We start from the raw sequence: 72,089 nt of genomic DNA on the forward strand, positions 1-72,089 counted from the left end.
TCATAATAATATATATAATGCATAAATGATTAAATTTAAGATAAAGTAAGGTATAACTCCCTTAGAACCAGTTTTGAATAACATCCATGGTGTGATCAAGTCATGGAGAAAATTGGAGCTAGACAGGATCACATCATCATCCCCTTCTTTTGGGCGATTTGTCCTCAAATCGAAGTAGTTTCTCATTGAAGACATTCTTGATGTAGGAATGATTGAATCATTATGTTCTCCTTGAGAATATTCTCCCCATGAAATGTTCAACATCATTGTTCCATCTCATTTTTGTTGCTTTGATACAACATTTTTCTATGTAAAGACTTGCGTCTCTTGGAGTCCTCCATGATGTCCTTTGGAAACGTCATATCCTTCATCGATGAAGAATGTCTTTTGATCAATCTTTTTACTTGAAACAACACATCCATTGGAGAAGGTATATAACTCTTCGTCTTATTCCTTTGGATCATCATGATGGTTGGTAAAGAGTCTTAACCATTGAAATCCTTCAAGTAGGTAGATCACGTCAATTCCTTGACATTGTTTTGAAACATCATGTCCTTTTGTAAAGACACTAGTTTCTGTAATGTCTTATTGGTGTTGTTTGTAACCAACATGTCCTTTGATGTAGGGATGTGTCTTTTGAAATTTGCCTAGATTCAAAACATCATATTCATTGGTGAAGAGACTTGTCCTTTGATCTACTACTTGGCTTGAAACATTATATCTTTTGGAAAAAGTAATTATCCCTTCAACTTCCCTTTGTTGAAGGTAGGAAACATCATGTGCTTTTGCCTTTGTATCTTTCCAAATGATCACCTTTGATTCAATGGAAACATCCATTAAAGAGCTAGGCATGGTAGTAACAAATTTTGAATCATCTTCTTTGTTTCCTCTCATCTTCCGGTGCAACTCTCTCTCAAACTTATGTCTTCTTTCATTTCCTATATCCATAATTAGATTATTAGAAAAGAAAATCAGTTCCAAGAGAGTAGAGAAAACAAACCCATTAATTCTTATGAATGGAAGTGAACGCTTGTTCATGATGGACAATTATATTGGTTCATCCTTTGAAGTATTTTCATTATCATGCATCAAGGAAAAATCAAGAATAGGATAAAAAGAATCGTTAGATAAAATCAGTTGTTTATCCTTTTTGTCTCCAAATTCATTCTTTCTAATTCTCTTATTTGCAACCCCAAGGTTTTGTTCAACTTAAAAATGCTTTTCTTCATCTGAATTTTTCTCTAAATGTTCTTCTTCATTTGCATTAAATTAATCTTTCATTGATTCAATACTCTTTTTCAAATGAGTTTGATCTTCATTAACTTGACTAGTAGAAAGTGGCATCAAAAGGAATTTATTGCCATTATGGGTTATAGTATATCTGTTTGTAAACCCATCATGGATTGCTCGTATGTCGAATTGCCACGGTCTTCCCAAAAGTATATGTCTAGCATCCATTGGTATAACATCACAAAGGACTTCATCTTTGTATTTGCCATTTGAGAACGAAATGACAACTTGCTTTGTGAGTATTACTTCTCCTCCGTCATTCAACCATTGCAGTTTTTATGGATTCGGGTGTTTGGAAGTCTTTAGGCCAAGTTTTTCCACCATAAGAGTGCTTGCAACATTCATAAAACTTCCTCCATCAATGATCATGAAACAAACTTTGTTGTTTACATGATAACGAGTATGGAAGATGTTTTCTCTTTGATCATCCTCTATGATTTGAGTGCTTAAAGCCTTTTGAATGACAAGAACTTGTCTTGAAGCTATATGAAAATCAAGCAATTCTTGTGACATGGTTAGTGAAAAAAAAAATTTGAAACCTTACTAGCACACTAAAAAATTACCTCACTTGATCTCTCCAAAGAAGGTTTCAGATTGCACTCCACTCACACTCGTGTTTGCACTCGGGGATATATTCTTGGCTTTTTCTGATCCCCTTATGATCTCGCCCTCTCGTTTCCCTTTTTTTTCTTGATTCTCTCTTGTGGGTCCTTTTAAGAACTAATTCAAGATTGAGAAAGTTTATTAGTTTGTGCGTTGTCTTTAAAAGAAATGGTTAGGGTATAGAAATGGTAATGATAGGGGTAGAATAGAAAAGGTTAAGAAAAAAGGACAAAGTAATGAAAATAATAAAAGATGAAAGAATAAGAAAATGAAACAGTAAGAAAGATGAAGTTAACTTACAACTCAAGTTGCAACACTTACTATCTTCCTTCACAAGAAACAACAAGGATACCTCCTTCTAGTTTGTTGTTGTGCATATTGTATTGTGTTTCTCTTTGAGTGTACTTTGCAACTTTCTTCATTTTTTCTTTTTCTTTGAATTTTCTTCTTTTTGTTTTCCTTCTTTTGCACTCCAAATTTTGATGTATGAGTCTTTTTCTTTTCTTTTTGTTTTTCTTCTTTCTTGTTGCTTTTTTTGTTATTGTAGCACTTTCTTGTCAATCCAACAAAGCTCTGATTATCGTTTGATGTAAGGCTAACCAGGCTTCTTCAATAATGGAGAAGTTGGCAACCTTGTTGTTTCCCGATCTAGGAGAGACACCAAATGCTACAGTTTAAATTGATAAGTAATCTACAAAATTAAAAGAAAGAAATTATTAAAATGGAAATATAAATAAGAAATATAAGAAGAAAGGAAATGATAAGAAAGGAAATGGAAAGAAATGATTTCAATGTATGCTGCGAAAGAGTTGAATAAATATCCTTCAAGTGTTGATGAATTCGGCCTCCAATGGTAGTATTGGATGTATGACTTGTTGATGATGAAGGATGATTTAATGGTGAATAGATGATATTGGGATGGTGATTATATATAGGCATGAAATGGAGATGGAAGATGGTGATGATATAGGCGTGATATGGAAGATGGCGATATTATAGATAATATCTTATAAAACTAAGAAGGAACCAATGCTATAAAGGAGCAAAGACCCGTTTCTTATAAGTTTTATAAGGGATGGTAGCAAGGACTTTGACCCACTAGTTATATGAACTAGGAACCAGAAGCATCAAGAGGAAGGAATGATGCCACAAACTTAAGAATTAAGCTTCCTTAATCATTATAGTTCTAAAAAGAAATTGAAGAGAGAATAATCTCACAAAAGTTTTAATTTATCAAAGGGTTTAGCTATAAATGAAATGCAATAGCCTATTTTTAGTTTTCAAAGGGTTTAGGCCGAATAGATACTTGATGGTTCGGCTAAGGTTGAAACCCCTTTGAAAATACATGATTTAAATGAATAAACATGCTCTTGGCCGAATTATTATGTGTTGGTTCGGTTCTAAGGATGATTTGAAGGCATTTGGAAGTTATTTGGGCGCCAAAATGAAGAGGAAAGAGTCTTTAACTGAATAGGAAGCATCCCTTGGTGTTTTGGCGCCAATTTGATGTCACATGGAGTGCACATGCTAGAATGATGCACATGTCAGCCTACTTGAATGCACATGGGTCTTCTTGCAATACTTTGGTGAGGTTTCAACCATCGGTTGATGTCTTGAAGTCCATGGAATCAAGATGGGCAACAACTAGGCGTGACTTAGCTTCCAACGTGCATCTAGGTGTCATGGTCTTCAATGGGCAGCAACTTGTCATGAAAGGTCACATGTGTGTAAGGTAATCTTTCATCATTTGAGCTACTTCCCATGTGTTTGAGCTGAAGATGAGTTGGCCATAGATGAAGGATATGTAGATGAGTCTTATGACAGCTCCTTGTGAAAAGGCAATTCTCGGAATGGCAACTCTTCGCGAAAAGGTATGAATCCAAAAAATTTCACCTATACCATATTTGTAGTGCTCTGTGTGGTGAAGATGATGGTGCAACTCTCCAGCTGAAATGAGCTCTCTAGCTAGCTCAAAAGTCCAGGTCAAGTCAGCTATGAGCTCGGGGGTCAGCTGGTAACTTTGTCTCAAAATGTCCTTGAACTGTCCTGGAGTTGTCCTAGTCAAGTTTCCTTAGCTCATTAACTCCAATGCTAGCTTTAAGTCAGCTCCCATCATGTGGCTGTACATGTTCCGACAAAAGAAAGCATTCATAAGGTAAGTATGAAAAGTAAATAACTTATATTATAAAGATGTGAACTATAGATTTTAATAACTCATGCATCATATGATAATAAATGAATATTGTTATTGTAACTATAGATTATATGCTTGACTATCAATTAATGATGCAAACTATAGGACATAATGAATGAATGCACATGTTATGATAATTTAAGTATAGTCTAATATGCCAATGTATGCTCATAATAATATATATAATGCATAAATGATTAAATATAATATAAAGTAAGGTAGAACTCCCTTAAAACTAGTTTTGAATAACATCCATGGTGTGATCAAGTCATGGAGAAAATTGGAGCTAGACAGGATCACATCACATTTCTTTTGGAACTTCAAACGACATTATCTTTGAAACATCAAGAGACATATTTCGTGGATCACCAAAAGTAACAACTATTTGTTCTTCAAAAATCACATTTTTTAGTCCTCCAAAAGCCATGATTCTTGAATCATCACCTTGAAAAGATACGTCTCTTAAATTGCCCTGTAAAATAGAAGGAATGATATGAGAAGAATGGTTAGATAAAATTTGTTCTTCACTCTCTTCTTTTTCTCCAAATTCGTTCTTCTTATTTTCAACTCCAACGTTTTATGCATCCTATCTCTTTTGTTCAACTTCAAAAAGCTTTTCTTCATTTGAATTTTCCTAGAAATGTTATCCTTTAATTGCATTGTGTTTAAGTTTCTATTTCATTGCTTCAATTCTCATTTTCAAATGAGTTTGATATTCACTCACTCGGCTAGGAGATAATGAAGTTAAGATGAATTTCCTTCATTATGGATGAATGAGTAGTGATTGGTGAATCCATCATGAATAGCTTGCTTGTCAAATTGCCATGGCATTCCCCAAAGTAAATGACTCGTACTCATAGGCCCCACATCAAATAGAATCTCACATTTGTACCTTCCAATTGAGAATGGCACAAGTACTTGTTCAGTGACCTTCAATTCTTCCTCGTCGTTCAACCATTGAAATTCATATGGGTTGTATAGTTTAATCGTCGAAAGCCCCAATTTGTTCACCATGTATGTGCTTGCAATGTTTGTACAACTTCCTCAGGTAATTGCTACAAGACACACTTTACCATTTATATGGCAACGAGTGTGAAATGTGTTTGTTCTTTGTTGTTCATCCTCTAATGTTTGGAAAGATGGAAGATTACAAGACATTGTTAGTAGTCAATAAAAAAATTAAAACCTTACCAACGCGCTCACAAAGCCTCACTTGGTCACTACAAAGAAAATTCAGATTTCACTCCACTCACACTCGTGTTTGCACTCGTCTTTGGCCGAATAGGAAACATCCCTTGGTGTTTTGGCACCTATTTGATGTCACATGGAGTGCACATGCTTGAATGATGCACATGGCAGCCTACATGAATGCACATGGGTCTTCTTGCAATGCTTTGGTGAGGCTGCAACCATAAGATGATGTCTTGAAGTCCATGGATAGCCTAGAGATGAACTAGCTTCAATGTAAGCTAGGCGAGTGTCTTTGTATCTAACTAGGTGAGTTATAGCTTAATGAACTCAAGCTAGTTAGCTTTGGTCTTCTCAACTCCTCAGCTACTCTCCTAGATACTTCCAGCTACCTTTAGTCCACTTTACAGTAATTTGGTTTATAGCTCTCCTCCAGCTAAGTTCAGCTACATGGTAGCTCCTCTAGCTAAGTTGAAGTTCCTTAAATGATGAAATGAGCTGCCTTAACGTTCATGAGCTAGTGTGAGCTGCTATGCTTGTCCTTTTAGCTAACTAAGCTACCATAATATGCCTTGCTTTGTGTTTCACCTATAGGAATCAACAAACAAATCAAATAAACAATGTGTGAGCTTATTTAAGGTAAAATGCATGTTGTCGTGAGGTGTTTGAGTGATATGAGCTATGAATGATCATCTAGAAGGTAAGATAACATGTATATAAGCTAGATAGAAGGCATAGGATGTCATGACCTTCAAGAAAATATATATGACTTATAAAATAGATGCATGCATGCAAATGAGCTAAAGAAGCATGGATTTAGAGCTAGTGAGCTAATGTAAGCATAACTTGAGCTAGAATAACATGAAATGAGTTAATGAATGAATGCATGCTTTCATGATATGTAAATCATATGCAAAACATAATAAAAGAATATAAAACATATGTAAACATAATATAAAGCTAAGTATAGATGTGGAAACATATGTTATTGATGAAAATCATATAATATGCAAGTGAATGATAAAATATGATTATTCAAGCATAGTTTAAGGAGCAAAAACATGCTTATAACATTTAGTGATGTATAAAGAGGATAATAAAGGATAAAGTAAGGAAGATCTCCCTTAGAATCAGCCTTGAATAACATCCATGGTGTGATCAAATCATGGACACATCACTTTCTTTTAGTTGGAAACCTTTCCTTGCGCAACTATACTTATACCCAATCTACAACTTCCAAATGGTGTTGTTTATGACCTTTATTGGTTTGTTGCTTATACTGCTTTGTTTTTCTCTCAACGTTGTATCGAATTTGCTCATGTAACTTCTTGATGAACTCGACTTTGTTCTTACCATCCTTGTTAACCATTTGTTCTTGAGGTCGTGGAAGAAGGTCCAAAGGACTTAAGGGATTGAATCCATATACTACCCCAAATGGTGAAGTCTTTGTTACTTAATGAACTGATCGATTATAAGCAAATTCATCATGAGGGATACATTCTTCCCATGTCATTATGTTCTTTTTGATGATGTCTCTCAGACATGTTGATAACACTCTATTGACAACCTCCGTTTGCCCATCAGTTTGGAGGTGACAAGTGGTTGAAAACAACAATTTAGTTCCAAGTTTGTTCCACAATGTCCTCCAGAAATAACTGAGGAACTTGACATCTGGATCAGAAACAATAGTCCTTGTTATTCCATGCAATATTACAACTTCCTTTAAGAATAGATTAGTCACATGAGTTGCACCATCGGTTTTATGACATGGTATGAAAAGGGCCATTTTGGAAAACCGATCAACTACAACAAATATGGAAATTTGTCCATTTATTATCTTTGGCAGTCCCATTTTGAAATCCATGGAAATATCAACCCATAGTGTTGTAGGAATGGGAAGAGGTTTATAAAGTCCATGAGGCATGACTTTAGACTTAGACTTTTTGCAAACAATGCACCTATCATAAATCCGTTCAACGTCTCTTTTCATCTTAGGCCAATAGAGGTGTTCTTTCAAGATTTCTAACGTCTTCCTATTGCCAAAATGTCCCACAAGTCCTCATTAATGTGCTTCTTGTACCAATACTTCTCAGAAGATTCCTTGAGGGATACATAGCCTTTCTTCTTTGAATAGATACCTGTCATGTCTATAGAACTTCTCAACTGCACCCTTTTCACAAGACTTATATTTCTCTCCAAAATCATGATCATTAGCATAGTAATCTTTAAGGAAAGAAAAACCAAGTAATTTAGAATCTAAGGTGTTAAGAAGTACATACGTTCGTGAAAGGGAATCTGCAACGATATTCTCTTTACCTTTTTTATAGTGAATGATGTATGAAAATGACTCAAGAAACTCTACCCATTTAGCATGTCGCTTGTTGAGTTTGTGTTGGCCTTTAATATACTTCAATGTCTCGTGATCAATATGTATAACAAACTCCTTGGGCCATAGTAAGTGTTGCCACGTTTCTAGTGCTTGTATAATAGATTACTTCTCTTTGTCATAAGTGGGGTAGTTTAGTGAAACACCTCTTAACTTTTCACTAAAATATGCAACTGGTCGCCCTTCTTGAGTCAAAACGACACCTATACCAATTCCAGAAGCATCACATTCTACTTCAAAAGTTTTGTCGAAATTAGGGAGTACCAGTAGTGGCGCTTTAGACATACATTCTTTGATTGCCATAAATGCTTCCTCTTTTTCTTTGCCCCATATAAAGATTGAATTTTTTTAATTACCTCGGTTAATGGAGAGGCAATAGAACTAAAGTTGGGTACAAACCTCCTGTAAATGCTTGCAAGTCTATGGGAACATCTGACTTGGCTAATTGATATAGGTATCGGCCAATCCTGTATTACTTTAATCTTTTCTAGATCTACTTCAAGTCCCTGTGAACTTATAATAAATCCTAAGAAAGAATGCTTGTTAGTGCAAAAAGAGCATTTTTTAAGGTTGGCATAAAGCTTCTCATTCTGAATAGTTTCCGAGCACTGACCTTAGATGTTGCACATTATCTTCCAAAGTATGGCTATAAATCAGAATATCGCCAAAGTATACCCCACAAAACTTACTAATAAAGGGCCGAAGAACATGGTTCATTAATCTCATGAAAGTAGTACGACCATTGGTTAATCCAAGAGGCATAACCAACTATTCGTACAATCCTTGCTTTGTTTTGAAAGCAGTTTTCAATTCATCTCCTTCTAACATCCTACTATGATGATATTCACTTTTAAGGTCAATTTTGGAGAAGATAGTGGCTGCACTTAGTTCATCCAGCATATCGTTATGCCTTGGAATGAGATGTCGATATTTGATGGTGATATGATTAATTGCTCGACAATCTACACACATCCTCCACGAACAATCCTTTTTTGGTATAAGCAGAACTGGAACAACACATTGACTTAAGCTTTCTCTAATGTACCCCTTTTCCATTAACTCACTAACTTGTTTTGAAGTTTCTTTTTTTCCTCCGGATTGCTTTTATAGGATAGTTTATTTGGAATGGTAGCACCAGGAATGAAATCGATTTGATGTTCAATTCCTCAAAGGGGTGGAAGTCCTTTTGGTATATCTTATGGGAATAGTGCTTTAAATTCCTGTAAAAGAGAAACAACAGAAGAAGGCAAGCCTTCTTGGAGATTAGTTAAAAGTACTATCCTTGTACATTAGTACAATTAAAGCCTTGTGTGACAACAAGAATTTTCGAATCTTCTTTCTTCCAGCATAGATGTTTAATGCCTTGGTTGTCTCTTCTTCAATGTTTTTGTATGATTCCATGATTTTCTTTAAATGGTTCTGGTCTTCATGCACTTGACTAGGGGAAATTGGCAAAGTGATTTTCTTACCATTATGGGTGATAGAATATCTGTTTGTAAACCCATCATGGATTGTTTGTCTATCGAATTGCCAAGTCCTTCCCAACAGTATATGTCCAACATCCATTGGTACAACATCACAAAGAACTTCTTCTTGGTATTTGCCAATTGAAAATGGAATAATAACTTGCTTTGTGACCTTTACTTCTCCTCTGTCATTTAACCATTAAAGCTTATATGGATTCAGGTTCTTAGATGTCTTCAAGCCAAGCAGTTCTACCATAAGGGTACTAGCAACGTTCGTACAACTTCCTCCGTTGATGATCATGAAACAAACTTTGTTGTTTACATGACAACGAGTATGAAATATGTTTTCTCTTTGGTCATCTTCTAAGATTTGAGTGCTTAAAGCCTTTTTAACGACAAGCACTGGTCTTGAAGCTATATGAAAATCCAGTAACTTTTGAGACATGGTTAGTGAAATAAAAATAAATTAAAAACCTTACCAGCACACTCACAAAGCCTCACTTGGTCACTCAAAAGAAAATTCAGATTTCACTCCAATCACACTCGTGTTTGCATTCGGGGATATGTTCTTGGCTTTTCTGATCCTCTTCTTATCTCACTATCTCTGTTGCCTTTTTCCTCTCAATTCTCTCTTATGGGTCCATTAGAGAACTAACTCAAGATTGGGCAAGTTTCTTTGTTTGTGCATCGGCATAAAAAGATTGGATATGGTAAAGGTAAGATAGAATAGGTAAGAAGATATAAAGTAATGAATAGAAAATGATGAAAGATAAAGGAAATGAAGATAACTTAGAACCCAAGATGTAACACTTACTATCTTCCTTCACAAGAAACAACAAGGATACCCCCTTCAGGTTTGATGTTGGGCAGATTGTAATGTGCTTCCTTTTGAGTGTAATTGTAACTTTTCTTCAACTTTTCTTTTCTTTTCTTTTTGTACTCCAAATTTGATGTAGGATTTTTTTTCTTTATGGTTTTCTTCTTTCTTTTTGTTTTTGTTGCAACACTTTGATTGTCAATCCAACTAAGCTCTGAATACCGCTTTATATAAGGCTATCCAAGCTTCTTCAACGATGGAGAAGTTGCACCCTTGTTGTTCCCGATCTAGGAGAGACACAAAATGTCACACTTAAATTAATAAGTAATCTGCACAAATAAATAAAAAAATAATTAAAATGGAATAAGAAATTAAGAAAGAAATGAAATGATAAGAAATAAAAGGTGATGTAAGGTACCTATACCTTTTCGATTGATTGTGGATCTAGGAAGGAAGCAAAACAACCTGCATAAGTGAATGACTCAAATAGATGGTTTGGTGGTAGATGAATAGATTAAATGGTAGGCTATTTATGTTAAGAGATATGGTAGCGAAAGTATGTTGTTATGGATTTGGTATGGTTGATGAAACAATGGAAGGTTGTGAGGATAGTATCTTAGAAATGGCCAAGGAAGAACCAATGCTATAGAGAGCAGATACCTAGCCTTACAAATATTTTCTAAGGGGTGGTAACAAGGACTTGGACCCACTATCTATATAGAGATAGGAACCATAAGTATTAAAGGAAGGGGCTGACGCCACAATTAATAAATTACTTGATAAGTCGATAAAAGTCACAAGGACTTAAGAAAAGAGAAATACCTCACTTTAATTGATGAAAAAGGTCTGATTACAAATGAAATATGAAAACCTATTTATAGGCTTTAGAGGGGCATGGTCGAATGGTTACAAGGTGTTTCGGCTAGGCCATGTTTTCTTTAAAATGACATAACTTAAATGATAAAAGAGATGATGGTTCGGTCTTAAATGAAGGGAAATAATCCTCGGTCGAAAGGTTCCGTTTGCTATTCATCTTGGCGGCAAATTGAAGAGTAGGGAGTGCTTGGCTGAATGGTGATGTATCATTTCATCTTGGCACCTAAAAGAGACCACATGCAAGGCACATGGTTACTGGTTATATGGCATACATATGGGGCTTCTAGGAAACCTTATGGTGCAGCCTTGTGCATATGATGAAAGCTGGTCATGTGCAATATCTTGGGCGTGCATTAGTCCTCCTCCAAACTTGCTTGAGTGTGTAGCTAGCTAGAAAGCAAGGGGATGGTTGTGAATGAGCTTCCTAGCCGAGGCCTTCCAATCTTCATAGCATCTCATTCAGCTACATTCAACTACACTTTATGTCACCTTTAGCAAATTAGCTTCAAATAGTCCAACTAGCTGAGATTAGCTGGCCTTCAGTTGAGCTTTCCGTAGTGTTCCATCACTTGCTACGTCTATGGAATAATCAACTTATGGAAAATGTTGGGCATGATCATGCATGTATCAAAAGGGATAAAGTTGTTATCAAAGGTAGACTGCGGAAGTGATGTATAAAGATCCTTTAAATATAAGTTGATTCGGCCTCTAATGGTGATGATGGACGTTGATCTTGATGAATGATGAAGGATGTTTCAATGGTGTTGAAATGGTAATGGAAATGGAGATGGTGTAGGTGTGAAAATAATGGAATATGGAAGGATGAAGGTAGTATCTTAAATAAGTTAAAGAGGAAGAAAAACTATAGAAAGCTTAACCTCGTTCTTTATAAACTTAAATAAGGGATGGTAGGATAGGACTTGAACCCTCTAGTTATAAAAACTAGGAACTTGTAGTACCAAAGAAAGGGATTGACACCACAAACTTAGAAAGTTTTCTTAATCGATAAAGCTCATAACAAACATGCAATAGAGAATTTCTCACAAGGAGTTTATATTAATCAAAAGGGTTGATTTACAAATGAAATGCCAAGGCCTGTTTATAGGCTTGCAAGGGGTTTGGCCGAATAACTAGGTGGTGTTTCGACAATGTTATGTGACTTTACAAGGGGTTATAATACTTTGAATAAATAGGTAAGTATTGGTTTATTTTGCCGCCCATGCTTGTTCATATTGCCGCCTATTTTTCTCCTCATGCTTGGCCGAATAGATATGGATCCCTTCACTTTGGCGCTTAATTGATCCACACGCATGGCACATAGGTTGGCTAGTCATGAAGAACTCACATGGGTTCATAGGATGCTTTTTGTGTGGGATCATCCATGCAATGACGATAGGCAACAATCTAGGCGTGACTTGGCGTCTAACATGTTTCTAGGTGTCATGGTCTTCAATGGGCAGTAACTTTTCATGAAAGGTCACATTATGTGTAATGTAACCTTCTATCAATTGAGCTACTTCCAATGTGTATGAGATGAAGTTGAGCTGGCCATAGTTGAATTACATGAAGATGAGTCATAGGACAGCTCCTTGTGAAAATGCACCTCTTGGAATGGTAACTAGTCGCGAAAAGGTACGATTCCACAAAATTTGACCTAGACCATATTTGAAGTACTCTATGTGTTGGTGATGATGGTGCAACTCTCTAGCTAAAATGAGATGTCTAGCTTGCTCAAAAGTCCAGCTCAAGTCAGTTATGAGCTCGGAGTGTAGCTGATAACTTTGTCCCAAAATGTTCTTGAGCTGTCCCGAAGTTATCCTAGTCATGTTTCCATAGCTCTTGGACTCCAATGCTAGCTTTAATTAGCTCCCATCATGTGGCCGCCTATGTACCTACAAAAGAAAGCATAATATAAGCTAAGTATTAAAAGCAATAAACATATAAAGATGTAGTTCATAGATTATATTATATGTTAACATGAAACATAGTATATAATCTATTGCTTGAGGATGCATTTTTAAAAGATTCAAAGGTTTTAATGCATTTAGAAGTAAGAGCTTCCCTGAATAATTTAGCCCTTTATCCAGTGATCGGTCCTTGTGGCATCTGATACAAGCATGTTTTCACCTACAAAGGGAGTACTTATGAACATCTTTATATTGAATTTACTTTATTTTAGTTATATACTATATGCTTTTATAATACTGTTTATGATAAGAATTCTTGTTATGTAGTTAATAAATGTTTAGTATGAATATAACATGCACATTGATATTTAAGCATGTTAGGATAGTCTTATAATCATATTAGGCATGATTATCATATATACATCAAGGCAGCATCATTATAAATCATTTCATTGGTCCATATGCATTTATATTAGCTCCTAAGCTTCATGAATTATCTTACACATATTTTGAGATGATATAATTAGCTCATGACCTTCGAACATAGCTCACATCACCATAATCATACATGTAAGCAAGGTATTTAGCCCATAACAACTCAATATCATGGACTTACCTTGTTTCCTTGCACATATATGTACATTGGAGTGTGATGCACATTGAGGTAGCTTGGTGAATGATTTGGATGACATATGCAGCTCACAAACATCTCAAAAAGTACATGGCAGCTCATTAAACACTAAGGAAAGCTCGATTCAGCTGGAGGAGCTTAAGGCTAGCTAAACTCAGCTAGTTGGACTATTTGGAGCTGAGTTGCCAGAAGTGATATCAGTGGTAGTTGAATGTAGCTGAACATGTTGTTATGGAGCTCAAAAGGACTTGACTAGGAAGCTTGTTCCCAAATAGCCCATGCTTGCTATCTAGCTCCACACTGAAGCCAGCTTGGAAGGAAACACACGCACGCCCAAGTTAGAGCACATGACCAGCCATCATTCCATGCACAAGGCTGCACCATAAGGTTCCCTAGAACACCCATGTGCGTGCAATATGACCAGCCCCTATATGCCTTACGTGTGATATCATTTAGGTGCCAAGATGAAGAGCCCTCTCCTTATTCGGACAAGCATCATCTCCCATCCAATTTGGCGCCAACATGAAGGGACACAAGATTTATTCAGCCAAGGGTATCTCTGTTTTCTAATTAAATTATGTCTCTATATGAAGGCACAAGGCTAGGCGAATCCCCTTGTAAACATTCAACCATGCCTCTCCATTTCCTATAAATAAGAAAGCATATTTCATTTGTAAGCATACCTTTTTTGATTAATACAAGTGAGATTATTCTCTTTCTTAAGTCCTGGTGACTTTTATCAACTTATGAAGTATTTGTATACTTGTGGATCAACCCCTTTCCCCTTGATACTTATGGTTCCTAATTCTTATAATTAGTGGCCAAAGTCCTTGTTTACCACCCCTTAAAGAAGCAATATAAAGTCTGGGTATTTGCTCTCTATAGTATTGGTTCTTCTTTGAGTCTTCTTTAAGATACTACCTCACAACCATCCCTTTGTTCCGTCAACCATAAACCATAGCCATATCATCCATCTTCCACTTCCATTACTCATATTTAAATAGCCTACCTATTCACCCCTACGTTTACCACCCTTAACCATCTCTTTTGAGCCATTCACTTGTACAGGTTGTTTTGCTTCCTTCCTAGATCCACAATCAGTTGATAAGGTACAAGTGCTTTACATCAAGCGGTAATCAGAGCTTTAGTGGAAGAAAACAACGTGCAACAACAACAACAAAAAGTACAAGTGAAGTGCAAAGTCAAAGAAATCAAGAAAAATCAGAAAATAAATTAAAGCACTCCAAAAGAAGAAAATTCCAGCACTAAAAAAAAAATAGCAAAGAAAAAGAAAGAAAGTTGAAGCACTCATAAACAATTCTCATCACCAAGCCATTCAAGTAAGCCTTTTAAAATTGATTGTGGTGATAGAAGGTTGTGAAGTGACTTGTGTAAGTAACCCTTTTGTTCCCTTCTTTCTATTTTCTAAGCCACCCTTTCATTATATTTGTTTTCCATTCCTACTAACCCTTTTGCAGCTGACACCAAACAAGTAAAAATTTACTTGATACGGTATTGAGTAAAGTCCTCTAGCACTTGGGACAAGAAAATCGAGAGGAAAAATGTTGGAGCGTGTGTGAAATCTGAAGAGGACAAGTAAAAGCCATTAAAGTCCTAGAGTGCAACCACGAGCGGATTGAGTGACATTCAAGTTTTCCTTGGAGTGACTCGTGAGGCTTTGTGAGGGTATATTCTGGTAAGGTCTTTTACAAATTTTATTCTTTTCTTATTTCACTAACTATGTCTCGAAGTCCAGGACGAACCCATGAAAGAGAAGCCCCTAATTTGCAAACTCAAGCAATCATGCATGAAATGCCCAGATTGTTGAAATTAAAATTATAGACTTTACATGATCGTATGGATCAATTTGAAGCATCCTTAGGCAACTGAATAGTAAATCCCCCTAGAATGGAAGAAGAATTCGAATAAGAGTAGGCTGAAGTAACATCAGTAGCACGAAGAAATGCTCATCGAAATTAGAATGAAAACTTCAGCAACATCAAAATGACCATTCCTCCATTTCAAGGATGGACTGATCCTGAAGCCTATCTTGATTAGGTAATCAAGATCGAACACATTTTTGAATGCCAAAATTACAAGGAGCAAAAGAAGGTCATGCTTGCTGCTATGGAATTCGTGGACTATGCCTTAGTTTGGTGGGACCAATTGGTGAGTTCAAAAAGACAAAATAGTGAACGCCGCATTAATACGTGGGAAGAAATGAAGGCCATTATGAGGAAAAGGTTCGTGCCTACTCACTATCACCGAGATCTTTACAATAAATTGCAAAATCTGAAACAAGGAAGCAAGAGTGTTGAAGATTATTTTAAAGAAATGGAGATAGCCATGATCCGAGCCAATGTTGATGAAGACTGAGAAGCAACCATGGCAAGGTTTTTATCTGGCCTAAATTCTGATATTGTTAACCTTGTTGAATTTCAACATTATGTAGAGATTGAAGAGATGGTACATGTGGCCATGAAAATTGAAAGACAACTCAAAAGGAAATCATGCAATAGGAGTAGTCCAAGTTTGGCCACCAAATAGAAGAAAGAGCCTATTACCTTCAGGAAACCAATTCCAGCACAAGCAAAGGATCATATAGAAGTTTCCAAAACTAAACAAGTGGGCGAATCTAGTAAGGGTAAAGAAAAGCAAACCAGTACTTTCAAGAGATCCAGAGACATCAAATACTTCAAATGTTTTGGGAAAGGAAATGTTACTAGTCAATGTCCCAACCAAAATGCCATGATTTTACTTGAAAATGGAGATATTGTATTAGACTCTGATGAGCCCATTTTTTACGAGGAACCTGAAACAATAAAAGACGAAGAAACAGAAGAAAATGCAGACCATGGTGAGATATTTGTTTCGAAAAGGTGCCTACAATCACAAACATCCCAAGAAGATATTCAAAGAAACAATATCTTCCATACAATATTCCATGTCAAGGACAAGGTTTGCACAATGATCATCGATGGAGGAAGTTGCAGAAATATAGTCAGCACTCTTATGGTTGAAAAACATGGATTGGCAACATCAAAGCATCCCACTCCATATAAAATCCACTGGATCAATGAAGGAGGTGAGTTAAACAATACAAAACATGTTCTAATTCCTTTTTCAGTTGGTAGGTACAAGGACCAGGTGCTTTGTGACATTGTCCCTATGCATGCTAGCCACATCTTACTTGGAATACCATGACAGTATGACAAAAGGGCCATTCATGATTGTTATCACAATCAATACACTTTCAAGCATGATGGACGCAAGGTAACCTTGATGCCTTTGATGCCAAAAGAGGTACAACAAGATCAATTACATATGCAAAAGTGTGTAGAAGCATGGCGCAAGGACAAATCACTAATGAAAAGTGAAAAAGGACAAAACAGGAAATCCAACTTCTTCATGAAGCAACATGATGATTCATTGCTGAAAAATGAAGGATCTCCTACAAAAAGTGGTGATGAATGGAATTTAAAGTCACAACTCTTCAACAAGGGACTTAATCGCCAAATGGTAAGTAACTCTTTATTTGAAACATATTCTCTCATCACTTTTTAGAACCAAACACGTGAAGGGTCACTTCCAAAAGGGATATCCTTTAAATATGATCACTCCCAAAAGGTACCTATTGGTAAATCATATTCCAAAGAAAGGCCTAAAGGGAATTCTTACGAAAGTGTACCTAATGGAAGAACACAAACGTTTAAAGGATGCATTGAAGACATAAAACTTTGCAAGGACAAAATGAACTCAATTTGAGGACAAATCACCCTAAAGAATGGGGATTATGCAACCACGTTTTCACCTACAAAGGGAGTACTCTTGAACATCTTTATATTGAATTTACTTTATATTAGTTATATACTATATGCTTTTATAATACATTTTATGATAAGAATTCTTGTTATGTAGTTAATAAATGCTTAGTATTAACACATAATGCACATTGATATTTAAGAATGTTAGGATAGTGTTATAATCATATTAGGCATGGTTATTATATATAAATCAAGGCAACATCATCATAAATCATTTCATTAGTTCATATGCATTCATATTAGCTCTTAAGCTTCATGCATTATCTTACACATATTTTGAGATTATATAATTAGCTCATGAAATTCGAACATAGCTTACATCACCATAATCATACATGGCAACAAGTTATTTAGCTTATAACAGCTGAATATCATGGACTTACATTGTTTCCTTGCGCATATAGGTACATTGGAGTGTGATGCACGTTGAGGTAGCTTGGTGAATGATTTGGACAACATATGTATCTCACAAACAGCTCACAAAGTACATGGCAGCTCATGAAATACTAAGGAAAGCTCAATTCAGCTGGAGGAGCTTAAGGCCAGCTAAACTCAACTAGTTGGACTATTTGGAGCTGATTTGCCAGAAGTGAAATCAATGGTAGCTGAATATAGCTGAACATGTTGTTATGGAGCTCACAAAGACTCGGCTAGGAAGGTTGTTCACAAACAGCCCATGCTTGCTAGCTAGCTCCACACTCAAGCTAGCTTGGAAAGAGACACATGCAAACCCAAGTTGGAGCACATGACCAGCTATCATTCCATGCACAAGGCTGCACCACAAGGTTCCCTAGAACACCCATGTGTGTGCCATATGACCAGCCCCCATGTTCCTTGCGTGTGATATCATTTAGGTGCCAAGATGAAGAGCCCTATCCCTATTCGGCCAAGCATCATCTCCCATCCAATTTGGTGCCAACATGAAAGGAAACAAGAGCTATTCGACTAAGGGTTATTACCCTCCATTTAAACTGAACCATCATCTATATTTTGTAATTAAATTATGTCTCTATAGGAAGGCACAGGGTTGGTCGAATCCCCTTGTAACCATTTGGTCATGCCTCTTTATTTCCTATAAATAGGAAAGCATATTTCATTTGTAAGCAGACCTTTTTTGATTAATACAAGTGAGATTATTCTTTTTCTTAAGTCCTGGTAACTTTTATCGACTTATCAAGTAATTTTATACTCGTGGCATCACCCCTTTTCCCTTGATACTTCTGGTTCCTAGTTCTTGATATGGTTACGCCTACCCCATATCCGAAAGTCATGCCACAAGGTCGTATTTCTAGGTCAAGGGCCAAACAATTCAGGGAAGTTCTCCTAACTAAGTGTTTTGAACCTTTTGATTCATTTGATAACTTAACACCATCCTATGTTATGTTATATAATGTTTTAACAGATAAAGAATAACTTAGTATGAACGCAGCATGCACATTGATATTTAAGCATGTTAGGATAGTCTTATAATCATATTAGGCATGATTATCATATATACATCAAGGCAACATCATTATAAATCATTTCATTAGTTCATATGCATTCATATTAGCTCTTAAGCGATATATATTATCTTACTCATATTATGAGATGATATAATTAGCTCATGGCCTTCTAACATAGCTAACATTGCCATAATCTTACATGGCAGCAAGGTATTTAGCTCATATCAACTCAATATCATTGACTTACCTTGTTTCCTTGCACCTATAGGTACATTGGAGTGTGACGCACGTTGAGGTAACTTGATGGATAATTTGGACGTCATATGCAGCTCACAAAGTACAAGGCAGCTCATGGAACACTAAGGAAAGCTCGATTCAGCTGGAGTAGCCTAAGGCAATCTAAACTCAGCTAGTTGGACTATTTGGAGCTGAGTTGCCACAAGTGATATCAATGGTAGCATAATGTAGCTGAACATGTTGTTATGGAGCTCACAAGGACTCGGCTCGGAAGCTTGTTCACAAACAGGCCCATGCTAGCTAGCTAGCTCCACACTCAAACTAGCTTGGAAGGAGACACATGCACACCCAAGATATAGCACATGACCAGCCTTTATCCCATGTACAAGGCTACACCACAAGGCTCTCTAGAGCACCCATGCGCATGCCATATGACCAACCCCCATGTTCCTTGCGTGTGATATCATTTAGGCGCCAAGATGAAGTGCTCTCTCCCTATTCGGACAAGCAACATCTCCCATCCAATCGGGTGCCAACATGAAGGGACACAAGAGCTATTCGGCCAAGGGTTATTACCATCCATTTAAACTAAACCATCATCACTATTTTATAATTAAATTATGTCTTTATAGGAAGACACAAGGTTGGTCGAATCCCCTTGTAACCATTCGGCCATGCCTCTCCATTTCCTATAAATAGGAAAGCATATATCATTTGCAAGGAGACATTTTTTATTAATATAAGTGAGAGCATTCTCTTTCTTAAGTCTTGGTGACTTTTATCAACTTATCAAGTATTTTATACTTGTGGCGTCAACCCCATTTTCACCTTGATACTTCTGGTTCCTAGTTCTTATAACTAGTGGGTCAAAGTACTTAATACCACCCCTTAAAGAAGCAATATAAAGTCTAGGTCTTTGCTCTCTATAGCATTGGTTCTTCTTTGAGTCTTCTTTAAGATACTATCTTCACAACCATTCCTTTATTTCATCAGCCATAACCCATAGCCATATCAATTATCTTCAGTTTCCATCTCTCATTTAAACAGCCTACTTATTCACCCTTACGTTTACCACCATAAACCATCTCTTTTTGATCCATTCACTTGTGCAGGTTGTTTTGCTTTCTTCCTAGATCCACAATCAATTGATAAGGTACAAGTGCCTTACAACAAGCGGTAATCAAAGCTTTGGTGGAAGAAAGCAACGTGCAACAACAACAAAAACAAAAATACAAAAAGAAGTGCAAGTGAAATAAAAGAAAAAAATCAGCAAAGAAAAAGTCAAGCACTCAAAAAAAAAAAAAAAGAAAGAAAGTTGAAGCACTCATCAACAATTCTCATTACCAAGCCATTCAAGTAAGCCATTTAAATTGATTGTGGTGATAGAAGGTTGTAAAGTGACTTTGTGTAAGTAGCCCCTTTTGTTCTCTTCTTTCTATTTTCTAAGCCACCCTTTCAATTATATTTTACTTTCCATTCCTACTAACCCTTTTGCAGTCGACTCCAAACAAGAAAAAATTTACTTGATACAGTTTTGAGTAAAGTCCTCTAGAACTTGGGGAAAAAGAATCGATAGGAAAAAGGCTAGAGCGTGTGTGAGATTAGAAGAGGACAAGTAAAAGCCATTAAGTCCTATAGTGCAAGCACAAGCGGATTGAGTGACATTCAAGTTTTCCTTTGAATGACTCGTGAGGCTTTGTGAGAGTATATTCTGGTAAGGTCCTACACACATTTCATTTTTTCCTTATTTGCTAACATTCTCTTCCATCCAACATCTTTGTAGTCAAAAGGACTTTGAACATTCAAAGTCAAGAGGATGAACAAAGAGAGAACATCTTCCTTAACAAATGTCATGTGAGAGATAAAATTTGTGTGGGGATCATTGATGGAGGAAGTGGTACAAACGTAGCAAGTACTCACATGGTGGAAAAGTTGGGTCTCAAGACTTCCAAGAATCCTCATCCGTACAAACTTCAGTAGCTTAACGATGTGGGTGAAGCAAAGGTAACCAAACAAGTTGTTGCACCTTTCTCAATTGGAAGTTACAGTGATGAAGTCCTTTGTGATGTGGTACCCATGAGTGCAAGTCACCTTATACTAGGGCGACCTTGGCAGTATGATAAGAAAGCTACCCATGACGGATTCTCTAACAAGTACTCTTTCCAGCATCAAGGAAAGAAAATCATATTGGCACCCTTGTTACCAAGCCAAGTTTATGGATGTCAAGTGACCCTCAAGTCCGCATAGAACAATGGGAGAAAGAAAATAAGGCCAAAGAAATTCTTACTCCGAAAATGAATATATATGCCAACAGAGGAGATGTTCGGAAACATTTATCAACTGAGAAGGCTTTACTTATACTTATGTATAAGGAAAGTTTTCTACTTACTAACCCTCCTCAAGGCTTGCCTTCTTCTATTTATAATCTTTTTCAAGAATTTGAGGATATGTTCCCTGAAGAAATTCACGATGGATTGCCACCAATTAGAGGAATTAAACATCAAATTGATTTCATTCCTCGAGCCAATATCCCTAATAGACCAGCATACAGGAGCAATCCCAAGGAAACAAAAGAATTACAAAGACAAATCAAAGAACTCCTAGACAAAGGTTACATTCGGGAAAGTTTATGCCCTTGTGTTGTACCCGTTTTGCTGGTGCCAAAGAAAGATGGAACTTGGAGAATGTGCATGGATTGTAGCGCTATGAACTAGATCACTATCAAATATAGACACCCTGTACCTCGATTGGATGACATGCTTGATGAACTCAGTGGAGCCAACATCTTCTCCAAAATTGACTTGAAAAGTGGCTACCATCATATTAGAATGAAGGAATATGACTAGTGGAATACTGCATTCAAGACTAAACAAGGTTTGTATGAATGGTTAGTCATGCCTTTTGGTTTAACCAATGCCCCTAGTACCTTTATGCGTTTGATGAACCAAGTCCTTCGGCCTTACATTGGTAAGTTTTGTGTTATTTATTTTGATGATATTTTGATATACAGTAAGCATTTGAAAGGTCATACTGAACATTTACGTTCCATTCTTAGCACTTTAAAAGAAGAGAACTTATATGCTAATCTCAAGAAGTTTGTTTTTTGTACTAATCAAGTTACTTTCTTAGGCTTCATTGTAAGTTCACAGGGGTTATCAATGGATCCAAAAAAGATTAAGGAAATACAAGAATGGCCAAAGCTGATCAATGTCAGCCAAGTCTGGAGTTTCCATGGATTAGCCAGTTTTTATAGAATGTTCGTACCAAATTTCAGTTCTATTGCTGCCCCCTTAATAGGGACCATTAACAAGAATTTGAACTTCTCTTGGGGCAAAGAATAAGATGAAGCATTCAACAAACTTAAGGGTTGTTTAACAAATGCTCCACTATTAGCATTGCCAAACTTTGAGAAAACATTTGAAGTTGAATGTGATGCCTCTGAAATTAGGATTGGTGCTGTTTTAAGTCAAGAAGGAAAGCCCATTGCCTACTTCAGTGAAAAACTAAATGGTGCAAATTTGAACTATCCAACATATGACAAAGAGATATATGCTCTCATTCGAACCTTGGAGACTTGGAAGCACTACTTATTGGCAAAAGAATTTATGATACACACTGATCATGAGGCATTAAAGCATATCAAATGACAACACAAACTCAACATGAGATATGCCAAATGGGTCGAATTCCTTGAGTCTTTTCCTTATGTCATACACTATAAGAGAGGAAAGGACAATATTGTAGGAGATGCTCTTTCTCGCAGGTATGTCTTACTAAACACTTTGGATTCCAAACTTCTTGGTTTTTCATTCATTAAGGAACATTATGCTACTGATTTGGACTTTGGAGAAAGGTATAAGTTATGTGAAATAGGTGCTCATGACAAATATTATCGGTATGACGGATATCTTTTCAAAGAATGACGACTATATATTCCACAAGGTTCCATAAGAGAAGCGCGAACGAAAGAAGCGCATGAAGGATGACTTATGGGACACTTTGGAGTTGAAAAGACACTTAGCGTTTTGAAGGAACACCTCTTTTGGCCAAAGATGAAAAGGTATGTGAAAGGTGTTTACTACGTAAAAGGGTAAAATCAAGAGTCAAGCCTCATGGATTATACATGCCCTTGCCGATACCAACCATGTCATGGATAGATATCTCAATGGACTTTGTTTTGGGATTACCAAAAACAAAGAGTGGAAAGGATTTAATATTTGTGGTGGTTGATCGACTTTCCAAAATGGCTCATTTTATACCATGTCTCAAGATCGATGATGTTATTCATGTTGCTAACTTATTCTTCCGAGAAGTGGTAAGGTTACATGGACTTCCTCGAACCATTGTGTCGGATAGAGATGTTAAATTCTTAAGCCATTTTTGAAGAACTTTGTGGAGTAAAATTGGTACAAAACTACTATTCTCTACTACATGCCATCCTTAAATAAATGGACAAACTGAAGTAGTTAATAGAGTTTATCAACACTACTAAGATCCATCATCAAGAAGAACATCAAGACTTGGGAAGAATGCCTACCACACATGGAATTTGTATACAACCGAACCATTCACTCAGTAACCAAATATTCTCCATTTGAGGTAGTGTATGGTTTCAATCCTTTAACTCCTTTGGACTTACTTCCTTTACCTTATGATCAAATAGTGAACAAAGATGGAAATAACAAAGCAGAATTTGTTAAAAGACTCCATCAACAAGTCAAGGACAATATTGAGAGGATAACGAAATAATATGAACAACAAGCAAACAAAGGAAGGAAGAGGGTAACTTTTGACGTGGGAGATTGGGTTTGGGTACACTTTAGGAAGGAAAAATTCCCAAACCAAAAGAAGTCTAAACTACTACCCTCGGGGAGATGGCCCATTTCAGATTGTAGAAAAGATCAACGACAATGCCTATAAACTCGAGTTGCCCAATGAGTTTGGTGCCTTCAGTGCTTCATTCAACATCACCAACTTATCCCCCTTTGAGGATGGACACGATTTTGGGACAAATTGCTTAAAAGAAGGGGGATGATATGGTCACACCTAACCCAGATCTAGAAGTCATGCCACAAGGTCTCATTACTAGGTTAAGGGCCAAACAATTTAGGGAAGTTCTCCTAACTAAGTGTTTTGAAGCTTTTAATTCATTTGATAACTTAACACCCTCCTATGTTATGTTATATAATGTTTTAATAGCCAAAGAATAATTTAGTATGAACACAACATGCTCATTGATATTTAAGCATGTTAGGATAGTCTTATAATCATATTAGGCATGATTATCATTTATACATCAAGGCAACATCATTATAAATCATTTCATTAGTTCATATCCATTCATATTAGCTCTTAAGCTTCATGCATTATCTTACACATATTATGAGATGATATAATTAGCTCATGGCCTTCAAACATATCTCACATTGCCATAATCTTACATGGCAGCAAGGTATTTAGCTCATATCAGCTCAATATCATGGACTTGCCTTGTTTCCTTGGACATATAGGTACATTGGAGTGTGATGCACATTGAGGTAGCTTGATGGATAATTTGGACGTCATATGCAACTCATAAACAGCTCACAAAGTACAAGACAACTTATGGAACACTAAGAAAATAATATGAGCATACCAACGCCATCTTCAAAGGATTTGGAAGTAATGCCACAAGGACCAATCACCCGATCAAGAGACAAACTTTTCAGGGAAGTTCTTACAACAAGATGCATTAAAACCTTTGAATCATTTAGGAATGTATCCCCAAACAATACATTATATACTATGTTTTGTGTTAACATATAATATAATCTATGAACCATATATTTATATATTTATATCTTATATTACTTAGGTTATAAATGCTTTCTTTTGTAGATACATGATCAGCCAGATGATGGGAGCTGACTTAAAGCTAGCATTGGAGTCCAAGAGCTATGGAAACTTGACTAGGACAACTTCGGGACAGCTCAAGGACATTTTGAGATAAAGTTGTCAACTGACCTCTGAGCTCATAGCTCACTTGAGCTAGACTTTTGAGCTAGCTAGAGACCTCTTTTCAGCTGGAGAGTTGCACCATCATCTTCACCACACAGAGCACTACAAATATGGTCTAGGTCAAATTTTGTGAATTCGTACCTTTTCATGAAGAGTTGCCATTCTAAGAAGTGCCTTTTCACAAGGAGCTATCCTATGACTTATACAAATGTCCTTCATCTATGGCCAGCTCAAATTAAGCTCAAACTCATGGGAAGTGGCTCAAATGATGAAAGGTTGTCTCACATAAATGTGACCTTTCATAATTAGTTGCTGCCCCATTGATGCCATGTCACCTAGATGCAAGTTTGATGCCAAGTCATGCCTAAGTTGCTGCTCAAATTCATGCCAAGAAGAAGCCACACCATAAGCCCCTATGCCGCCCATGTGAGTGCCTCATGAACAGCCCACACATGTGCCATGCATGTGGATGAAATAGGCGCCAAAATAAAGAGGCTTCTAACCATTCGGCCAAAGCATCATCTTGTTTCAAATTGGCGCCAAGATGAAGAGACAAGAGAACCATTCGGCCAAAGACATGTCCCCTCATCAAAGCATCATTTATTTTGGTTTTAAGACATGTGCTTTGCCGAAAAGGCATATATTTATTCGGCCAAGCCTTTACAAACCTATAAATAGGCTTTGGCATTCATTTGTAAAGACAACCCTTTGATAAATTAAACTCTTTGTGAGATTATTCTCTCTTCAAGTTCTTTTTAGAACTATATCGATTAAGCAAGCTTAATTCTTAAGTTTGTGGCGTCATCCCTTTCATTGATACTTCTGGTTCATAGTTTCTATAACTAGTGGGTCAAAGTCCTTTAATACCATCCCTTATAAAACTTATAAGAAACGGATCTTTGCTCATTTATAGCATTGGTTCCTTGTTAGTTTTATAAGATGCTATTCATTCATTACCATCTTCCATCACCATTTTCACTCCTATAACATCACCATAGTCCATCACCTTCACGCCAATTCCATTACCATTCCATTGCCATCTTCATCTTTTCACCATTAAATGATCCTTCAATCATCATCAAGGCATTCGTCTATAAACATTATTTTGAGGCTGGATTCATCTATTCTTGAAAGATTCTTTTATAATACTTCCGCAACCATCTTTGATAACATTTTTATCCCTTTCCTTTTCTTTTTATTTCCTTTCTTCTTTCATATTATATTTTAATCATTTCTTTCTTTAATTTTTGCAGATTACTTTCAATTCAACATGTAGCATTTGGTGTCTCTCCTAGATCGGGAAACAACAAGGTTTCCAACTTTTCTATTATTGAAGAAGCCTGGTTATCCTCACATCAAGCGGTAATCAGAGCTTTGGTGGATTGACAATCAAGTGTTTTAACAAAAGCAAAAAAAAAAAAGAGAAAAAGAAAGTAGAAAAACAAAAAGAAAAGAAAAAGACTCCTACATCAAAATTTGGAGTGCAAAAGAAAGAAAACAAAAAGAAGAAAATTCAAAGAAAAAGTGAAGAAAGTTGCAAAGTACACTCAAAGAGAAGCCCAATAAAATCTGCCCAACAACAAACTAGAAGGAGGTATCCTTGTTGTTTCTTGTGAAGGAAGATAGTAAGTGTTGCAACTTGAGTTATAACTTATCTTCATTTTTCTTACTATTTCATTTTCTTATTCTTTCATCTTTTCTTATTTTCATTACTTTATCCTTTTTTTCTTAACCTCTTTTATTCTACCCCTATCATTTCCATTTCTATACCCTAACCATTTCTTTTAAAGCTGATACACAAACTAAGAAACTTGCTCAATCTTGAGTTTGTTCTTAAAAGGACCCACAAGAGAGAATCGAGCTGAAAAAGGAAAACGAGAGGACGAGATCAGAAGGTGGATCGAAAAAGCCAAAAATATATCCCCGAGTGCAAACACGAGTGTGAGTGGAGTGCAATCTAAAATTTTCTTGGAGTGATCAAGTAAGGTTTTGTGAGTGTGCTGGTAAGGTTATAATTTACTTTTATTTTACTAAAATGTCACAAGAATTGTTTGATTTTCATTCAGTTTCAAGACAAGCTTTTGTCATTAAAAAGGCTTTAAGCACTCAAATCATAGAAGATGATCAATGAGAAAACATCTTCCATACTCGTTGTCATGTAAACAACAAAGTTTGTTTTATGATCATCGATGGAGGAAGTTGTACGAATGTTGCAAGCACTCTTATGGTGGAAAAACTTGGCCTGAAGACTTCCAAGCATCCAAATCCATATAAACTTCAATGGTTAAATGATGGTGGAGAAGTAAGGATCACAAAGAAAGTTGTCATTCCATTTTCAATTGGTAAATATCAAGATGAAGTCCTATGTGATGTTGTACCAATGGATGCTGGACATATACTTTTGGGAAGACCATGGCAATTCAATCGACGAGCAATCCATGATGGGTTTACCAACAGATACACTATCATTCATAATGAAAAGAAATTCACTTTGACGACACTATCTCCTAGTCAAGTGAATGAAGATAAACTTCATTTGAAGAAAAGCATGAAGTCATTCAAAAACAATGAAAAGGAGATGACTAAAGCATTGAACATATATGCTGGAAGAAATGAGATTCGGAAACATTTGCTGTCACATAAGGCTTTAATTGTACTAATGTACAAGGAAAGTCTACTTTTAACTAATCTCCAAGAAGGCTTGCCTTCTTCGATTGTTTCTCTTTTACAGGAATTCGAAACCATGTTTCCAGAAGATATACCAAGAGGACTTCTACCCCTTCGAGGAATTGAACATCAAATCGATTTCATTCCCGGGGCTACCATTCCAAACAAACCAGCCTATAGAAGCAATCCGGAAGAAACAAAGGAACTTCAAAAACTGATTGGTGAGTTAATGGAAAAAGGGTACATTCGATAAAGCTTAAGTCCATGTGTTGTTCCTATTTTGCTTGTACCAAAGAAGGATGGTTCGTGGAGAATGTGTGCAGATTGCCGAGCAATTAATCAAATTACCATCAAATACCGACATCCAATTCCAAGGCTTGATGATATGTTGGATGAACTAAGTGGTGCCACCATCTTCTCCAAAATTGACCTTAAAAGTGGATATCATCATATTAGGATGCGAGAAGGAGATGAATGGAAAACCGCTTTCAAGACAAAGCAAGGATTGTACGAATGGTTGGTTATGCCCTTTGGACTAACCAATGCACCTAGTACTTTCATGAGGTTAATGAACCATGTACTCCGGGCCTTTATTGGTAAGTTTTTTGTGGTATATTTTGATGATATTTTGATTTATAGCCATACTTTGGATGATCATGTGCAATATTTGAGGTCAGTACTTGAAACTCTCCAAAAGGAGAAACTTTATGCCAACCTTCAAAAATGTTCTTTTTGCACTAACAAGCTTACATTCTTAGAATTTATTGTAAGTTCACAGGGACTTGAAGTAGATCCGGAAAAGATTAAAGCAATTCAAGACTGGCCGACACCTACATCAATAAGCCAAGTCAGAAGTTTCCATGGACTTGCAAGTTTTTACCGGAGATTTGTGCCCAACTTTAGTTCTATTGCCTCTCCCTTAACTTGGGTAATTAAAAAGAATTCCACCTTTGAATGGGGCAAAGAACAAGAAGAAACATTCACAGCCATCAAGGAATGCTTGACTAAAGCACCACTTCTGGTACTTCCTAATTTTGATAAAACTTTTAAAATAGAATATGATGCTTCTGGAATTGGTATAGGTGTCGTTTTGACTCAAGAAGGATGACCAGTTGCATACTTTAGTGAAAAGTTAAGTGCTGCTTCACTAAACTTCCACATTTATGACAAAGAGATGTATTCTCTTATAAGGGCTTTAGAAACTTGGCAACACTATCTATGGCCCAAGGAGTTTGTCATCCATACTAATCATGAGGCATTGAAGCATATTAAGGCCAACACAAACTTAACAAACGACATGCCAAGTGGGTAGAATTTCTTGAATCATTTCCATACGTCATTCATTACAAAAAAAGAAAAGAGAATGTTGTTGCAGATGCCCTTTCACGAAGGTATGTACTTCTTAACACCTTGAATTCTAAATTACTTGGTTTTTCTTTCCTTAAAGATTACTACACTAATGATCATGATTTTGGAGAAAAATACAAGTCTTGTGAAAAAGGTGCAGTTGAGAAGTACTATAGACATGAAGGATACCTATTCAGGGGAAGAAAGGTTATCTATTCCACAAGGTTACTTTCGAAGTATTGGTAAGAGAAGCCCATGAAGGAGGACTTATGGGACATTTTGGAATCAGCAAAACATTGGAAATCTTAAAAGAACATCTCTATTGGCATAAGATGAGAAGGGATGTTGAAAGGATTTGTGAAAGATGCATCGTTTACAAAAAGGCTAAGTCAAAGGTCATGCCTCATGGACTTTACACACCTCTTCCTATTCCTACAGCACCATGGGTTGATATTTCCATGGATTTCATGATGGGTCTTCCAAAAACAAGAAATGGACGAGATTTAATATTTGTGGTGGTTGATCGGTTCTCCAAAATGGCCCATTTTATACCATGTCTCAAGACTGATGATGCAACCCATGTGGCTAATCTATTCTTCAAGGAAGTTGTGAGGATACACGTCATACCAAGGACTATTGTTTCAGACCGAGATGTTAAGTTCCTTAGTCATTTCTGGAGGACATTGTGGAACAAGCTTGGAACTAAATTATTGTTTTCAACATCTTGTCACCCCCAAACAGATGGTCAAACAGAAGTTGTCAACAGAGTATTATCAACATTATTGAGAGCTATCATCAAGAATAATATAAAGACTTGGGAAGAATGTCTTCCACATGTGGAATTTGCTTAAAATTGGTCAGTTCATTCAGCCACGAAAACTTCACCATTCGAGGTAGTGTATGGATTCAATCCCTTAACCCCTTTGGATATTCTTTCTCTACCTCAAGAACAATGGGTTAACAAGGATGGTAAGAATAAGGCTGAGTTCATCAAGAAGTTACATGAACAGATTCGGTACAATATTGAGAGAAGAACAAAGCAATACGAACAACAAGCCAATAAGGGACGCAAATAACTCCATTTGAAAGTTGGAGATTGGGTATGGGTGCATTTGCGTAAGGAAAGGTTTCAACCTAAAATGAAGTCTAAGATGTTACCAAGAGGTGATGGTCCCTTTCAGATTATTGAGAAGATTAATGACAATGCATACAAATTGGATCTTCCCGGAGAATACAATGTAAGTGCCACCTTCAATATAGCAGATCTTTCTCCAATCAAGGATGATGATGATTTGGGGATAAATCGCATAAAAGAAGGGGGGATGATATGAGCATACCAATGCCATCTTCAAAGGATTTGGAAGTAATGCCACAAGAACCAATCACCCGATCATGAGCCAAACTTTTCAGGGAAGCTCGTACAACCAGATGCATTAAAACCTTTGAATCATTTAGAAATGCATCCCCAAATAATAGATTATATACTATGTTTTGTGTTAACATATAATATAATCTATGAACCATATATTTATATATTTATATCTTATATTACTTAGCTTATAAATGCTTTCTTTTGTAGATACATGATCGGCCAGATGATGGGAGGTGACTTAAAGCTATCATTGGAGTCCAAGAGCTATGGAAACTTGACTAGGACAACTCCGGTATAGCTCAAGGACATTTTGAGATAAAGTTGTCAGCTGACCTCCGAGCTCATATCTCACTTGAGCTGGATTTTTGAGCTAGCTAGAGACCTTTTTTCAGCTGGAGAGTTACACCATCATCTTCACCACACAGAGCACTACAAATATGGTCTAGGTCAAATTTTGTGAATTTGTACCTTTTCGGGAAGAGTTGCCATTCCAAGAAGTGCCTTTTCACAAGGAGTTGTCCTATGACTTATACACATGTCCTTCATCTATGGCCAGCTCAACTTCATCTCAAACTCATGGGAAGTAGCTCAAATGATGAAAGGTTGTCTCACACAAATGTGACCTTTCATAATTAGTTGTTGCCCCATTGATGCCATGTCACCTAGATGCAAGTTTGATGCCAAGTCACGCCTAAGTTGCTGCTCAAATTCACGCCAAGAAGAAGCCACACCATAAGCGCCTATGCCACCCATGTGAGTGCCTCATGAACAGCCCACACATGTGCCATGCATGTGGATGAAATAGGCGCCAAAATGAAGAGGCTTCTAACCATTCGGCCAAAGCATCATCTTGTTTCAAATTGGCACCAAGATGAAGAGACAAGAGAACTATTCGGCCAGAGATATCTCCCCTCATCAAAGCATCATTTATTTTGGTTTTAAGACATGTACATTGCCGAAAAGGCATATATTTATTCGGCCAAGCCTTTACAAACCTATAAATAGGCTTTGGCATTCGTTTGTAAAGACAACCTTTTGATAAATTAAACTCTTTGTGAGATTATTCTCTCTTCAAGTTCTTTTTAGAACTATATCGATTAAGCAAGCTTAATTCTTAAGTTTGTGGCGTCATCCCTTTCATTGATACTTCTGGTTCCTAGTTTTTATAACTTGTGGGTCAAAGTCCTTTAATACCATCCCTTATAAAACTTATAAGAAACGGGTCTTTGCTCCTTTATAGCATTGGTTCCTTTTTAGTTCTATAAGATACTATCCATTCATCACCATCTTTCATCACCATTTTTCACGCCTATAACATCACCATAGTACATCACCTTCACGCCAATTCCATTACCATTCTATTGCCATCTTCATCTTTTCACCATTAAATTATCGTTAAATCATCATCAAGGCATTCTTCTATAACCATTATTTGGAGGCCGAATTCATCTATTCTTGAAGGATTCTTTTATAATACTTCCGCAGCCATCTTTGATAACATTTCTATCCCTTTCCTTTTCTTATTGTTTCATTTCTACTTTCATATTCTATTTTAATCATATCTTTCTTTAAATTTTACAGATTACTTTCAATTCAATGTGTAGCATTTGGTGTCTCTCCTTGATCGGGAAACAACAAGGTTGCCAACTTCTCCATTATTGAAGAAGCCTGGTTAGCCTCACATCAAAAAAGCTCGATTCAACTGAAGGAGCTTAAGGCTAGCTAAACTCAACTAGTTGGACTATTTGGAGCTGAGTTGCCAAAGGTGATATCAATGGTAGCTAAATGTAGCTGAACATGTTGTTATAGAGCTCACAAGGACTCAGCTAGGAAGCTTGTTCACAAACAGCCCCATGCTAGCGTGCGAGCTCCACCCTCAAACTAGCTTGGAATGAGACATATGCACGCCCAAGATGGAGCACATGACCAGCCTTTATCCCATGTACAATGTTGCACCACAAGGCTCCCTATACCACCCATGTGCGTGACATATGACCAGCCCCCATGTGTCATACGTGTGATATCATTTAGGCGCCAAGATGAATAGCCCTCTCCCTATTCGGCCAAGCAACATCTCCCATCCAATTTGGCGCCAACATGAAGGGACACAAGAGCTATTCGGCCAAGGGTTATTACCCTCCATTTAAAATAAACCATCATCTCTAGTTTATAATTAAATTATATCTATATAGGAAGGCACAAGGTTGGTTGAATCCCCTTGTAACCATTCGTCCATGCCTATCCATTTCCTATAAATAAGAAAGCATATATATTTGTAAGGAGACCTTTTTGATTAATATAAGTGAGAGCATTTTCTTTCTTAAGTCTTGGTGACTTTTATCGACTTATCAATTATTTTATACTTGTGGCGTGAACCCCCTTTTCTATTTGATACTTTTGGTTCCTAGTTTTTATAACTTGTGGGTCAAAGTACTTAATACCACCCCTTAAAGAAGCAATATAAAGTCTGGGTCTTTGCTCTCTATAGCATTGGTTATTCTTTGAGTCTTCTTTAAGATACTATCTTCACAACAATTCCTTTGTTTCATCAGCCATAACCCATTGCCATATCAATCATCCTCCACTTCCGTCTCTCATTTAAACAACCTACCTATTGACCCTTACGTTTACCACCCTTAACCATCTCTTTTTGAGCCATTCACTTGTGCAGGTTGTTTTGCTTCCTTCCTAGATCCATAATCAATTATAAGGTACAAGTTCCTTACATCAGTTCTTATAACTAGTGGGTCAAAGTCATTGTTTACCACCCCTTAAAGAAGCAATATAAAGTATGGGTCTTTGCTCTTTATAGCATTGGTTCTTCTTTGAGTCTTCTTTAAGATACTACCTCACAACTATCCCTTTGTTTCATCAACCATAAACCACAGCCATATCATCCATCTTTCGCTTCCATCACTCATATTTAAATAGCCTACCTATTCACCCATACTTTTACCAGCCTTAACCATCTCTCTTGAGCCATTCACTTGTGTAGGTTGTTTTATTTCCTTCATAGATCCATAATCAATTGATATGGTACAAGTTCCTTACATCAGCATCACTTCCATATCCTTTGAAGATGGCGTTAGTGTGTTCACATCAATACCAAAGGCTTCGATTTGAGGACAAATCACCCTAAAGAAGGGGGATGATGCAAGCACGTTCTCACCATATACAAAGGGAGTATTCTTAAACCTCTTAATGCTTTACTTTCTTTATACCATTATGATCACATATGAAATAATCATACATATCATGCTAAGTTGTTAGTTATGTGATCTAATGAGTAAAGTAACTTAGCATATCCACATCTTTATGTTAATTGATGCACAATGTTATTTCCAAGCATATTATTATGTTATATTAGTTTTGCATTCATTTAAGTATGTTTTAATTCATTCATGAAATGGCAGCATGCTTAATCATTCATTTCTTAGCTCATTTGCATTCATTTTAGCTTATAAGTCTTATATCTTAGCTCACATATGTTATATCATCATATTTTTATCTCATGACATTCATTAATAGCTCATAAGGTTATATACATGCACGACAGCAAGGTAATTGAATCATTCCAATTTATATCCTTTGATTTACCTTGTTTTCTTTGCACATGTAGGTACATGGAAGCTATGCACACATTGGGGTGGATTGTGGAACTTTTTGGAATTCATATGCAACTCACAATTAGCTCACAAGCGTCATGGTAACTTATGGAACACAATGGGAAGCTCAAGTCAGCTGGAGGAGCTCAAGGCTAGTTAAACTTAGCTAGGTGGACTATTTGAAGCTAAGTTGATAAACTTGACCAAGTGACCAGTTGAAAGTAGCTACAAGAGATGCTAAGGACCCAAGAAGAACTCGGCTGGAACAACAAATCATAACAGCTATGTACAAGGCTGCACCACAAGCTATGATAGCTTGGGAGAGCACTCACACACAACCAAGGAGATGCACGTGACCAGCCTTCATCCTATGTACAAGGCTGCACCACAAGCATCCCTAAGACTCCCATGTGAACGCCCATGTGACCAGAAAGTGTGTGTAATGTATGTGACCCTACTATGCACACCAAACACCAAGGGACTTCAATATTCGGCCAAGGCTGCTAATGCTTCATTTAGGCGCCAACTTGAAGGGGTTCAAAACCATTTGACCATGAGACATGTTCCCTTCATTAAACCGAATCATCATACCCTTTTATTCATGCATGTAATTAATTAATCATGTTCTTTCACAGTGACACAAGGGCTGGACGAACCATTATGTTCCCATTCGGCTATGTCCCTTCAAAAACTATAAATAGGCTAGTCATATTCAAATGTAAAGCACACCTTTATATTAATCAAAATGAGATTATTCTTTTTTTCTAGTCTTTGTGACTTTTATCGACTTATCAAGTAAATATTTACTTGTGGGTACTTATCTCTTTACAGATAGGGGGTCCAAGTCCTATTCTACCATCCCTTTGAGAAATTTTTAAGGCTGGGTCTTTGCTCATTGTAGTACTGGTCTTTCTTGGTCTTTTTAAGATACTATCATCACCAACCATACTTTCTTTCATATGCCATACCATAGCCAAATCAAACATACTTTCGATCCAATCTCATAACATAAATAGCCATCCATTTCACCTTTACATCAACTACCAAGTCATCTATTTGAGTCATTCACTTATGCAGATTATTTTACTTTCTTCCTCGATCCACAATCAATTCAAGATAGGAAGAAGCAAATGTGCAACAAACAACAACACAAATACAAAAAGAAGTTCAAGTTAAAGTTCAAGTAAAGAAATAAAAAATCAACAAAGAAAAATAAAAAACCAGCAAAGAAAATTACAAAACAGTCAAAGAATAAACAAAAGGAAAGAGAAAAGAAATTACACAAGTTAAAAGCACAAAACAACAAGTTCATCAGCAAGCAAGTCAAGTTATAATTTCAAATTGATTGTGGTGATAGAAGGGTTGTAAAGTGACTTTGCAATAAGTAACCCCTTTATTCTTTTCTTTCTTATTTCTAAGGAACCTTTACATTATATTTTGCTTTTCCATACCTACTAACCATTAGCAGCCGACACATAGCAAGTAAGCATTACTTGGTATAGTTTTGAGTAAAGTTACTTAGGACTCGAGACAAATAGATTGAGAGGAAAAAGGCTTAAGATATGGAGACTAGAAGAGGACTAGTAAAAGCCTTGAAGTTCTAGAGTGAAAACACGAGCGGATTGAGTGACATTCAAGTTTCCTTGGAGTGAACTCGTAAGGCTTTGTGAGAGCAATATTTTGTAAGGTCCTTTACACATTTCCTTTTTCTTTATTTTCACTAATCATGTTTTGGAGTCGGGGAAAATCACCTATAAGAGAAGCCCCTAACTTGCAAACTCAAGCTATTATGCATGAGATGGAAAGATTGTTGAAACTGGAGTTAGAACCCTTACATGAATGAATATATCAAGTTGAAGCATCCTTAGGCAACATAAGGATAGTACGAACTAGAATAGAAAAAGAAATTGAAGAGGAGGTTGAATTAGATCAAGTCACCCAAGGATCCATAAAAGATTTTCATAGGAATCCAGGTGAAAGGTATCAAAATGATAACTTTAGCAACATCAAGGTAATAATTCATTCATGTCAAGGATGAACTAATCCAGAAGCTTATCTTGATTGAATGATCAAAATCGAGCATATATTTGAATGCCAAAACTACACGGAGCAAAAGAAAGTAAGGCTTGCTACTATGGAATTTATGGACTATGCTCTTGTTTGGTGGGATCAATTAGTAAGTTCAAGAAGAATAAATGGTGAACCCCCAATCAATACTTGGGAAAAAAATGAAGGCCATTATAAGAAAAAGCTTCGTGCCTACTCACTATCACCGTGTTCTCTATCACAAGCTTCAAAATCTCAAACAAAAAAGCCGGAGCGTTGAATATTGTTTCAAGGAAATGGAGATAGCCATGATTCGAGCCAATGTTGATGAAGATAGGGAAGCGACCATGGTAAGGTTTTTATCCGACTTAAATCCTCAAATTGATAATCTTGAATTGCAGCATTATGTAGAGATTGAGGAGATAATACATATGGCCTTGAAAATTGAACGACAAATTAAAAGGAAGGACTTCAATCGGAGTAGTCCAAATTCAGCCACAAAATGGAAACAAGAGCCCAATACTTTCTGAAAGTCAACCCTGGTTCAAGTGAAGGATAATTTTGAGGGATTCAAAATAAAACAAGTAGGTGAATCTAGAAAGGGCAAAGAAAAACAAATAAACACTTTCGAGAGGTCTACACACACCAAGTGTTTCAAGTTCTTTGGAAAAGGAAATATTGCAAGCCAATGTCCCAACTGAAACACTTTGATATTGCTAGATAATGGAGAGGTTGTCTCAGATTCTGAAGAACCAGTTCATGTTGAGGAACAAGAAGCAACCTATGAAGAATAACCAAATGAGCGAGAGATTGCTGTTAGTGGAGAAATGCTTGTTTCAAAGAGGTGCCTCCAATCCAAATCAATTAAGGAGGAGCTACAAAGAAATAACATCTTTCACAAAAGGTGCCATGTTAAGGACAAGGTTTATACAATGATTATTGACAGAGGGAGTTGCACAAATGTAGCCAGTACTATTATGGTGGATAAACTTGGCTTGATAACTTTAAAACATCCGACTCGATACAAACTCCAATGGCTCATTGAAAGAGGTGAGTTAAATGTTACTAAACATGTCCTAATTCCCTTTTTCAATTGGTAAGTACAAGGATGAGGTACTTTGTGATATTGTCCCTATGCATGCTAGCCACATTCTACTTAGGAGTGATGCAAGCACATTTCCATATACAAAGAGAACACTCTTAAACATTTCTATGTTGTATTTATATTATACTAGTGTGATCATATATGTTATTATAATACATATCATGTTAAGGTTACTAATTATGTAGCTAGTAAATCACTTAGCATGAACACATCTTTACAATAGATGCACATTGTTATTTAATTATGTTAAGCATGATTAGAATAGCCTTATATTCATATTTCATTATATTTATAAAATGGCAGCATACTTATTAGTCATTTAACTAGCTCATATGCATACATTTATTTATTAGACTTTATACATTAGCTCACACATATTATATGATGATATATTTAGCTCATGACAAGTAATCATAGCTCACAATACCATAATCATGCAAGGCAGTAAGGTATTTAGCTCATATAAGCTTAATGCCATTGAATTACCTTGTTTTCCTTGTACATGTAGGTACATTGGAGCATGACACACATTTGGATAGCTTGGTGATGTATTTGGAAGTCATATGCAGCTCACAAATAACGTGGCAGCTCGTGAAACACTAAGGAAAGCTCAACTCAGCTGGAGGATTCAAAGCCAGCTAATCTCAGCTAGTTGGACTACTTGAAGTTAAGTTACTAAAGGTGACATCAAGTGTAGCTGAATGTAGCTGAATGAGATGCTATGAAGCTTGGAAGGTCACGGCTAAGTAGCTCATTCACCACCAGCATTCACATCAAAAGCTAGCTAAACACATGATAGCTTTAAGGAAGCTCAAGTCATGCCAAGGTTGCTGCCCATGCTTGGACTCATCCTATGCATAAGGATGCACCACAAGCATCCTAGAAATCCATGTGCATGCCTTGTGACCAACCATGCCATGTGCAAGGCGTGTGACTCCATTTAGGCGCCAAGATGAAGTGCCACATATCCATTCAGACAAGCGTCATTTCCTCTCCACTTTGGCGCCAACTTGAAGGGGTTCAAAGGCTATTCGGCCATGAGACATGTTCCTCCATTCCAACTGAACCAACACCTATTTATTCATGTTATTTATAAATTAAATTATGTCATTTTAGGAAGGCACAAGGGCTGGCTGAACCATCACCTACCTATTCAGCCTACCATCATCTGCTTCCATCTCTATTATCATAAAAATAGCCTACCATTTCACCTTTACATCTACCACCCAAACTATCTATTTGAGCCATTTAATTATGCAGGTTGTTTTGCTTTCTTCCTAGATCCACGATCAATCTACAAGGTAGGAGTACCTTACATCAGGGAGGCCATGGTAGTATGACAGAAAGGCCATTCAAGATTGTTATCATAACCAATACTCCTTTATGTATGAAGGATACAAGGTCACTTTGGTGCCTTTGACGCCTAAAGAAGTCTAACAAGATCATATGCATATGAGAAAGAGTGTCCAGGCCTTGCGAAAGGACAAACCACCACTGAAGATTGAAGATGGACAAGACATGAAACCAAAATTCTTCATGAAGAAGTATGATGGTTCGTTGCTGGAAAATGAAGGGATTCCAACGAATAATGGTGATGGTGGGGGTTCAAAGTCACAACTTTTCATCAAGGGTTATGATTCATGTCTTCAAAAGATAAGTACCCCTTTCTTTTAAACATTATATCTTTTCACTTTTATGGGGAAGCCAAATGAAATATCACTTCCAAAAAGGATATCCTTAAAAGAAGATCATTCCAAAAAGGTACCTACTGGTAATTTATATTCCAAAGAAAGGCCTAATAGGAGATATTATTAAAGGGTACCTATTGAAAGAACACATTCATCCAAAGGATACATTCTTCTACCAGAAGAACACAATGATAATCATTTCAAGCATACCAAAGGCTTCGATTTGAGGATAAATCGCCCTAAAGAAGTGGGTATGATGCAAGCATGTTCTCACCATATACAAATGGAGTATTCTTAAACCTTTTAAATCTTTACTTTCTTTATATCATTCTGATCATATATGAAATAATCATGCATATCATGCTAAGGTTGTTAGTTATGTGATCTAATGAGTAAAGTAACTTATCATTTTCACATCTTTCTGTTAATTGATGCACAATGTTATTACAAATAAAATTATTATGTTATATTAGTTTTGAATTCATTTAAGTATTTTTCAATTCATTCATGAAATGGCAGCATGATTAATCATTCATTTATTAGCTCATTTGTATTCATTTCAGCTCCTAAGTCATATACCTTAGCTCACATGTGTCATATCATCATATTATTAGCTCATTACATGCATTCATAGCTCACAAGGTCATATATGCACGATAGTAAGGTAATTGAATCATTTCAACTCGTATCCTTTGTTTTACGTTGTTTTCTTTGCACATGTAGGTACATGAAAGCTATGCACACATTGGGGCAGCTTGTGAAAGTATTTGGATTTTATATACAGTTCATAATTGGATCACAAGCCTCATGGCAATTCATAGAACACAATGGGAAGCTCAAGTCAGCTGGAGGAACTCAAGGCTAGCTAAACTCAGCTAGGTGGACTATTTGAAGCTAAGTTGATAAACTTGACCAAGTGACCAGCTGAAGGTAGCTAGAAGAGATGCTAAGGACCCAAGGAGAACTCGGCTGGAATAACAAATCATAACCACTCACTTGTTTGCTAGCTAAATGCATGCCTATTCTAGCTTGGGAGAGAACTCACACATGCCCAAGGAGATGCACATGACCAGTCGTCATTCTATGTACAAGGCTGCACCACAAGCACCCTAAGACTCCTATGTGAACGCTCATGTGACCAGCAAGTGTGTGCAATGCACGTGGCCCTACTATACGCGCCAAACACCAAGGGACTTCACCATTCGGCCAAGGCTCCTAATGCTTCATTTAAGCGCCAACTTAAAGTGGTTCAAACACCATTCGACCATGAGAAATGTTCCCTCCATTCAGCTGAATCATTATACCCTTTTATTTATGCATGTAATTAATTAATTATGTTCTTTCATAGAGACACAAGGGCTGACTGAACCATTATGTTCCCATTCAGCCATGTCCCTTCAAAAACTATAGATAGGCTAGTCCTATTCAATTGTAAAACACACCTTTTACATTAATCAAAGTGAGATTATTCTCTTTTCTCAAGACCTTGTCACTTTTATCTACTTATCAAGTAAATCCTTACTTGTGGCGTCAACCTCTATTCCATTGATACTTACTTGTAGTTCCTATATCTTAATAGATAGTGGGTCTAAGTTCTTTTCTATTATCCCTTAGAGTGATTTGTAAGGCTGGGTCTTTGCTCATTGTAGCACTGGTTCTTCCTTGGTCTTTATAAGATACTATCATCACCAACCACCCTTTTTTTCATAAGCCATAATATAGATAAATCAAACATATTTCCGCTACCAATCTCATAACATAAATAGCCCTCTATTTCACCTTTACATCAACTACCAAACCATATATTTGAGTCATTCACTTATGCATGTTGTTTTGCTTCCTTCCTAGATCCATAATCAATTTAAGGTAGGAGTACCTTACATCAATGTGCATCTTCTTGGGCATTCAAGGGTTCTCATCCAAGATTGCTTGAGTGTGTAGCTAGCTAGCAATGCAAGGTCTAGTGGTGAATGAGCTTTATAGCCGAGACCTCCTTGGTTCCTTAGAAATTCTCCTAGCTAGCTTCAACTACCCATTTGGTCACCTTTATAAACTAAGTTTCATTGATGCGATCATACCAAGGACATTTTACCTTGCTAATTTAAGGGACTTTTACCTTATTTTATTACTTATTTACTCATTTATGTTTTATATGTGTTATAAGCATACTTTCACATTCTAATATATGCTTTGATATTCATATATTGTCTTATGTTTGCATCCTATATGATATTCATGCATGTCACATCTTTAATTAGCTTGTTTCATGCATATATTACACATTACTTACGTTATCATATCAATTGCATTATTATCTTAGCCATGGAATCACGTGTTACATTAGAATGTTACTTATTACTTATTCATTACCTTGAGCATTATAACTTATATACATTTTGTATTTAGTGCAAGGTACATTCAAGGCAATCCAATGGACAGTGTACGTCAGTCGGGTTGATCGCCATTTTTAACATGTTCCAAGTATCTTTTGGTGATTAAGTCCCATAACATTTAATCCCCTACCTATTAGCTTTCCAACTCACTTTGAATCGTACCATCCGATATTGGGAACTCGAGATATTCCCATATTACTAAAGATAATGTAGGCTGGAAATAAATATGGGATTTGTAACCATTCATCTCCTTTAAAGGACTTATGCATGGAAGGAATTAATGAAGACATGCATGGACAAGAAAAGAATATTAAAATAAATCAACACATTTGTGAGGAGGTGCAATGATTCATTCGAAGGCTTTCATGTTTATCCATTCATCCATATTCATTCAAGAAGCCAAATAGTCATTGTCACACAAGGGGGAAGAATTTCAGCCATGATACATTCATGAACATTCATCCATAGAATAAAAATCAATAAGTTCACACAAGGTGGGATGAATTCGGCCGAAGGATGCATTCCATTAAAAGATGAACATCCATTCATCAAATTCATTCACCTAAGCCATGCTTTGTATCTACTTAAAGTATGAACATTCATCCATGAATGTTCACTCATTAAAGCTTGTATGTGTATCTTAGGAATCCTTAGGCCTATAAATATTTTAGCTTTCATTTTGTAAATAAACCAACTTTGTTTAATAAAAAATTGTGAGATTTTATCTCTTTCTAGTTCTTTAAGAACTATATCGACTTATCAAGTACGCTTGTGCTTGTTGCGACGCCTCTCTTCTATCCTTCTTGATATTTGTGGTTCCTATCTCTTTATAGATAGTGGGTCCAAGTAATTTATTACCATCCCTTAGAGAGATTTGTAAGGTTGGGTCTTTTCTCATTGTAGCATTGGTTCTTCCTTGGTCTTTCTAAGATACTATCCATCATCTTCCATTATTTCATCACCCAAACCATTGCCATAACAACATACTTCCGCTACCATTTCTCATATCATAAATAGCCTACCATTTCACATTTACAACTACCATCCAAACCATCTATTTGAGCATTCACTTATGCAGGTTTTTTTTCTTCCTTCCTAGATCCACAATCAATCAAAAAGGTAGAAATACTTTACATCATATGGTATTCAGAGATAAGGTGGAAGCAAGCAAGTCGTGAACCGTTGATTCAACGAATCAAGCAAAACCAATAGGAAAAAGAAGTCCTATTCAAAAATCATTGATGAAACTTGCAAAGAGAAAGCAAAAGGAAAGACAAAATCAAAACAAGAAAAGTAAAGTTAAAAGCAAAGGTTGTTTCATACATCAACAAGTACCAACAAGCCTAAACCTTTTTCAACACGATGATTGTGGCTAGGGGTGTCTCGTAGTAAGAACCCTTTTCCTTCTATCAATTTCTTTTCGTTCTTCGTAAGCCAACCTTTTACCATCTATTTGTTCTTTTTTTCTACCTAACATCATTTTACAGCAAATGCCTAAGAAATTCATTTGAAGGCCTTGAGTTATTTTTTTAGAACTTAACAAGATAGAAATGAGTGGAAAAAGGCATAAAGTGTGTGTGAGATTAGAAGGGGAATTACAAAAGCGAAATACATATTCCCGAGTGAAACACGAGTGCTTGAGTGGAGTGACATCATAATTTTTTTTGGAGTGGCCGTTAGGTTTTGTTGTGTGAAATTTGGTCAGGTCTTATTTTTCACATTTCATTTTTTTTACTAACAATGTTATTTGATCTTTCATCTTACCAAACAATGGAGAACATTCAACAAAGAGAGAATGCATTTTATACTCGTTGCCATGTAAATGGTAAAGTATGTCTTGTAGACATTGATAGTGGAAGTTTTACAAACCTTGCTATCATATATATGGTAAAAAAGTTGGGACTTACAATGATCAAACATTCCAACCCATACGAATGCCAATGGTTAAACGATGAAGAAGAGTTGAAGGTCATTGATCATGTACTTATACCATTCTCAATCGGAAGATACAAAGATGAAGTATTGTGTGATGTTGTTCCCATGAATTCAAGTCATATTCTTTTCGGTCGACCTTGGTAGTTTGATAAATGAGAAACACATAATTACTTCACCAATCACTTCTCATTCATCCATATTGAAAAAGAAGATCACCTTGGTGCCAATGTTGCCAGATAAAGTGCATGAAGACCAAACTCAATTGAAGAAAAATATTGAAGAATATCGTGAGAAAACCAAGATATTTAGAGTTGAAAATGATAGTGTGATTTTACGTGAGAATGCCATTGGAGTAATTGAAAATGAGAGTAAGAGCATTGAGAGTGAATATGAGTGTGTTGTAAAACATGAGAGTGAGATTGAAGAGAGAATTCAAAACAAACATGAGCATGAGAGAAAAGAATGTGAGGACTATAAAGTTTCACTTTCTACTAATCAATCTTTTCTTCATATTCTTTCATTTGATTTGCAGGTAATTCCAAAGGCCATACCATTGCAAATTGATGAATCACATTTGTCAATTGAAGTTCCAAAGGTTGTAACATTTGGTATTCTAAAGCATGTGCTATTTGACATTCGAAGTACATTCACTTCATATTCAAGATTCAATAAACCTTATGAAAGGGAAGTTTCAACGAACCAAACTCCATTCATGAACCTTAATGAATCTTGTATGTTCATTCACATTGTTAATGATGTTTCATGTTCTAACTTATTTCTATTTTACAGCACATTGAATCATTTACGTGGAAGTGTTTTGGCTTGTGATCATCATTTCAAGGAAAAGAAAAGAGCATTATCCAACTATTCAAGATTCATAATGTGGAAGGGTACAAAGACTAAAGTTGGTGTGTCTTACCTACTCGAAGGATTCAAAGAAATTCATGCATACCCTAATAGGCATAATGATCTTCATTCATCATTTCTTACACCAGTGGATCAATCAATGATAGAATCATTTGATTTGAGGACAAATCTCTCTAAAGAAGGGGGATGATGTGATCATACCAAGGACCAAACCTCTTCAACACATAATCATTTCATGGACATTTTACCTTACAAATTTTAAGGGAGTTTTACCTTATTTTATTACGTATTTACTCATTTATGCTTTATATGTGTTATAAGCATGCTTTCACATTCTGATATATGATTTTATATTTATATATTGTCCTATGTTTGCATCCTATATGATATTCATGCATGCCATATCTTTAATTAGCTTGTTTCATGCATATGTTACACATTACTTACTTACGTTATCATATCAATTGCATTATTATGTTAGCCATGGAATCATGTGTTACATTAGAATGTTACTTATCACTTATTCATTACCTTGAGCATTGTAACTTATATACATTTTGTATTTAGTGCAAGGTACATTCAAGGCTATCCAATGGACAGTGTACGTCAGTCAGATTGATCACCATTTTTGAACATGTTCCAAGTATCTTTGGATGATGAATTCTTCTTAACATTTAATCCCCTATCTATTATATTTCTAACTCACTTTGAATTGTATCAATCCGATATTGGGAACTCTGGATACGCCAAGATTACTGAAGATAGTGCAGGCTGGAAATAAATACGGGATTTGCAACCATTCATCTCCTTCAAAGGACTTATGAATGGGAGGAATTAATGAAGACATGCATGGACAAGAAAATAATATTAAATGAATCAGCACATTTGTGATATGGTGCAAGGATTCACTCGAAGGCTTTAAAGTTCACCCATTAATGCATATTCATGCAAGGGGGAAGAATTTCAGCCAAGATACATTCATGAAGATTCATCCATAGAAAAAAAATAAACAAGTTCACACAAGGTGGGATGAATTCGGCCGAAGGATGCATTCCATTAAAACATGAACATCCATTCATCAAATTCATTCACCTAAGCCATGCTTTGTATCTACTTAAAGTATGAACATTCATCCATGAATGTTCAATCATTAAAGCTTGTATGTGTATCCTAGGAATCCTTAGGTCTATAAATAGTTTAACTTTCATTTTGTAAATAAACTAACTTTGTTTAATCAAAACTTGTTAGCTTTTATATCTTTCTAGTTCTTTAAGAACTATATCGACTTATCAAGTGCTCTTGTGCGTCCATCTTGATACTTGTGGTTCTATCTCTTTATAGATAGTGGGTCCAAGTACTTTGTTACCATCCCTTAGAGAGATTTGTAAGGTTGGGTCTTTACTCATTATAGCACTGGTTCTTCATTGGTCTTTCTAAGATACTATCCATCATCTTTCATTGTTTCATCACCCAAACCATAGCCATAATCATAAGCCTACCATTTCACCTTTACAACTACCACCCAAACCATCTATTTGAGTCATTCACTTATGCAGGTTGTTTTGCTTCATTCTTAAATCCACAATCAATCAAAAAGGTAGAAATACCTTACATCATTCATTTCGTCCACCGAGCTAAGTTTAGCTAGCCCTTAGCTCCTTGAGCTTTCCATTGTCTTCCACGAGCTGCCATGGAGATTGTGAGCTGATTATGAGCTGCCATAGAGTGCCAAATACTCCCTGAAGTTGTCCTAATATATGTCATGCTCCCTTGATCATATATGTGCAAAGCAAATAAGGTAAATCAAAGGAAATGAGCTGAATGAATGAAATACCTTGCTACCGTGCATCTTTATGGACTTATGAGCTATGAATGCATGTCATGAGCTAAGAACTATATGATATAATATAGGTGAGATAATGTATAGACTTAGGAGCTTAATTGAATAAAAGTGAGCTAAGAAATGATTGAATGAAATGAAACTTTTCTAAATGAATGCAAGAATAATACAATTAAATAATATGCTTGAAATAACATAATGCATCAAGTAATATAAAGATGTGGATATGTTAAGTTACATTTTAGCTATTAAAGCATTATATAACTTAGCATTGGGCGGTGTTAACTTGTCAAATGAATTGAAAGCTTCAACACACTTAGTTAAGAGTACTTCCCTAAATTGCTTACCTATGGATCGAGTAATGGGACCTTGTGATGCGATCATGCCAAGGACCAAACTTCTTCAACACATGATCACTTCATGGACATTCTGCCTTGTTGACTCTAAGGGAGTCTTACCTTATTTTATTATTTATTTACTCATTTATGCATTACATGTCACGTGAATATGTTTATCTTATTCTTAATTTTTTCTTGAATATTATATGCTGTCATTTATATGTATAATATATGATATTCATGTATGACTTATTAATTCACATCTTTATATAACTCATTCAATGCATATGCATTCATAGTTAGCTCATTTGCATTCTAACATAGGAGGCAGAATGCACTCTTATTTATAATAGCTCAATTCCTATCTAATTATTTCTTTACATACTTTGTCTAGCTACATTGGATGCTAAGTAGACTAAAGGCAATTGAAGAGTTGGATGGACAGTTCACGTCAGTCATATTGATCATTATTTTTGAGCATGTTCCAAGAATCTTTGGGTGATGAAGTCTTCTTAATATTTAATCCCATATCTCTTATCTTTCCAACGCACTTTGAATCATATCAGCCTGATATTGGGAGCCCAAGATATGACCAGATTAATTAAGACAGTGCAGGCTGGAAATAAGTACGGGATTTACAACCAAATGAAGAGCCATGTTCACACCTGATGCTTTTCCACATTCATGAATCCATTTATGGCGTGCACAATCATACAATGAGGCTAAAAGACTTGTTCACATTCAAGGGAGATGGATTCATTATTTTCAAACTCATTCATCAAATCCAAGTGCATGAAGGGAGCCTATGAGTCACGTTCACACTTGGTGCATGCATTCCAAAGGGGGCCGAACATACAATGAAACATTCCTCCAAATTCATGCAAGGAAATGAACCAACATGTTCACATCAAGAGAGGATGAATTCGGCTATGAAGATGTATTCACTTAAATGGATGAACATTCATTTATTTTATTAGTCCATGAACTTGTATAGGGGACGTACATTGTATCTACTTAAGGATGAACATTCATCCATGAATGTTCAATCATTAAATCTTGTATGTGCATCCTAGACATCTCTTAGGCCTATAAATAGCTTTCCATTTCATTTGTAAAAACCAATTCACTTTGTTTAATCAAATATTTGTGAGAGTTTCTCTCTTTAGTTCTTAATTGAACTTTATCGACTTATCAAGCTTATTCTTGTGGCGTCACCCCTATCTATGTCACCCTGATACTTATGGTTCCTATCTCTTTATAGATAGTGGGTCAAAGTCTTTGTTTACCATCCCTTAAAGAAGCAATATAAAGTCTGGGTCTTTGTTCTTTAACATTGGTTCTTCTTTGAGATAATACTTTTCATATTCATCTCCATCACCTTTATTCTACTTCCATTACCATACTTCATCATTTCCTTTAAATATTTATCTTTCCATTCCATTACTTCCATTTAACTATTTTTTGAGCTTTCTTGTTTGTGCATGATACTTGTTGCTCTCCTAGACCGAAACAATCAAAGGTACAACCTTGACTTCACCATCTATCCAAGTGAGGCTAGGTTGAACTGTATCATATGGTATCAGAGCGAAGGTGGATTGCAATAAGAACAAGCAAAAGAAACATCCTACCATTCAATAAAAAATAAAATCAAAAAGAGAAGTGCAAAAAAAAATCAGCAAGTTAATCCCAAATCAACAAGGGATTCCAAGTGAAGAAAAACTAAAGAAAGCAAAATGCAAAGAGGTGCCAAAGGTGACAAAGCAACATCATTATTCTAACCGATCCTAAAGAAGTCTTCAAGAGCTTTGATTGTTTCTTCTAGGAAGGTGGTGAGTATCTTTGCATAGTAAGTGAACCTCTCTTTCTTTTTCTTCCTTTTATAAAACCACCCTTCATTATTTAATCTTTCTACCTCTCTATTTTTTCCTCTACACTAACAAATTTTTCAGCCGACGTCCACAGCACTTGAAAGGTTTCGAGTTAGTTCTTTTAAGAACTTTACAAGAGAGGAACGAGTGGAAAAAGGCTAATGGAGTGCGTGAGATCATAAGGGGAATTACAAAATCCAAAGACATATTCCCGAGCGAAACACGAGTGCTTGAGTGGAGTGAAATCACAATGTTTTTTTTTTCGAGTGACCGTGAGGTTTTGTTGTGTGAAATTTGGTAAGGTCCTAATTTTCACATTTGAAATTTTTACTAACAATGTTATTTGATCTTTCCTCTTGCCAAGCAATAGAGAACATTCAACAAAGAGAGAATGCATTTCATACTCGTTGCCATATAAATGGTAATGGTGGAAAAGTATGTCTTGTAGCCATTGATAGTGGAAGTTGTACAAACTTTGCAAGCACATACATGGTCAAGAAGATGGGACTTACAACATTCAAACATCCCAGCCCATACGTTTTGCAAGGATTAAATGAAGATGAAGAGTTCGAAGTCATAGAGCAAGTTCTTGTGCCCTTTTCAATTAGGAGATATGAAGATGAAATCTTTTGTGATGTTGCCTCCATTAATTCAAGCCATCTTCTTTTTGGTCGACCTTGGCAGTTTCATAAACAGGCATTGTATGCTGTCATTTATATGTATAATATATGATATTCATGTATGACTTATTAATTCACATCTTTATATAACTCATTCAATGTTTATGCATTCATAGTTAGCTCATTTGCTTTCTAACATATGTGCATTCTAACATAGGTTGTAGAATGTACTCATATTTATAATAGCTCAATTCCTATCTAATTATTTGTTTACATACTTTGTCTAGGTACATTGGATGCTAAGTAGACTAAAGGCAATTGAAGAGTTGGATGGACAGTTCACGTCAGTCATATTGATCGTCATTTTTTAACATGTTCCTAGAATCTTTGGGTGATGAAGTCTGCTTAACATTTAATCCCCTATCTTTTATCTTTCCAACGAACTTTGAATTGTATCAATCTGATATTGGGAGACCATGATATTCCCAGATTAATTAAGACACTGCAGGCTGGAAATAAGTACGAGATTTACAACCAAATGAAGAGCCATGTTCACACCTGATGCATTTTCACCTTCATGAATCAATTTATGGCGTGTACAATCATACAATGAGGCTAAAGGACTTGTTCACATTCAAGGGATATGGATGCATTATTTTCAAACTCATTCATCAAATCCAAGTGCATGAAGGGAGCCTATGAGTCACGTTCACACTTGGTGCATGCATTCGAAAGGGGGCCGAACATACAATGAAATATTCCTCCAAATTCATGCAAGGAAATGAACCAACATGTTCACATCAAGAGAGGATGAATTCGGCTATGAAGATGTATTCACTTAAATGGATGAACATTCATTTATTTTATTAGTCCATGAACTTGCATAGGGAACGTACACTGTATCTACTTAAGGATGAACATTCATCCATGAATGTTCAATCATTAAATCTTGTATGTGCATCCTAAACATCTCTTAGGCCTATAAATAGCTTTCCATTTCATTTGTAAAAACCAATTCACTTTGTTTAATCAAATATTTGTGAGAGTTTCTCTCTTTAGTTCTTAAGTGAACTTTATCGACTTATCAAGCTTATGGTTGTGGCGTTACCCCTATCTATGTCACTCTGATACTTCTGGTTCCTATTTCTTTATAGATAGTGGGAAGTCTTTGTTTACCATCCCTTAAAGAAGCAATATAAAGTCTGGGTCTTTGTTCTTTAACATTGGTTATTATTTGAGATACTACTTTTCATATTCATCTCCATCACCTTCATTCTACTTCCATTACCATACTTCATCATTTCCTTTAAACATATCACCAACTTATATATATTTTCCGCTGCCATATTTATCTTTCCATTCCATTACTTCCATTTAACTATTTTTTTGAGCTTTCTTGTTTGTGCAGGATACTTGTTGCTCTCCTAGACTGAAACCATCAAAGGTACAACCTTGACTTCACCATCCATCAAAGTGAGGCTAGGTTGAACTGTATCATATGGTATCAGAGCGAAGGTGGATTGCAACAAGAACAAGCAAAAGAAACATCCTACCATTCAATAAAAAAGAAAATCAAAAAGAGAAGTGCAAAAAAAATCAGCAAGTTAATCCCAAACAACAAGGGATTCCAAGTGAAGAAAAACTAAAGAAAGGACACAAAGAAAGGAAAATGCAAAGAGGTGCCAAAGGTGACAAAGCAACATCATTATTCTAACCGATCCTAAAGAAGTCTTTCAAGAGCTTTGATTGTTTCTTCTAGGAAGGTGGTGAGTATCTTTGCATAGTAAGTGAACCTTTCTTTCTTTTCTTCCTTTTATAAAACCACCCTTCATTATTTAATCTTTCTACCTTTCTATTTTTTCCTATACACTAACAAATTTTTCAGCCGACGTCCATAGCACTTGAAAGGTCTCGAGTTAGTTATTTTAAGATCTTTACAAGAGAGGAACGAGTTGTAAAAAGGCTAATCGAGTGTGTGAGATCAGAAGGGGAATTACAAAAGCCAAAGACATATTCCCGAGTGAAACACGAGTGCTTGAGTGGAGTGTCATCACAAAGTTTTTTTTGGAGTGACCGTGAGGTTTTGTTGTGTGAAATTTGGTAAGGTCCTAATTTTCACATTTGAAATTTTTACTAACAATGTTATTTTATCTTTCCTCTTCCCAAGCAATGGAGAACATTCAACAAAGAGAGAATGCATTTCATACTCGTTGCCATGTAAATGGTAAAGGTGGCAAAGTATGTCTTGTAGCCATTGATAGTGGAAGTTTTACAAACATTGCAAGCACATACATGGTCAAGAAGATGGGACTTACAACATTCAAACATCCCAGCCCATACGTTTTGCAAGGATTAAATGAAGACGAAGAGTTCTAATTCATAGAGCAAGTTCTTGTGCCCTTTTCAATTGGGAGATATGAAGATGAAATCTTTTGTGATGTTGCCTCCATTAATTCAAGCCATCTTCTTTTTGGTCGACCTTGGCAGTTTGATAAACAAGCATTGTATGATGGGTTCTCCAATAAGTATTCATTCAAACACCAAGGGAGAAAGATCATGTTGGTTCCAATGTGCCCAAATCAAGTCCATGAATTCCAAGAGACCCTTAAGTCACGTATAAAGGAATGGGAGAAAACTAAAGCCATGAAGAAAGTTGAAAGAGAAGTTTTACATGAAAAACAAATAAGGGTGGAGAGAGTCGAACATGCACAAATCAAAGAAGAACATCGTGAGAAAACCAAGATATTTGGAGTTGAAAATGAGAGTGTGATTTTACGTGAGAAATCCATTGGAGTAATTGAAAATGAGAGTAAGAGCATTGAGAGTGAAGATGAGTGTGTTGTAAAACAAAAGAGTGAGATTGAAGAGAGAATTCAAAACAAACAAGAGCATGAGAGAAAATAATGTGAGGAGAAGGAAGTTTTACTTTATACTAATCAATCTTTTCTTCCTATTCTTTCATTTGATTTGCAGGTTATTCCGAAGGCCATACCATTGTAAATTGATGAATCACATTTGTCCATTGAAGTTCCAAAGGTTGTAACATTTGGTATTCCAAAGCATGTGCTCTTTGTCATTCGAAGTACGTTCATTCTACATTCAAATGTCAAACAACCTTATGAAAGGGAAGTTTCAACGAACCAAATTCCATTCATGAACTTTAATGAATCTTGTATGTTCATTCGCATTGTTAATGATGTTTCATGTTCTATCTTATTTCTATTTTGCAGGACATTGAATCATTTACATGGAAGTGTTCTTGCTTGTGATCATCAATTCAAGGAAAAGAAACGAGCATTATCCAACTATTCAAGATTCATAATGTGGAAGGGTACAAAGACTAAAGTTGGCAAGCCTTACCTACTTAAAGGATTCAAAGAAATTCATGTATACCCTAATAGGCAAAATGATATTCATTCATCCTTTCTTACACCAATGGATCAATCAATGACAAAAGCTTTCGATTTGAGGACAAATCGCTCTAAATAAGGGGGGATGATGCGATCATGCCAAGGACCAAACTTCTTCAACACATGATCACTTCATGGACGTTCTGCCTTGTTGATTCTAAGGGAGTCTTACCTTATTTTATTATTTATTTACTCATTTATGCATTACATGTCACGTGAATATGTTTATCTTATTCTAAAATTTTTCTTGAATATTACATGCTGTCATTTATATGTATAATATATGATATTCATGCATGACTTATTAATTCACATCTTTATATAACTCATTCAATGCATATGCATTCATAGTTAGCTCATTTGCATTATAACATATGTGCATTCTAACATAGGTGGAAGAATGCACTCATATTTATAATAGCTCAATTCCTATCTAATTATTTCTTTACGTACTTTGTCTAGGTACATTGGATGCTAAGTAGACTAAAGGCAATTGAAGAGTTGGATGGACAGTTCACGTCAGTCATATTGATCATCATTTGTGAACATGTTACAAGATTCTTTGGGTGATGAAGTCTTCTTAACATTTAATCCCATATCTATTATCTTTCCAACGCACTTTGAATCGTATAATTCTGATATTGGGAACCCAGGATATGCCCAGATTAATTAAGATAGTGCAGGCTGGAAATAAGTACGGGATTTACAACCAAATGAAGAGCCATGTTCACACCTGATGCATTTCCACCTTCATGAATCCATTTATGGCGTGTACAATCATACAATGAGGCTAAAGGACTTGTTCACATTCAAGGGAGATGGATGCATTATTTTCAAACTCATTCATCAAATCCAAGTGCATGAAGGGAGCCTATTAGTCATGTTCACAGTTGGTGCATGCATTCCAAAGGGGGCCGAACATACAATGAAGCATTCCTCCATATTCATGCAAGGAAATGAACCAACATGTTCACATCAAGAGAGGATGAATTCGGCTATGAAGATGTATTCACTTAAATGGATGAACATTCATTTATTTTATTAGTCCATGAACTTGCATAGGGGACGTACATTGTATCTACTTAAGGATGAACATTCATCCATGAATGTTCAATCATTAAATCTTGTATGTGCATCCTAGACATCTCTTAGGCCTATAAATAGCTTTCCATTTCATTTGTAAAAACCAATTCACTTTGTTTAATCAAATATTTGTGAGAGTTTCTCTCTTTAGTTCTTAATTGAACTTTATCGACTTATCAAGCTTATGCTTGTGGCGTCACCCCTATCTATGTCACCCTTATACTTATGGTTCCTATCTCTTTATAGATAGTGGGTCAAAGTCTTGGTTTACCATCCCTTAAAGAAGCAATATAAGGTCTGGGTCTTTGTTCTTTAACATTGGTTCTTATTTGAGATAATACTTTTCATATTCATCTCCATCACCTTCATTCTACTTCCATTACCATACTTCATCATTTCCTTTAAATATTTATCTTTCCATTCCATTACTTCCATTTAACTATTTTTTGAGCTTTCTTGTTTGTGCAGGATACTTGTTGCTCTCCTAGACCGAAACAATCAAAGGTACAACCTTGACTTCACCATCCATCCAAGTGAGGCTAGGTTGAACTGTATCATATGGTATCAGAGCGAAAGTGGATTGCAACAAGAACAAGCAAAAGAAACATCCTACCATTCAATAAAAAAGAAAATCAGAAAGAGAAGTGCAAAAAAAATCAGCAAGTTAATCCCAAATCAACAAGGGATTCCAAGTGAAGAAAAACTAAAGAAAGGACACAAATAAAGCAAAATGCAAAGAGGTGCCAAAGGTGACAAAGCAACATCATTATTCTAACCGATCCTAAAGAAGTCTTCAAGAGCTTTGATTGTTTCTTCTAGGAAGGTGGTGAGTATCTTTGCATAGTAAGTGAACCTTTCTTTCTTTTTCTTCCTTTTATAAAACCACCCTTCATTATTTAATCTTTCTACCTTTCTATTTTTTCCTCTACACTAACAAATTTTTCAGCCGACGTCCATAGCACTTGAAAGGTCTCGAGTTAGTTCTTTTAAGAACTTTATAAGAGAGGAACGAGTGGAAAAAGGCTAATCGAGTGCGTGAGATCAGAAGGGGAATTACAAAACCCAAAGACATATTCCCGAGCGAAACACGAGTGCTTGAGTGGAGTGAAATCACAATGTTTTTTTTTGAGTGACCGTGAGGTTTTGTTGTGTGAAATTTGGTAAGGTCTTAATTTTCACATTTGAAATTTTTACTAACAATGTTATTTTATCATTCCTCTTGCCAAGCAATGGAGAACATTCAACAAAGAGAGAATGCATTTCATACTCGTTGCCATGTAAATGGTAAAGGTGGCAAAGTATGTCTTGTAGCCATTGATAGTGGAAGTTGTACAAACATTGCAAGCACATACATGGTCAAGAAGATGGGACTTACAACATTCAAACATCCCAGCCCATACGTTTTGCAAGGATTAAATGAAGATGAAGAGTTCGAAGTCATAGAGCAAGTTCTTGTGCCCTTTTCAATTAGGAGATATTAAGATGAAATCTTTTGTGATGTTGCCTCCATTAATTCAAGCCATTTTCTTTTTGGTTGACCTTGGCAGTTTCATAAACATGCATTGTATGATGGGTTCTCCAATGAGTATTCATTCAAACACCAAGGGAGAAAGATCACGTTAGTTCTAATGTTCCCAAATCAAGTCCATGAATGCCAAGAGTTGAACATGCACAAATCAAAGAAGAACATCGTGAGAAAACCAAGACATTTGGAGTTGAAAATGAGAGTGTGATTTTGCGTGAGAAATCCATTGGATTAATTGTAAATGAGAGTAAGAGCATTGAGAGTGAAGATGAGTGTGTTGTAAAACATGAGAGTGAGATTGAAGAGAGAATTCAAAACAAACATGAGCATGAGAGAAAAGAATGTGAGAAGAAGGAAGTTTTACTTTATACTAATCAATCTTTTCTTCCTATTCTTTCATTTGATTTGCAGGTTATTCCGAAGGCCATACCATTGAAAATTGATGAATTATATTTGTCCATTGAAGTTCCAAAGGTTGTAACATTTGGTATTCCAAAGCATGTGCTCTTTGTCATTCGAAGTACATTCATTCTACATTCAAAGGTAAAACAACCTTATGAAAGGGAAGTTTCAACGAACCAAATTCCATTCATGAACTTTAATGAATCTTGTATGTTCATTCACATTGTTAATGATGTTTCATGTTCTATCTTATTTTTATTTTGCAGCATATTGAATCATTTACATGGAAGTGTTCTTTCTTGGGATCACCAATTCAAGGAAAAGAAACGAGCATTATCCAACTATTCAAGATTCATAATGTGGAAGGGTACAAAGAATAAAGTTGGCAAGCCTTACCTACTTGAAGGATTCAAAGAAATTCATGCATACCCTAATAGGCATAATAATATTTATTCATCCTTTCTTACACCAATGGATCAATCAATGACAAAAGCTTTCGATTTGAGGACAAATCGCTCTAAAGAAGGGGGATGATGCGATCATGCCAAGGACCAAACTTCTTCAACACATGATCACTTCATGGACGTTCTACCTTGTTGATTCTAAGGGAGTCTTACCTTATTTTATTAATTATTTACTCATTTATGCATTACATGTCACGTGAATATGTTTATCTTATTCTTAATTTTTTCTTGAATATTATATGCTGTCATTTATATGTATAATATATGATATTCATGTATGACTTATTAATTCACATCTTTATATAACTCATTCAATGCATATGCATTCATAGTTAGCTCATTTGCTTTCTAACATATGTACATTCTAACATAGGCGGCAGAATGCACTCATATTTATAATAGCTCAATTCCTATCTAATTATTTGTTTACATACTTTGTCTAGGTACATTGGATGCTAAGTAGACTAAAGGCTATTAAAGAGTTGGATGGACAGTTCACGTCAGTCGTATTAATCATCATTTTTCAACATGTTACAAGAATCTTTGGGTGATGAAGTCTTCTTAACATTTAATCCCCTATCTCTTGTCTTTCCAATGCACTTTTAATTTTATCAATCTGATATTGGGAGCCCGAGATATTCCCAGATTAATTAAGACACTGTAGGCTGGAAATAAGTACGGGATTTACAACCAAATGAAGAGCCATGTTCACACCTGATGCATTTCCACCTTCATGAATCCATTTATGGCGTGTACAATCATACAATGAGCCTAAAGGACTTGTTCAAATTCAAGGGAGATGGATGCATTATTTTCAAACTCATTCATCAAATCCAAGTGCATGAAGGGAGCCTATGAGTCACGTTCACACTTGGTGCATGCATTCCAAAGGGGGTCGAACATACAATGAAACATTCCTCCAAATTCATGCAAGGAAATGAACCAACATGTTCACATCAAGAGAGGATGAATTCGGCTATGAAGATGTATTCACTTAAATGGATAAACATTCATTTATTTTATTAGTCCATGAACTTGCATAGGGGACGTACATTGTATCTACTTAAGGATGAACATTCATCCATGAATGTTCAATCATTAAATCTTGTATGTGCATCCTAGACATCTCTTAGGCCTATAAATAGCTTTCCATTTCATTTGTAAAAACCAATTCACTTTGTTTAATCAAATATTTGTGAGAGTTTCTCACTTTAGTTCTTAATTGAACTTTATCGACTTATCAAGCTTATGCTTGTGGCGTCACCCCTATCTATTTCACCTGATACTTCTTGTTCCTATCTCTTTACAGATAGTGGGTCAAAGTCTTTGTTTACCATCCCTTAAAGAAGCAATATAAAGTCTGAGTCTTTGTTCTTTAACATTGGTTATTCCTTGAGATAATACTTTTCATATTCATCTCCATCGCATTCATTCTACTTCCATTACCATACTTCATCATTTCCTTTAAACATATCACCAACTTATATATATTTTCCGCTGCCATATTTATGTTTCCATTCCATTACTTCCATTTAACTATTTTTTTGAGCTTTCTTGTTTGTGCAGGATACTTGTTGCTCTCCTAGACCGAAACAATCAAAGGTACAACCTTGACTTCACCATCCATCCAAGTGAGGCTAGGTTGAACTATATCATATGGTATCAGAGCGAAGGTGGATTCAAACAAGAACACGCAAAAGAAACATCCTACTATTCAATAAAAAAGAAAATCAAAAAGAGAAGTGAAAAAAAAATCAGCAAGTTAATCCCAAATCAACAAGGGATTCCAAGTGAAGAAAAACTAAAGAAAGGACACAAAGAAAGCAAAATGCAAAGAGGTGCCAAAGTTGACAAAGCAATATCATTGTTCTAACCGATCCTAAAGAAGTCTTCAAGAGCTTTGATTGTTTATTCTAGGAAGGTGGTGAGTATCTTTGCATAGTAAGTGAACCTTTCTTTTTTTTTCTTCCTTTTATAAAACCACCCTTCATTATTTAATCTTTCTACCTTTCTATTTTTTCCTCTACACTAACAAATTTTTCAGCCGACGTCCATAGCACTTTAAAGGTCTCGAGTTAGTTCTTTTAAGAACATTACAAGAGAGGAACGAGTGGAAAAAGGCTAATCGAGTGTGTGAGATCAGAAGGGGAATTATAAAAGCCAAAGACATATTCCCGAGTGAAACACGAGTGATTGAGTGGAGTGACATCACAATGTTTTTTTTGGAGTGACCGTGAGGTTTTGTTGTGTGAAATTTGGTAAGGTCCTAATTTTCACATTTAAATTTTTTACTAACAATGTTATTTGATCTTTCCTCTTCCCAGGCAATGGAGAACATTCAACAAAGAGAGAATGCATTTCATTCTCGTTGCCATGTAAATGGTAAAGGTGGCAAGGTATGTCTTGTAGCAATTGATAGTGGAAGTTGTACCAACATTGCAAGCACATACATGGTCAAGAAGATGGGACTTACAACATTCAAACATCCCAGCCCATACGTTTTGCAAGGATTAAATGAAGATGAAGAGTTCGAAGTCATAGAGCAAGTTCTTGTGCCCTATTCAATTAGGAGATATGAAGCTGAAATCTTTTGTGATGTTGCCTCCATTAATTCAAGCCATCTTCTTTTTGGTCGACCTTGGAAGTTTCATAAACAGGCATTGTATGCTGTCATTTATATGTATAATATATGTTATTCATGTATGACTTATTAATTCACATCTTTATATAACTCATTCAATGTATATGCATTCATAGTTAGCTCATTTGCTTTCTAACATATGTGCATTCTAACATAGGTTATAGAATGCACTCATATTTATAATAGCTCAATTCCTATCTAATTATTTGTTTACATACTTTGTCTAGGTACATTGGATGCTAAGTAGACTAAAGGCAATTGAAGAGTTGGATGGACAGTTCACGTCAGTCATATTAATCGTCACTTTTGAACATGTTCCTAGATTCTTTGGGTGATGAAGTCTTCTTAACATTTAATCCCCTATCTCTTATCTTTCCAACGCACTTTGAATTGTAACAATATGATATTGGGAGACCAAGATATTCCCAGATTAATTAAGACACTACAGGGTGGAAATAAGTACGAGATTTACAACCAAATGAAGAGCCATGTTCACACCTGATGCATTTTCACCTTCATTAATCAATTTATGGCGTGTACAATCATACAATGAGGCTAAAGGACTTGTTCACATTCAAGGGATATGGATGCATTATTTTCAAACTCATTCATCAAATCCAATTGCATGAAGGGAGCCTATGAGTCACGTTCACACTTGGTGCATGCATTCCAAAGGGGGCCGAACATACAATGAAATATTCCTCCAAATTCATGCAAGGAAATGAACTAACATGTTCACATCAAGAGAGGATGAATTCGACTATGAAGATGTATTCACTTAAATGGATGAACATTCATTTATTTTATTAGTCCATGAACTTGCATAGGGAACGTACATTGTATCTACTTAAGGATGAACATTAATCCATGAATGTTCAATCATTAAATCTTGTATGTGCATCCTAGACATATCTTAGGCCTATAAATAGCTTTCCATTTCATTTGTAAAAACCAATTCACTTTGTTTAATCAAATATTTGTGATAGTTTCTCTCTTTAGTTCTTAATTGAACTTTATCGACTTATCAAGCTTATGCTTGTGGCGTCACCCCTATCTATGTCACCCTGATACTTCTGGTTCCTATCTCATTATAGATAGTGGGTCAAAGTCCTTGTTTACCATCCCTTAAAGAAGCAATATAAAGTCTGGGTCTTTGTTCTTTAACATTGGTTCTTCTTTGAGTATTCTTTGAGATACTACTTTTCATATTCATCTCCATCACCTCCATTCTACTTCCATTACCATACTTCATCATTTCCTTTAAACATATCACCAACTTATATATTTTTCCGCTGCCATATTTATCTTTCCATTCTATTACTTCTATTTAACTATTTTTTTGAGCTTTCTTTTTTGTGCATGATACTTGTTGCTCTCCTAGACCGAAACAATAAAAGGTACAACATTGACTTCACCATCCATCCAAGTGAGGCTAGGTTGAACTGTATCACCTTGAGGCATCACTTCTGGATCTAGTGTAGGCGTGACCATATCATCCCCCGTTCTTTTAAGTTATTTGTCCACAAAATCGTTTACATCTTCAAATTGTGACACATCAGATTAATTGAATGAAGCACTTACACCACCAAACTCACTAGGTAATTGATGTGATCCAATTCAGCATCATGATTATCCTTGCATCTCCAACCTTTTATAATAATCCAAGGGGTATTTTCTCTAACTTATTCTTATTTTATATAATAATTATGATAATAGTTTACAAATATTACATTTATAGTTATGATGATAATATTATGTGATGTTTGAAGTTACTATTATAAACCACATCTTTACATTATATAAGCACTTAATCTATATTTTAATATAAGCTTTTTATTTCTTTTGTAGGAATCAATGTACACAGTAGCTTGGGAGCTAAATCTGAGCTTAACTAAGGACAATGAGTTAGGAAAATTTACATAAGATTACTCGAAAGATCATGAAGAACAAATGGTGAAAAGTTGTCCGTTGCTAACTGTTTCCAAGTGAGCTCATATCTAGATTAAGTTGAAGATTTGAGCTACAAAAGACTTCAATTCAACTTGGGACTTGAATAGACATCATCTATGGCCAAGGGATATCAATTATGTGAAAAGTTATTTTTCCTCAAATCGTACCTTTTAGCGAATAGGTGCCTTTTCGGATCGTGCCTTTTCATAATGAGCTACCAAATGAACCAGCACGTTAAGAAGCATTAACGACCAGCTCATTATCAGCTCACTCAGCTTACAACATGCCCTTTCATAAAGAGGTGCCATCCAAACATCATGTCCTTTCGTAAAAGTTGTTGCCATAAAAGGTTACCATTGAAGGGATGCATGTATTGGTGAAGTTATTTCAGCCAAAAGATGTATAAATCATGAAGAGGTATGAGGAGGACCAAGATAACTATTCGGCCAAGCATGAAGAGACACCAAAATGGGCGACAATGTGAACAAGCATGGGTGGCAACATGAACCAGCACCTACCTATTTATTCAAAGCATTGTAACCCCTTGTAAATTCACCTAGCCTTGCCGAAACAACACCTATTTATTCGGCTAAGCCCCTTGCTAGCCTATAAAGAGGCTTTGGCATTTCATTTGTATCAGAACCCTTTTGATTAATATAAACTCTTTGTGAGAATCTTCTCTTGCAAGTTCTTTAACAACTTTATCGATTAAGCAAACATTTTCTAAGTTTATGGCGTCAATCCTTTCCTTGATTCTTTGAGTTCCTAGTTTCCATAACTAGAGGGTTCAAGTCCTAACATACCATCCCTTAGTTAAGTTTATAAAGAACAAGGTTAAACTTTATATAGTTTTTCTTCTTCTTTGGCTTATTTAAGATACTATCCTCAACCCTTCCATTATCCATAATCTTCACGCCAAAACCATTACCATTTCATCACCATAGAAACATCCTTCATTCATCATTAAGGTAACATATAATAACATCATTTGGAGGTCGAATTCATGTTCTTTTGAAGGATACTTCTACATCACTTGCACAACATACTTTGATAACATTTCTATACTTTTATTTCTTTATCATTTTTCAATTCCTTTACTTAGTTTATCATTCTATTAATCATTTCTTTCTAAATTTATGCAGAATACTTATAATTCAAGGCTGTCATCTTCTCCATCATTGAAGAAGCTTGGATAGCCTTGCATCAAGCGGTATTCAGAGCTTAGTTGGATTGACATACAAAGTGTTGCAACAAAAACAAAAAGAAAGAAGAAAAAGAAAAGAACTCATGCATCAAATTTGGAGTACAAAAAGAAAAGAAAAGAAAGAACGAACACAAATCAAAATTCCAGCAAATAAAAGTTGAAGAAAAGTTGCAATTACATTAAAAAAAAGCACATTACAATATACCCAACATCAAACTTGAAGGAGGTATCCTTGTTGTTTCTTATAAAGGAAGATAGTAAGTGTTTTAACTTGGGTTGTAAGTTATCTTCATCTTTCTCTTTTCTTCATTACCTTTTCTTTCATCATTTCCTATTCATTACCTTATCTTTTCTTTCTTATTCTATCCTACCTTTACCATAACCATTTCTATACCAACCATTTCCTTAAGCTGACACACAAAGAAAGAAAACTTACTTAATCTTTAGTTAGTTCTCTAAAGGACCCAACAAGATAGAATTGAGAGGAAAAGTGAAACAGAGAGGGTGAGAACAGAAGGAGGATTAGAAAAAGCCAAGAAATATATCCCCGAGTGCAAACACGAGTGTGAGTGGAGTGAAATCTGAATTTTCTTTGGAGTGACCAAGTGAGGTTTTGTGAGAGTGCTGGTAAGGTTTTTAATTATTTTATTTCACTAACCATGTCTCAAAGTCCCAGAGAAAATGCAGGACAACCAAACTTGCAAATGCAAGCACTCATTAGTGAAATGATGCGAATGTTTCGTGAAGAGTTCGATTCTCTTCATGAAAAGATAGATCAACGTCATGATGTACCAACATCCCAAAACAATGGTGTTCTTAGGAGACAACAACAACCACTCCAAGAAGAAGATGTTCAACATAATATTGATGATGGAGAACAAGCACCATTCCATGGACCCATACATACTATTGTTGATGATAACTTAAATAATATCAAGATCAAAATTCCTCAATTCCAAGGAAAGACTGATCCTGAAGCCTATCTTGAATGGGAAAGCAATGCGGAACATGTCTTTAGTTGCCACAACTATTATGAGATAAAAAAAGCGAGATTAATAACCATGGAGTTCATAGACTATGCATTAATATGGTGGAATCAACTCACCCTTAACAGAAGGATGAATGGAGAAAGATCGGTTTCATCTTGGCATGAAATGAAAGGTGTAATACGAAAACATTTTATTCTTGTTCATTATCACCGAGACTTGTTTCAGAAATTACAGAATCTTAAGCAAGGCCAAAGGAGTGTGGAGGACTACTATAAAGAGATAGAAGTGGAAATGATCCGAGTCAACATTGAGGAAGATCTTAAAGCAACCATGGTTAGATTCCTTGCCGAACTTAATCCAGAAATTGCCAATACATTGGAATTGTACCATTACATTGAAATAGATGAGATGGAGCAAATGGCAATGAAGATAGAAAGGAAACAGAGGAGAAGGCATACATCTCACAATGATACACCCACACTATCAAAATGGAGTCAAAACAACCTAGAGATGTCTACTCCTCCTATCAAAGAACATGCCAAATCTTCAAAGGCTCAGCAAGTGAACAAAGACCTTAACCGAGGAAAACAAATAATTGAACGTTCGAGAGATATTAGGTTCTTTAAATTTCTTGGGAGGGGCCATATATCTACATAATGTCCCAACCGAAACAGAATGCTCTTACGTGGAAACGGTGATATTAAGTCCGAGCCTGAAGAAAAAGAAGAGCCACACGTAGATGCCAATGAAGAAGCAGAAATTGAGGCTCCCATTGAAGGAGAAATTATGGTAATTAAAAGAAGTTTGAACACTCAGGTAATAAAGGACAATGCACAACGAGAAAACATCTTTCATACCCAATGTCATATGAATGAAAATGTATGTTTTGTTAGCATAGATGGTGGGAGTTGTACTATCTTGGCCAGCAAAATCCTGGTTGAAAAACTTTCCTTGAAAACAATAAAGCACCCAAGTCCCTATAAGCTATAATGGCTCAATGAACGAGGGGAACTCAAAGTTAACAAACAGGTGATAGTTCCTTTCTCAATTGGCAAATACAAGGACGAGTTTATGTGTGATGTTGTCCCTATGCACGCTAGCCATCTACTTCTTAGAAGACCATGACAATATGACAAAATAACTATCCATGATTATTTTACCAATCAATACTCGTTCAACCATGGAGGGAAGAAGATTATCCTTACTCCTTTAACGTCGAAACAAGTTCAGAATGATTAAATCAAAATGAAACAAAGTGTTGAGGCTATGAAGAAAGGAAAAGCATCAGCAAGCATGTAGGAAAATGATCTAAAAATAAGTGCTTATTCTTCAAAGTGCATGATACGAGAATGCCTATTGATAGAACGCAAGGTTGGATATAATTATTCTAACATTGAAATTGTAGAAATTTTCTTTGAATTGCAGGATATACCAAGCGACACCATTCATCACATTGAAAGATTAGGAGACATGACCTTTGAAATTCGAAAAAGATTTGTGTAATAACCGGTAAAAAGACACAATTATTCATTCAAAGGATATGATCTTAGAAGGACCATTGGGCGTGACTCATAAGGATTCAATGAACATGCCGATTGAAAAGTTATGAGACATCACTTTTGGGATATCAAGGAACCTAACCATTCAAAATAAAATGACATGGACATATCTCGAACAAATGCTTATTGAAGAGATCCCCATTGGTGACAAATGATGTAAGGTTATCCAAGCTTCTTCAATGATGGAGAAGTTGGCAGCCTTGTTGTTTCTCGATCTAGGAGAGACACTAAATGCCACAACTGAATTAATAAGTAATCTGCACAAACAATGAAAGAAAGGATTAATATGGAATAAGAAATTAAGAAGAATTGAAATGGTAAGAAATAGAAGGAATATAAATGTTATCAAAGATAAGCTGCGGAAGTGATGTAGAATTATCCTTTAATAGAAGATGATTCGGCCTCCAATGATGATGATGAATGTTGACCTTGATGATAGATGAAGGATGATTCAATAGTAAAGAAATGGTAATGGAATGGTGTTGATGTTGGTGTGAAAGTGATGGAATATGGAAGGATGAATGTAGTATCTTAAATAAGCGAAAGAATAAGAAAACCTATAGAAATCTTATCCCCGTTCTCTACAAACTTAAATAAGAGGTGGTATGTTGGGACTTGAATCCTCTAGTTATAAGAACTAGGAACTCAAAGTACCAATGGGAGGGGTTGATGCCACAAACATAGAAAGTTTGCTTAATCAATATAGTTCTTAAAGAACTTGAAGAGAAAATTTCTCACTAAGAGTTTTTATTAATCAAGGGTTGAGTTACAAATGAAATGCCAAAGCCTATTTATAGGCTTGCAAGAGTTTGGTCAAATAATTACATGTCTATTTGGCTAGATACAAGGCTTTAAATGAAAATGCATGATATATGGATGAATGAATATGTCCCTTGGCCTTGGTGTTGGTTCGGCTAACCCTTCATGTAGGAACATGACCATTCGGTTGAAGACATCTCCCTTGGCCGATTAGATATACATCCTTTAACTTTGGCACCAAGCCTTAGGCATGTGCTAGGTGTGTGCTAAGGGTGTGGTCGAATGGTGATGAAGGTTGCCTCATGTCTCTTTGTAATTTAAGCTTCATTTGGCTACAAGAAGCTCACCAATCTGCACCTATGTGACATGGCATCTAATAGGCAGCAACTTGACATGAAATGTCACATTTGAGTAAGGTAACCCTTCATCAATTGTGCTACTTCCCATGTGATTGAGCTGAAGATGAGTTGGCCATAGATGAAGGACATGAATGTGAGTCTTTGAACAACTCCTTGTGAAACTCTTCACGAAAAGGTACGAATCCACCAAATTTAACCAGCTCAAGTGGAACTCCCTAGCTGAAATGATCTATTTAGCTAGCTCAAAAGTCTAGCTCAAGTTAGCTATGAGCTCGGAGGGTAGCTGGCAACTTTGTCCCAAAATGTTTTGGAGCAGTCCCGGAGTTGTCCTAGTCAAGTTTCCATAGCTCGTGGACTCTAATGCTAGCTTTAAGTTAGCTCCAATCATGTGGCTGCCTATGCACCTACAAAAGAAAGTATAATATAAGCTAAGTAATATAAGAAATAAACTTATAAATATGTGGTTAATAATAGTAACTTCATACATTAAATAATATCATCATCATAGCTATAAACGAAATGTATGTAAACTATTATCATAACTATGGTATAAAGAAAGAATAAGTTAGATAAAATCCCCCTTTGATTATTGTGAAATGTTGGAGATGCGAGGTTATTCATGATGCTGATTTGGATCACATCATCCCCATTCTTTAAAGTGATTTGTCCTTAAATCAAAAGGTGGTTTCTCTTTAACATTCCTTTATTCCATAGTTGTTGTTTCGAAAAAAATGGGGATCTCTTTAATAGGTACTTGTGTGATATATGTTCATGTCATTTTGTTGTGAAATGTTAGGTCCCTTGAAATCCCAAAAGTGATTTCCCATAACTTTCAAATTGGCATTTTCATTGAATCCTTATGGGTCACGTCCATTGGTCCTCCTAAGGTCATATCCTTTGAATGAAAAATTGCGTCCTTTTGCTGACCAATACACATATCTTTTGGATTTCAAAGGTCACGTCTCCTAAACCTTCAATTTGACAAATGGTGTCTCTTGGTATATCCTATAAGTAAAAGAAAAATTCTGCATTTTCAAAGTTAGAGTAATCATCTTCAACCTTATGTTCTGTCAATAGGAATTCTCGTATCAAGCACTTTGAAGAATAAGCACTTGTGTTTATATTAATTTCCTCCATGCTTGCTGATGTTTTTCCTTTCCCCATAGCCTCAACACTTTGTTTCATTTTGATTATATCATTCTAAACTTGTTTTGGCGTTAAAAGAGTAATGATAATCTTCTTCCCTCTACTGTTGAACGAGTATTGATTGGTAAAATAATCATGGATAGTTCTGTTGTCATATTGCCATGGCCTTCTAAGAAGAAGATGGCTGGCATGCATAGGGACAATATCACACATAACCTCATACTTATATTTGCAAATTGAGAAATGAACTATCACCTGTTTGTTAACGTTGAGTTCCCCTCATTTATTGAGCCATTGTAGCTTATAGAGACTTGGGTGCTTCATTGTTTTCAAGCCAAGTTTTTATACCATGATTATGCTGGCCACGTTAGTACAACTTCCACCATCTATAATAACAAAACATACCTTTTCATTCACATGGCATCGAGTATGAAAGATGTTTTCTCGTTGTGCCTTGTCCTCCGTTACATGATTATTCAAATTTATTTTAATCAACAGAGCTTATTATCTTTCAACGAGATCCGCAATTGTCATTTGTTCATTGACTTATATTGATGCTTCTTCCTCTTCTTCAGATTTAGATTCGATGTCACCGTTTACAAGTAAGAGCATGGTGTATCGGTTAGGGAATTGTGTAGATACGTGGCCCCTCCCAATATATTTAAAACACCTAATGTCTCTCGAACGCTCAATGTTTTGTTTTCCTCGGTTGGGGTCTTTACTTACTTTTTGAGGCTTTGAAGATTTGGCTTGTCTTTGACAGGGGAAGGAGTAGGCTTCTTTATGCTGTTTGGACTCCATATTGATTGTGTGGGCGTAACATTGCGAGATGTATGCCTTCTCTTCAGTTGTATTTCGATCTTCATTTCCATTTGCATCATCTAATCAATTTCATTGTAATGGTATAATTACAAGGTGTTGGAAATTTTAGGATTAAGTCCGGTAAGGAATCTAGCCATGGTTGCTTCACGGTCCTCCTCAATGTTAACTCAGATTATTTCCACTTCCATCTCTTTATAATACTCCTCTAGCCTTGCTTGATATTCTGTAACTTCTAGAACAAGTCTTAGTGATAATGAGCATGAATAAATTGTTTTTGCATTATACCTTTCATTTCACGCTAAATAGAGACCGACCTTTCTCCATTCCTCCTTCTATTAAGGGTAAGTTGACCCCATCATATTAAAGCTTAGTCTATGAACTTCATGTCTTCTAATCTCACTTTCTTTATATCGAAATAGTTGTGGCAACTAAAAACATGTTCCACCTTGCTTTCCCATTTGAGATAGGCTTCAAGATCAGTCTTTCCTTGGAATTGAGGAATTTTAATCTTGATGGTACTTAAGTTGCCATCAACATAGCACATCTGGGTCCCAGGAATTCTGCTTGTTCTTCGTCCTCAATTCTATCATGAACATCTTCTTTTGGGAGTGGTTGTTGTTGTCTCCTATGAACACCATTATTCCGGGCTTGTGGTAGATCCTGACGTTGATCTATCTTTTCATGAAGAGAATCGAACTCTTTACGAAACATTCACATTATTTCGCCAATGAGTTCTCGCATTTGTAATTTTGATTGCCTTGCATTTTCTCTGGGACTTTGAGGCATGGTTAGTGAAATAAAAATAAATTAAAACCTTACTAGCATACTAACAAAGCCTCGCTTGTTTTCTCCAAAGAAAATTAAGACTTTACTTCACTCACATTCGTATTTGCACTTGGGGATATGTTATTGGCTTTTTCTGATTCCCCTTATGATCTCACCCTCTCGTTTTCCTTTTTCCGCTCAGTTCTCTCTTGTGGTTCCTTTAGATAAATAACTCAAGATTGAGCAAGTTTCTTTTTTTGTTGTGTCGGCTATAGGAAATGGTTAGGGTATAGAAATGGATATGTTAAAAGGTAGGATAGAATGAGTTAGAAGATATAAGATAATGAATAGGAAATGATGAAAGCAAAGGAAATGAAGTAAAGAAAATGATGAAGATAGCTTACAACCCAAGTTGTAACACTTATTATCTTCCTTCACAAGAAACAAGGATACCTCCTTCAAGTTTGATGTTGGGCAGATTGTAATGTTATTGTTTTGTTATGTATTTGTAACTTTTCTTCACTTTTTTTTTTGCTTTGAATTTCTTATTTTCTTTGTTTTTCTTTTTGTACTCCAAATTTGATGTAAGAGTCTTTTCTTTTTTTCTTTTTTCTTTTTCTTATTTCTTTTTTTTTTGTTTCAGCACTTTGATTGTCAATCCGACTAATCACTGATACCTCTAGATGTAAGGTTATCCAAGCTTCTTCAATGATGGAGAAGTTGACAAGCTTGTTATTTTCTGATCTAGGAGAAACACCAAATGCCATAATTGAGTTAATAAATAATCTGCACAAATAATGAAAGAAAGGATTAATATGGAATAAGAAATTAATAAGAAATGAAATGGTAAGAAATGGAAGTAATAGAAATGTTATCAAATATAGGTTGCGAAATTGATGTAGAATTATCCTTCAATGGAAGATGATTCGGCCTCCAGTTGTGATGATGAATGTTGACCTTTATAATAGTTGAAGGATGATTTAATGGTGAAGAAATGGTAATGGAATGGTGTTGATGTTGGTGTGAAAGTGATGGAATATGGAAAGATGATGGTAGTATCTTAAATAAGCCAAAAAAAGAAGAAAAGCTATAGAAAGCTTATCCCCGTTCTCTACAAACTTAACTAAGGGGTGGTATGTTTGGACTTGAACCCTCTAGCTATAAGAGCTAGGAACTCAAAGTATTAATGGAAAGGGTTGACACCACAAACTTAGAAAGTTTGCTTAATCGATATAGTTCTTAAAGAACCTGAAGAGATCATTTCTCACAAAGAGTTTATATTAATCAAGGGTTGAGTTACAAATGAAATACCAAAGCCTATTTATAAGCTTGCAAGAGTTTGGCCAAATAATTATATGTCCATTCGGCTCGATACATGACTTTAAATGAAAATGCATGATGTATGGATGAATGAAGATGTCCGTTGGCCTTGGTGTTGGTTCGACTAATCTTTCATATAGGAGTATGATCATTCAGTTGAAGATATATCCCTTGGCCGAATAGATATACATCCTCACTTTGGCACCAAGCCTTGGGCATGTGTTAGGCGTGTGCTAAGGGTGTGGTTGAATGGTGATGAAGGCTGCCTTATGTCTCTTTACAATTTAAGCTTCATTTGGCTATAAGAAGCTGACCAATGTGCACCTATGTGACATGGCATCCAATGGGCAGCAACTTGGCATGAAAGGTCATATTTGTGTAAGGTAACCATTCATCAATTGTTCTACTTCCCTTGTGATTGAGCTAAAGATGAGTTGGCCATAGATGAAGGATGTAGGTGAGTCTTTGAACAACTCCTTGTGAAAAGGCACCTCTTGGAATGACAACTCTTTGTTAGAAATTCTCTCTTGCATGTTCTTTAAGAACTATATAAATTAAGCAAACTTTCTAAGTTTGTGGTGTCAACCCGTTTCCTAGATACTTTGAGTTCTTAGTTTCCATAACTAGAGGGTTCAAGTCATATCCTACCATCCCTTACTTAAGTTTATAAAGAACGAGGTTAAACTTTCTATAGTTTTTCTTCTTCTTGGCCTTATTTAAGATACTATTCTAAATCATCACCATCACCATCTTCTTCACGCTAGCACCATCACCATTCCATTACCATTTCAACGCCATTGAAGCCGTCCTTCACTCATCATTGAGGCAACGTCCAAAAACATCACTGGAGGCCAATTCATGAACCATTGAAGGCTATTTCTTCATCATTTCTGTAACCCACTTTGATAACCATTATATTCCTTTACTTCTTCTTAAATTCATTTCTTTAATTCATTTCTTATTCCATTAATCATTTATTGCATTACTTGTGTAGATTACTTATAAATTCAAGTGTGGCATTTGTTTTGTTTCCTAGATTGGGAAACAACAAGGTTGTCATCTTCTCCATCATTGAAGAAGCTTGGATAACCTTACATCATGGTCTTTGGTAGTCCCAAAATAAAATCCATAGAGATATTAACCCACGACATAGTTGGGATGGGAAGAGGCATGTATAATCCATAGGGCATAACTATTTATTTTGCTATTTTACACACTAGGCACCTTTCACACACCCTTTCAATGCATTTTTTCATCTTTGTCCAAAAGAGATGTTCTTTCAAGATGCCAAGAGTCTTTTTAACGCTAAAGTGTCCCATGAGTCCTCATTCGTGTGCTTCTTTGGTAACTTCTTCTCATATGGAGCCTTGTTGAATGCAAAGTCTCCTTTATTTGAAAAGGTAGTCATCGTACTGGTAGTATTTGTCATGAGCACATGCTTCGTACAATTTATACTTTTCTCCAAAGTCCAAGTCAATAGCATATTGCTATTTGATGAATGAAAACCCAAGCCCTGTGAACTTACAATGAAGCTTAAGAATATAACTTTTTCATTACAAAAAGCAAACTTCTTGATATTAGCATATAAGTGCTCTCATCTCAAGTGCAAGAATAGACCTTAAATGATCAGCATGTTCATATAGGGACTTATTGTATATCAAAATGTCATAAAAAGTAAACAATATAGAACTTACCGATCTAAGGACGAAGGACATGATTCATCAGACGTATAAAAGTGTTGGGTGTGTTAGTTAGGCCAAAAGGCATGACTAACCATTCATACAAACCTTGTTTGGTTTTGAATACAATCTTCCACTCGTTGCCTTCCTTCATTCTAATATAATGGTAGCTACTTTTCAAATCAATCTTGTAGAAGATATTCGCACCACTAAGTTCATCAAGTATATCATCCAACCGAGGTATATGATGTCTATACTTAATGTTGATTTGATTCACGACTATAGAATCTACACACATTCTCCAAGTCATATCTTTGTCTGGCACCAACACGACCGGTACAACACAAGGACTCAAGCACTTCCAAATCTATCCTTTGTCTAGTAGTTCTTTGACTTGCTTTTGTAATTCCTTGGTTTCTTCGGGGTTACTTCGGTACGTTGGTCTATTGGGAAGGTTGGCTCTGAGAATGAAATCAATTTGATGTTCAATTCCCCAAATTGGTTGTAGACCATCTGGAATTTCTTTAGTAAATATGATATGATCCAAACTAGCTCCAACTTTCTCCATGACTTGATCAAACCATGGATGTTATTCAAAGCTGATTCTAAGGGAGTTCTTCTTTACTTTATCCTTTATTATCTTCTATATTCATCATTTAATATTATATGCATTTTTTTCTCCTTAAACTATGCTTAAATAATCATATGTTATCATTCATTTGCATACTATATGATCTTTCATACATAACATATGTTTCCACATCTTTACTCAGCTTTATATTATGTTCTACATATGTTTTAATTTTATTTATTATGTTTTCATATCATTTACATATCATGGCAGCCTTTATTCATTCATTCATTAACTCATGTCATGTTATTCTAGCACATGTTATGTTTATATTTGCACACTAGCTTTAAATCCATATTTCTTTTGCTCATTTACATGTATTCATCTCTTTTCTAGCTCATATATGTTTTCTTAAAGGTCATGAACGTCATATGCCTTATATTTAGCTTATATAAAGTTATCTTAGCTTCTAGACGATCATTTGTTAGCTCATATGCATTCATTTAGCTCTTAAACCTTATACATTAGCTTCATATATTTTATGATGATATACTTAGCTCATGTCATGCATTCATATCTCACAAGATCATAATCATGCATGACAGCAAGGTAATTATCTAATACAAGCTCAATACCTTTGAATTACCTTGTTTTCTTTGCACAAGTAGGTATATTGGAGCATGGAACACATTGGGATATCTTGGTAGAGTATTTGGAAGCCATATGCAGCTCACAATTAGCTCGCAAACATCATGGCAGCTCGTTGAACACTAAGGAAAGCTCAACTCAGCTGGAGGAGCTCAAGGCTAGCTAATCTCAGCTAGTTGGACTATTTGAAGATAGGTTGCTCAAGGTGACATCAATTGTAGCTGAATGTAGCTGAAGGTGC

The sequence above is a fragment of the Hibiscus syriacus genome, unplaced genomic scaffold, assembly GCF_006381635.1.
Source record: "Hibiscus syriacus cultivar Baekdansim isolate YM2019G1 unplaced genomic scaffold, ASM638163v2 tig00003454_pilon, whole genome shotgun sequence".
NCBI classification, from domain to species: Eukaryota; Viridiplantae; Streptophyta; class Magnoliopsida; order Malvales; family Malvaceae; genus Hibiscus; species Hibiscus syriacus.